This window comes from Erithacus rubecula (assembly GCF_903797595.1).
Source record: "Erithacus rubecula genome assembly, chromosome: Z".
In the NCBI taxonomy this organism is placed as follows: domain Eukaryota; kingdom Metazoa; phylum Chordata; class Aves; order Passeriformes; family Muscicapidae; genus Erithacus; species Erithacus rubecula.
Window position 1 is genome coordinate 24,730,855 of NC_136661.1, and position 71,014 is coordinate 24,801,868.

The 71,014-nt window shown below is 49.9% G+C and overlaps 1 protein-coding gene and 1 long non-coding RNA gene across 11 annotated transcripts in view; one reads left to right on the plus strand and one right to left on the minus strand.

Moving 5' to 3' along the window:
* Window positions 1–21,688: 21,688 nt before the first annotated feature.
* LOC306814568 lies at window positions 21,689–27,916 on the plus strand. Its single transcript, XR_013777208.1, has 3 exons — window positions 21,689–21,813; window positions 24,537–24,651; window positions 27,017–27,916. It is a non-coding gene; the product is annotated as an uncharacterized lncRNA (long non-coding RNA).
* A 25,962-nt stretch (window positions 27,917–53,878) lies between these two features.
* Window positions 53,879–71,014, minus strand: part of GALT (galactose-1-phosphate uridylyltransferase) — a 19,818-nt gene continuing 2,682 nt past the window's right edge. For 2 of the 10 annotated variants that reach the window (XM_079330724.1, XM_079330717.1), the window contains 4 exons: window positions 70,834–70,966; window positions 70,350–70,433; window positions 70,113–70,267; window positions 69,247–70,015 (listed from right to left, as the gene is read on the minus strand). In XM_079330724.1, coding sequence (XP_079186850.1) covers window positions 69,956–70,015; window positions 70,113–70,267; window positions 70,350–70,433; window positions 70,834–70,966 — 432 coding nt within the window. In that variant the 3' untranslated portion in view covers window positions 69,247–69,955. Of the gene's footprint in view, window positions 56,547–56,938; window positions 58,097–58,120; window positions 58,357–63,389; window positions 63,845–66,622; window positions 66,964–69,246; window positions 70,016–70,112; window positions 70,268–70,349; window positions 70,434–70,833; window positions 70,967–71,014 lie in introns of those variants that run through there. The other 8 variants (XR_013777206.1, XM_079330723.1, XR_013777207.1 and 5 more) reach the window with 8 other exon arrangements.

The window sequence follows — 71,014 nt, forward strand, 5'->3', positions numbered from 1 at the left end:
TTATAAAATAATTCCTTGACTGAAAGGGTGATAAAGCACTGGAACAGGCAGTCCAGGGCAGTGGTGGTGTCACCATGCCCAGAGGTATTTAAGGGACTTGTAGATGTGGCACTTGGGAACAAGGGCTTGATAATCCTAGAGGTGTTTCCAGCCTAAACAATTCCATGATTCTGTGATCTCCCAGCTGAAAATCTGGACAAACAACTCAGCAAGCAGAGAGATATGTACTTATAGTCACCTCAGTTTCTGCTCCCAAGGCCTCCATGGCCCTTTTAATCACCTGGGCTTGCTTATGCTGTGCAATTTGCATGGTAATTATATTTAACAAGAACAGCAATAAGGGAAATAGAAAGTGTAATGTTGTTATCAAGGCATAATTATTCTTGAATAATTCGGTGATTACAGTTTGCTGTGTTTGGAACTAATTGTCACCAGCCCCTTTCAGTGTGGCACACTCCCCCTCACTCCTGCAGCATTAATCCCAGGATGCCTCCAGCCTCTGGCTTCTGGACTTTTCCAGCCACCCAGGTTGTTTAGACTTCCAAACACAATGTTCTGTGGCCCCTAGACTTGCACCTAGCTGAGCAGGCCTGTGGAAATCAGTATGATGAGCACGTCCTTCCAGCACCTCTGCTTCTCCACAGGGCATCTCCCGCTCATATTGACAGCTCAGGGCAGCACAGAGTGTCAGACACGCTTGGGATGAGCAGCAGGGGAGCCCCAGGGACAGGATGGCTCCTCCAAGGGCATCCATGCAGGAGGGATGGAGCAGTCACTGGCTCCCCCTCTGACTCTGGGAGGATGGGAAGACGGGAACACAACATCACCCTGGGAACCCCAGCTCCCGAAATTCAGCTCACCACCCCAGAGAGGTTCATTAGGTTTCCTGCTGTGAGGCCTGGATGCCTAAATTGTGAGGAGACTGCAGAGTTCTTCTCCTCCAAGCTTGGGGCATGTACTGGGATTTCAGCCACTGGGAAGGTCTGCCTGGTCCCACCATCCCCTTGCAACAGCCACCCTGGATATCATCCCTGAACGTGCATTTTCCCCACAGCCAGCTCCAGGGTGAGGCTTGGAGGGAGAGCAGAGCTGTGCTGCAGGGGATAAACCTCTGTCCTTCCCTTCCATTGCAAGGAAAAGACAGGGACCCACCTGGATAAAAGCCCCCTCCTCCTCCATAGCCCACCACACAAACTTGCTGTGTGGGGAGTTGTGGTCCTAACTCTTCCCCATCCAAACGCCAAGAAATCAGAAAATTGCTGTAGTTATCCTCCTCTGAGTTCAGGGAGATAAGGGATAAGGGTAGCCAAACGCTGATGCTGAGCTGCCTTCCAGCCCCTCTGGCTGCCAGTTCTCCTCTCGGGAAATGAGTGTAGCAGGTCTCAGCCCAGGAGCTGCTGCAGGGGGGACATCTGCACGTGTACATCCAGCTCCAGGTCACACAGGTCACAAGGAGGCAGAGAAGGTGCTGCACACCTGCAGCTGGCTCCTCATGAGCTGAGAAAGAGCTCATCTGTCCTTAGGGACTCCCAGAGGGATGTCTGCAGGCTCCCTCATGGTTTTCTGGGCACACACAGAGGACAGCCTGTTTTGGTCCTGCTCAGGACATCAAACTTTTCTGTGCTAACTCACTGATGACAGTCCCAAAAATGTGAGAAAGGCCCTTGGAGCCAGGATTTAACTTGTGTGAATACTCAGGCACCTCATGTTCAGGTGTCTGAGTCCAGCTCATCTTGCCAGCTCTGAGCTCTTGTAGCTGCTTCAAGGAACACTCAGAAATCCCTCAATCCCCTGAAACATAAAAAAGAGAAAAACACAACTGCTCTGTGATGTATAGTTGCTTTGCTACCCAAAAGGGCTCTGAAAACATCAGTCAAGGAATTCACTGGAGGCAATGTGCTTTGTAAATCACAGAGCACACCAATGTGTTAGGGTTTGGCAGTGGCTGAATTGGATCACTCAAGAGCCTGGTAACAAAGGAAGATGTAGCATAGGGAGGCAGGAGGGGCTGCAAGGTCCTGCCTGGAAGACACAGGAGTGAGAGGAAAGAGTTTTCAGGGTGAAAGTGTGGGAGCATGTGAGCTCAGGTGAGGCTGTGATCCACTGAACAGACTGAAGCTGGTGAAGCCTCAGGCAATGAAAGCCATGCAGAAACAGGCATTGAGACTGCCTTTCCTTCCCTCTTACCTACACAAAAGGCAGATCACAAACACAGCTGAGTGTCAGTCTGCAGCCCCGTGACAGGCACTCCAGAGCAGATCCAAACAGCACAGTCTGGTGGGAGCTGGTCCCACCACAACCCCGAGCCCACCCCTGTGCAGGAGCACACAGCAGAGTCTGTCCATGCACAGCACACTCTGGCACCCTTCAGACCCTCCATGAGTTCCTGCAGGGTCTTGTGTATCCTGGATGGCGTTCACACAGCCTGTGGGGGTCAGACATGGGAGGGATCACAGTGCTGGAGCCCAGGATGGGTAGATGCTCCCACCTGAACTCCCCAGGTATGGCTCTCACATTCAGCAGTGTGTGCAAAGAGAACCTGTGCTTGCTGGATGTTGGCTCAGCCCCGATGCTACAAGGTTTTAACCCCATTGTGGTTCCATCTGGCTGGTTCAGTAGAGGGGACACAGCCTTCAAAGGGGAGGGGGCTATGCTGGGTAGGACCATACACCCATTCCCCAGTGTCCCAGGAAATCCTTTTCTTTAGTCTCTCCTTAAACTCCTGCAAACTTTTAGGTTCCATTCATTATGCAGCAACCAGTTCCACAGGTCTATCACATGTTCCCTTGTCTTGTTTTTGACACCTGTTAGCAATGTGTTCTGTCCTCTGCTTCTCACACTGCCTCTTGCCATGACTTTTACACGTGTCTCTGGCTACCTCTGTCCTGGACCTGCACGAGCAAAGTCACTCATGCACTTGTCAGAAGGGGGACTGCTCCACACTATTCATCATCCTTCCTGAGTGCTCTGCTGTGCTGCAGCATTCCTCTGAGGTGAGGGATCAGCGCTGTGTGTTGTACCAAAAGTTTTCACAGTGAGTGGTGCTGACTTTGGAGGAGAGCTCAGCTACAGATCAGGGTAAGACAACAACGTGGTCAAAAGGGACAGGAGCTGAGAAAGCTTCCAGGCAGTTTTCAGCTAAAACAAGACTTGCTCACATGGTGAGTCTCCCTGGAGATAGAAAGGGTTGTTGAGGAGGGTAGCTGGAAGCCAGGGAAGCTCCTTGGCATTGCAACACCTCTGTAGCCCCTTCCTTCTCCTTTGCTGTGGAGCAGAAGACCAGCCCTATCTGTCTGGGATGCTGAATTATCCACCTGCTCCAACCCTGCTCTTCCTCAGAGGTTTGAGCTGGACTAGGGAGATTTGGGAATGGTTCAGACATGAAGACAAGACCTCCCCATCGATGCCCTGCTAGCTCCCTTGGTAAAGCAGAGCTGCTTTGTTAATCATATCCATGGATTAGCATGGGTTTATGAGCTCCACAAGGAAGCATTTGGAATCATAAATTGCATTTTCACCACTTAGCCCAGGAGTATCTCAGGGGCTTGGTAGACAGATATAAAAGGAAACCTTTAGAGAGAACAAGAGGGATAACAAAGAGATTATCAGAACCAAGCCTGAAAATTAATAGACCAAATCAAAATTAATTAATGGACTAAATCCAATTAATAGACTAAATCAAATCCTCTTTGCAAATGTGGTCACCTCAATCACTGTTCATCTTTTCACACACCCATGAAGACAGACTGTTCAGTTTCTTCAGCAAAATGGGTTAGGAAAGACCAGGCTGATCAGCAAGGGGGAAATACGGAGTTTTAAGGGTCAGAGTTACCCCTGCAAGGGGACAGGCAGCTAGGGAGCCCAGGGTAGGCCTGACACAGCTATGGGGAATAATCCTGAAGCAATTAAAAAGCTGGTATCTTCTCCCTTTAATGAAAACTATTATGCTGAAAACACGGTGAGTATTAAGAGCAGTTGTCGTCCTGCTGTTTGGCTTGTATCTGGATTAGATTTGTGCTAAGGATGGAACATGAGCCTGGCTAAGTATTACTTTCCACAAATATTTGGCTTTTTAAAAAAGCCCAAATGTGGAGTTTATCACATTCAGATCCGAATAAACTACAGTGGATGTGAAGCACAATAAAAAGTAATTGGAGAACAAAACAAAGGAGCACCAAGGGTGGGCACTGGCGACCACAGGAGGGGAAGCACAAGGTGTGGCAGGGCTTGGGAGGGTGGGAGAGAGGGAGAGGACAGAGGTGTCATCATCCGGGGATGTCACCAGCCCATTTCATGCCCCCACCTTCTCCATGTCAATCCTGAGACCTGGGGAGACTATGGCTCCCCATGGACCATGCATTTTTGAAGATGGAGCAGGAGAAAAACCCCGCCCTGGGAAAAAACAGTGTTATCTCACCGGGAATAAGGAAAGTCCATAACCACCAGCTGGGCTGGAGACTTTGGAATTTGGAAATGCCAATCCCATGCTCTAACCACCAGAGGAAAACTGATCCAAACTGGCCTTGTAAGTGAAAATGCTGATGGAGAAAGGCTTTGAGATGCCATTTAGTCATAAGAGGCTTGGCAGAGGAAGCACCAGCCTATCCTGTGTTTGCTGGGATAGAACTAATTTCGTTCTAAGTACCTGGTACAGTGCTGTGATTTCGATTTAGAATGAGAATAATGTTGATAACACACTGATGGTTTAGCTGTTCCTCAGTATGGCTTACTCTAAAATGAAGGCTTTTCAGAGCCAGTGAGCAGATGCACAAGAAGCAGGTGCACAGGAGGGAGCATGGCCAGGAGAGCTGACCCAAACTGGCCAAAGGGATATTACACACCACAGAGCAGCATGCCCAGTGAATAAAATGGGGACAGTTGGCTGGAAGACACCAATTGCTGATGGGGAATGGGCTGGGCAATGGCCAATGGGTGTGAGCAACTGTGCATCAATTGTCTGTCTTAGGTTTATTCCTCTCTACCCCTCTCCTTTTCATAGTTATTATTGTTGTTATTATTATGTATTACTTTATTTCCATTATTAACCTTTTCTTACCTCACCCTGTGGGTTTTACCTTTTTCTGAATCTACTCCCCATCCCACCAGGGGAAGAGCAGGGAGTGAGTGAGCTGCAGCCAAGTACTTCTGTTGCAGATTGCAATTAAATCACAGCACAACCAAAATACCTCTTTCCTCTGAAAGAAGGAACTTTCACCCCTTAGATGATTGTTTAGCTACTGCAAATGTGATTGTGATTTTGAAAGTTTGCAGGCTTTTCCAACTGCCTGATTGAAAGGAGACTACCCTCTTTTCCATAGCAGAACAGTCTTTATAGAAAGCAAGACACTCAAAATCCCTCTTAAAACATATGGAAAAATAACAGTCCCTCCTCAACTCCCCCCACCACATCATCCAGTGTGTGATAACAAAAATGCCACAATGAGTGTGGTGTGAAGCCACAGCTACAGCATCCTGCACCCCATTTTGTAGCACTGCTTGAGCATCTGGGTTTCTGTGCCTGCAATCCTCCTTTTGGTCTGCATGTTTAATGGGGCTGAGGCAAAAGCAAAAATGAAACAACAAAACCCAACCAAATAAAAAAAGCCCTCACACAACCCAAATGAAAGTCACATTTGAAGACCTAGGTTTCCATTTCACATGACACTTTGAAACCCATTTGCCTAATGGTATTTATTGCCTTTCTCAAACAACAAGCAGGAAAAAACCCACAATAAGGAAACAGAAAGTAGTACTTCTTTTAATATAAAATAATCAATCTGCAATTAATCATAAAAACAGGCCTATCTTCCTTTGGTTGTGCTCAGACAAAGATAGTTGCTCACTATCTCTGATTTATTCCTGACCTGCCAGCAGCGCAAGAGAAAGGAGGCTGGAAATGGTTTTAATTCCTCATCATTGTGTGTACCATCAGCACCACAGGTCGTCTTTGCTTTCATAACACAGCCTGTGAAAAACAAGGGTGTTTTGGGATTCGAGAGCAGCCTGTGAGCCTGGGGCAGGCTGTGATGGTGGGAGCAGAGCTCCTGCTCTGGGGCAGGACGCCCGGGCTGGTTCTGCCTGCAGGAACACCCTGGCCTGTGCTACCCTCCCAAATTGCACATGTGGGAGCCAACTGCTTTCCCACTGGGAGCAGAGCTCTTGGAGACGTCACTGGCCCAGCTGGCGCACACAGGTCGAAGGAAGTTGGACATTCAGTGCCACCAAAATCATGCCCAAAGTCCAGTCCTTGGCTCCTCACTCTTCCCCCAGGATGGATTCCTGCTGTGCTGCAGGACAGTCCCAAATTTACCCACAGGAATTCACTCCAGACCTGCCCAGCTCCCTGGTAGAAACCCCTGCTCCCCTCCTCCAGCAGATCCACCCATCTCCCTCAGCAGTTATTGCTGGGAGGAAATTCAGAGGTTGCTCCTCAGGAGAGACCAGTGTTTCAAAACAAGCCTCATTCCAAAACAGAACAAAACAAAGGCAGAGCTATCCCTGTGAACTGGAATTTAATGATTTTGAGTCACTCAACTCAGCACAGTTGGATAAAATCAAAATGTTTTGTCCTGATTTTAATTACCCATTACTATTAAATTATTTTATATACATTACAGTGTATTATGCACAAGCATTTTGATGTTTTGACCACTTCCTCCCTTTTTCTCTCTGTGAGAATGAAGTTTCCTCACAATCCACGCATTTTCACAGGCTGTTTTGCTTTCAACAGTTTGGCATTTTCAACAGAAAGAACAAAAAAATCTGTCTGAAAACCAGCTGCACTTGCAAATGCTGTGGGAGGAGCTTCATTCATTCAAAACACAATTTCCATTGGATCCCTTTCCTAGGTTTTAGCTGCTATGGGGTCAAAAATCCAGCCATGCTTTGAAGCAGTTCCATGGGGCTCCATATTAATTGTTTCCCTGTGACTTCAGATCAATTATGAAGCTCTGTAAAGGAATTTTGCACTGCTCTTCCAAGCCTCCTGTTCTGGAGGCTTGCCCAGATCAAGACCGAAGGTTTTTTCTTCCCAGGTAATGCTGGAAATGCCAGGAGCCAAAGCATTCTTCCTGATTTCCAGAGCATGAGTTTTAGAGGTGGTGGGATGGGTTTGGATGGTGGAGCCCAACGAGCTGCCTGAGTTTACGTTTTGAATGGCAGGACAGGTTTTGTTTTGAGCCCTCACCTAGGTGACAAAATACATCACAAAACATAAACCCCAGCTAAGCATCTGCTACCTGTGCTGATTTAAAATAGGTGACATTGCAGGCTCTAGATTTAAAAAAAAAAAAAAAAAAAAAAAAAAAAAGAAATAAAAAGAGAAAAGCCCAATCCTTAGGATTAATCCTAGCATCTATCCGCCTTGCAGCAGCATTCTTTTCCTTAGGGGAAGATGCTCTTGTTGCTTTCCTTCCTCCACTGAGGTACTGACCACAGAGGTTGAGAGCTCTTGCAGCTCCTCAAGATGTTTTTCATCTCAATATTATTTTTAAGAGCAGGAGGGATAAAATACGCCTATTTGACAAGCGATGGGGGGAAAAAAATAGCTATTTCCCTGGGAAAAATTTGTTTTGTTTAAAAATTTCCATCAGAGGGCAGCTAAATGTAAAAAAGCCCATTTTCTTCAGTGAAACAAATAGATGTTTTTACGGAAGAAGGTTGGGGTTTTTTTGTTTTGGTTTTTTTTTTTGAAAGTCTGTGTCCCATCTCCTTCTTTCTCATCTCTAGGGAAAAAAAAAAAAAAAAATAGTAAATTCATGGATGATTTTGGGAGAAGGGGGAAATGCCCACAAGAAAACCCCGATGTGTTTTCAGCAGCTGAGTTGTACAATCTCGTTTTGGCCAATGAAGTCGGCGAGACTGTTGCGGGGCCGGGCAGTGGGAAAGGTGGGGGGGGTGTCCAGGGGTTTTCCAGGCTCCCCCCGCGCTGGTCCCGCTCCAGCGGCGCCCGATGTTCCGCGATGGCCGTGCCTGCTGTGTGACCCATCCGGCACCCTTGGAGCACCGCACGGGCTGCTCCGGCTGGTTATGCAACAGTGTCACTCTCCACGTGTGGCAACAACTCCAGGGGTGGCGATTAATCCACATTAAGGCTCCCTGGAGCTCGCACGGGGAAACTGAGGCACGGGACGGGTCGGGACACCGCAGACACCCCAAACCGCTGCTCCACACCTCTCTGCTGCTCTATTTTGGGATGATACGATGCACCCCCAAAGGCTGACGGACTTTCGGGTGTCTGGAGGAGACCGGAGCAGGCAGGGACCAGCTCCGATTTCCGCAGCCACCACAGGGAAAGGATTAAGCTTCCAGATGGGGGGAGTCGGCAGCGGGAGCTGGCAAAACCTTCTGAAACAAAGATCCTCTTTCTATGCTAATGTCCCTTAGAAATAAAACTCAGGGGGAAAGAGCGAAAGCCGGGAGGTGACGTCAGTGGCTTCGTCTCAGTTTTTTTATTCCCCAAATTTCCCGGGAGGCGTGAGCGGGTGGCTTAGGCAGATGTTTGCTGATCAGATATGCTGATGATCGTGCCCAGGGGGAGCGAAACTTGAAGCGATACAGTTTAACCCAAATGAAATAATAACACTTTCCAATTTCTTCCCCAGCTTTGGTTTCTAAAACAGCTAAAGGAATGTGGGAGATAATGATTAGAAACATCAAGAGGGTGAGCAACGGCTTTGGAGGCTTGTTCTGAAGAAAGCAGGGTTAGGCAGAGAATTTTTCAACCCATTAAAAATTAATTGCCAGGAAACTCTCTGGTGGGGTTAATGAATAACAAGCCTTTGAGATCCTCCAAACAAGGCTATCGTTTCTGAGACACCGAGGACCTGGTGGGTGCAAGGAGGAAGCCACTCTTCTGCTTTCTGCCAGAAAGCTTCCAAAAAGAGGGCAAGATGAAAAGGACGCTGCTCGCACCAGGTCCCCCAGAATAAAAGCCTCCCTGAAGCTGATGCCCATGCAGTGATGAGTAAGAGAAGATATTCAGCCTTTGGATCTCTATTCAGCCTTGGATGAAGGGAATCTGGGTGACACGGGGAAGGATGCTGCCAGCCCCTCAGGGAAGGGTCACTGTGGTTTCAAGTTACACCTCAAACAGTGACCTGCAATGATTTATCTGGCCATTTTTGGGAGGAAACAAGGGATGCTAGAAGCCCTGCAACAAGAGCTCGGACACAGAGCAGCCCTCAAGTCTCCATTATGGCAGTGGGAGAGACACAGCAGCACAGAGGCCTCAGAGGGTCCCAACCCTGTTTATTTCCATGTGCAGCCACGATCCCTGCACTGTAAGAGCCTCCAGACACTCAGACTGCATGCAGGGACATACCCATGGACACACCTCCCCATTCACATGTGACTGTGCCTGTGTGCAGTGGGCTGGCAGGGCTGCCCACAAATCCATTTCCAGGAGTGCCCGTGCCAGCTGAGGGTCCTGGCTCTGTCCAAAAGGCCAGCAGGGTGGGCAGCAGGCAGCAATAGGGGCAGGTGGGGAGGGGGGAGGCTATGGGGCCGGCAGGAAGGGGTGACACTTAAGCTAGTGGCAGGGGAAACGTGAGACAGGGTTGGTCTGGAAATAATGCAGCTCCTGTCAAATTTACAGCCCTCCTAGCGGGGCTGTGAGAGCAGGGAAGGGAAGCCAGCAGCAGGCCCAGGGGACACCGCCAGGGCCTGGCTTTTTGAAGACGTGCTCCTGTGTTACAAGTGTCAAGAGGGCACCGAATGAGCCTCTTAATGAGCAGGGAGCAGGGGCGGGGTCACTGTCCCACCTCTCCGGGAAGCACTGGAGGGAATGCAGAGCCAGGGTGCAGTGAGGATGCACAGCAAGGGGTTCAGACATGGACCATGCAGCACAGCAGCAGAGCTGGCAGCAGGGCAGCGAGGGTTTCAATCCCTCCCAGCTGCCAGATGACACCAGAGCGCCAGCACACAGCCCTGCTCCTCCTGAAAAATGTCTGGTGGAAGGTGTCCCTGCTATGGCAGGGGTGTGGAAACCGGGTGATCTTTAAGGTTCCTTCCATCCTGTGGTTCTGTGAAAAACTGGAGCTAAATCTCCTTTGGCCAAGGAGAAGGCAGGTGTAAAGCTCATGTCTTGATGCAGAAGGCATGGCAAGCCAGCCAGGGCACCCCAGCCCGTGTCCCAAAGGGGCATCCTGCCAGTCTCGGGCTGCTGCTACCTGCAAGGGGGCTGGGAGCTGCATCTTGGGGCCTGACACCTACAGCAGCCAGTTTCATGACTTGGCTGCAAGATAGAGCAGGAGGAAAAGCAGGACCAAGAGAGAAGCGATGAGCTTGTCATTCAGACACAATTACCTGCCGTAATAGCAGAGGGGAGGTGGGAAAATGATCTGCCAGGGAAATTGCTTTGGGTAAAAATGATCTGTTTCTTGCTCTTAGCTTGCAGCTAGGAAACTCTTCATTTTAACCCCTTCCCGGGCTCCATCTTCCATGAGATACACCAGCACCCATGGCATGGGCCATTCCAGTATCCAGCAGGAGGTGACAAATCAGGTGTCTCCACGACAAGGTTGTTAACCCTCTCCTGACTTGCTCCTTCTGCCTGAGTGGTTTCTACTTCTTGCCAGCAGAAGTAGAGTTGGAGTCAAAGTTGGTCCTTTAACCCCCCTGAATTCTCAGCTGGCAGAACCCCTGCCCAGAGAGCGGGAGTCACCCACAGTCACGGTCCAGCTGCCCTGGTCACAAGCCCCACAGAGACACAGCAGGCTGGGAGCTGCACGGCTCTCCATCCTCTCCGTGCAAGCAAGCCCCATCTGCTCCGAGCCGCGCCGTGCAACGCTCCCTTCTGCTGCAAGGAAACTCATTAAGCGTCAGCAGCGAGGGGCTAACGATGTGCAGATGAACACTTCCATCTCTGCCCGCCAGAAGGCTGCGAGCCCGGGAAGTCAGGACGGTGGCACACTGCCTGCCCTGATGAGAGCGTTGCGCGCATTAATTAGGAAACGCTCGCAATGTGCTTTGGAACTGGAAAGCGCTAAGTGTTATTAATCAGTGTCATGATTTACATAGAAAAATTGCAGAAAATATGAGGGGGTGGAAGAAATGAATCGCCCTGTGGCTTTGATGGGGATAGGGAGCATGGGAATAGGTCATTCTGACCCCACACCATTGCTGCTGGCATTGACAGGGGTGAGGGAGGGCCCAAGATTTTTGGACCACCATGGGAAGCGAGCACTTGCCCACCCTACAGAGGCACCTTGGACCACTGGACACCCCGTGCTCATTGTCCCATGTCCAGACAGGGTGGTCCCTGTTCCCTGTGGGCTCCCTTTGCTCTGGGCACAGATCACAGATTTCTCAGTATCCTCTCTCCATCACACCATAGAACTGCTCCAAGGCAGCACCACCCAGTGTAGCCCCACCCATGTACAGCATCCCTTCCACAGCAGGGCTGGCCATCCCTGAACAGATATTTTTGTTTTCTTCAGATGTCAAAACCTAAATAAGTGAAAAAAGCACTAGAAGTTACTGTGTCCCCCCCTCCAGACAGAAATCCCCTGTTTGGAGAGGGTCTGCTCTGTCCCACCAAACTGGGACTGGAGAGAAAGGAGACCTCTGCTGCCGTCTATGGGAAAAGGGGACAAGGAAGGGAGAGACCCTCCTCTGCCCCCACAGACATTTGGGATCACCAGGAGGATGTGCCATGTCCCTGCAGGACAGTGACAGCCATACCAGGCTGAGCAGCAACTCCTGGTTTTGCCCAACATCACAGTGAGACACCCACAGTGAGACACCCTCAGCAAGTCCCTGGGCTTGGAGGAGATGGAAGAATTACCAGAAGTGAGTTGGGATGTGTAGGGTGTGCAAACAGAATCAGCAAGAACTCCAGGAGCAGAGCAGGAAAGACAGAGCAGAAGAAAACATCACCTGGCCTCTACATCTAGCCACAACTAGGAAGAGGCTTCCCTTTAGAACAGCCAGGAGGGCTACAAAGGATCCTGCTGATCTTATAAAACCACATTACAGGCCACAGCCACATGTATGAGCTGTGCAAACACCCAAAGCTCTATGATTTTACAATTTTACATAAGCACAGATCTCTACACCAGCCACTTTTCACACTCCTCTATAGAGAAACAAAGTCAAAACTCCCCACAAAGAAATCCCATCTTGTTTTTCTGCCTAGGACGTGTCTGGAAGTGGGTTGCAGACTCCTCAGATGTGGATAGCAAGCCACAGTTATTTAACATGCTGTTAAAATCTGTGATTTTTCTAAAAACAGTCACTAAAAAGCTGGTTCCTGGCAGTCTGGGCTGACAGGGTGGCTGCTCAGGGCAGTTTGATGGGTCCTGCTGCATGCCTGGCATTTGGAAATAGCCAATTCATCTCTGCACTAATTTGTGTGCACAAGATTGTGACTGGCTTTCCCTAAATGTCTGTTCAGGTAAAACTCAATGACTGGATATTTGCAGAAAGCAAACATGGGAGAGGGCATAGCCCAAACCCAGCAAATTTATTCCCCATGGCAAGCAAATATTAAGGGGACTTTTTTTTTCACCTGTATTTGCTCATTTTTATTTCAATGATTTAGAGCACATGGGAGGTCAAATTAGCTGCTTAGAAGAGTTTCTTCTAGCTTAAGAAGCCCAGGTCACCTCTCCTCTCCTCTCCTCTCCTCTCCTCTCCTCTCCTCTCCTCTCCTCTCCTCTCCTCTCCTCTCCTCTCCTCTCCTCTCCTCTCCTCTCCTCTCCTCTCCTCTCCTCTCCTCTCCTCTCCTCTCCTCTCCTCTCCTCTCCTCTCCTCTCCTCTCCTCTCCTCTCCTCTCCTCTCCTCTCCTCTCCTCTCCTCTCCTCTCCTCTCCTCTCCTCTCCTCTCCTCTCCTCTCCTCTCCTCTCCTCTCCTTTTTCTGCTTTCTTTCCCTTCTTCACCCTTTATTTTCCTGAAAACCCCAAGGTTTACAGGACAAGCTCCCCAGGGCCAGCTTGCAGCTCCCCTCTGCCCCTCTCTAGTCCCCTGCCTGCCCACATCTGTAGCTGCTGCTCACCCCAGCTGCCCCCGGGGCCCCACACGAAGCCACTGAATTGAGAGTTAATTTGAATTTGAGTTGACAAACTCCAGGCATATCCCATCTGCACCGGCAGGAAATGGCCAATGTGTTAACCTTCCAGCAGGGAGGGCAGGGCAGAGGGGAAATGCTTTTACCTTCCCCTCCATTTAGTGTAGCTCTTAAAAAAAAATTAGGGTCAAATAAAATAACGCCTTGGGTTGACCTAAAGCCGATGTGGAAATTCCCTGTGAGCATCCAGAGGTGTCTGGGACAGGGAGGAAAACCCTGCCTTGCTGCTTGGGACTGAAGGCAAAGCCTGGGAGAGGAGGGGAGGCAGCCAGGCTCAGCCTTTCTCCACATCTTGTCCCAGACAGCCCTGTGCACATCTGCTCTCCCACACCTCACTGCAGCAGGAGAAGCTGCCACTGTGTCCCCTCAGCTGCCTGGGGACTCTCCCTGCTTTCCTCCCTGCAAAATCCATGTGTTTTAGCCAGTCAACCCTCCAAGGCTGCTCTCACCACCACAGCAACATGAAAAAAGCATCCCTCCGCAGGCATATCCTTGGATATGTATTTTGATGGAAGCAGTGGTGTGTTTAACCAGCTGTAAAGCCAGAGAGTGGCTGGGGTTGATGTTCTGCTCTTTGCAAGGAGCTGGAGGTGCGAAGGGAATGGAAGCACTTCACATCCCAGAACAAAGAGGTGCAGCTTATACCAGGGCACCTGTCCACACCATGTGGCTGCTCCAGGTGCCCTGAGGCTGTATTTTGTGGGCTGATAAAACACAGCCAACTGCAGGGAAATTTACCAGGACTGGGAAGAAGGAGATTTTCTGCTTCAGAAGAGGATGCTGAGGCCTGGGTGCTGCAGAGGGTTTGAGCCCCCAGACACCTTCATTGTCTCCTTCTCAGCCTCTAACCCCCCACTGATTTTCAATCCTGCCTCCCACTGCTTCTCTAGCATTTCTCTCTCAAAGATGGCACTTCCAGCTGATGTTGATTTTTCTCTCTCTCCAACAGTGTTTTTAAGCACAAGCAAGGCAGCTGGAATAAAATTAGCATTATTTAGCATTACCTAGCACCAAAGGCACTTGACAGATTTGAACAAAGATTTGGGCTGGATGTTGGGAGAATGCTTTCCAGTATCCTCAACACAGAAAGAGGGGAAGAGGCTGAGCTTTCCTTCCCTAGGGAGCTGCATGGCCACAGGCAGGCTGTCCACACCTGCAGTCTCACATCCATGCTGGCAATTCCCCTGTGGGGGATTGAGCAGCCTCATCAGAAAAGCAAATGAGCAGTTCTTGGGGTGTCAGGAGCTGTGGGTGAAGCTGGCTTGTGCTGACAGCGTTATTCCCATGTCTATTTCTTCCTCCACTGCTGCACCAGCCAGAAAGTCAGCATCAGCATGTAGGTGCCACCATGTCTATGCCAGAACAGACTCCCACCTCCCAGTACTCCTGAGGCTACTGACTTCTGGGGGTTGTGAAGAGAAGGGTGAGGATGCAAAATGTGCAAATGGGAAGAGAACTGGGGAAAGCAGGGAGCAGAGAGCTTAGGGCAGAGTCTGAGGCCCATCCCAGAATCTGCCCTACCATTAGGAACTACACCTGGCTATTTCCCTTCCTGGCTGCATCTCCTGCCTGCTGAGACACAAACCAAGCCTTTGATGCTGCCTGCCTCTGCCACTAAGGCAGTGCCTGTACCGAGCTTCAGCCAGGCAAGGCTGCAGAGCTGCAGCTCCTCACCTTCCCCCTGGCCACAGGCAACGTCAGGGTGCTCAGATGCTGTAATGGAGAGCTGTCAAACAAACCCATCCCCTCCGGAGATGCTCCACTCAGCCCTGTGCCTGCACAGCCCCTTCCCACTGAACGCGTGGCCCCGCTGCACATTTAGGAGTGGGGTAAACAAACCTCTCCCCGTTCCTCCCTCGTTTGTGTGCTTGCTCTCCCGAGAACTCTCATAATTGCTTCTTTGCCTTTAAATACCATGCTGCTCCTTTGGCATTTCAGTGTTTAAATGTCTCCTGCTTGGAAGATGACATTGTCTGGAGGCGGATGGATTGGGGTGGTGTCTGCAAGGTGCCCGAGAGCAGTGAGCTGCTCTGCCTGCCTGACTTCTCCAGCGGTGGGGGCAGAGTCAGGCAGGATGGCTTTTGGCAGCACAGCCATAAAAGCCTGGGCTAGGGCTGGAAGTTAGTACATGCCCCTACCCCTGCCCTTGGAGGAGTTCCTCCTCCCCATTCCAGGTGATTACAGTTGCCTTGACTACATCTGCCCTGGAGGGGGAATAAGGAAGGGGGAAGGTAGGTTGTGCTCTGATGGTTGGAGCCAGCACAGGCTGGGCATTAGCACTGGGCTCAAAGTTCAACCTCCAGCATCCCCAGGTCCTAGAGGTGCTGTGGACAGCCCACGTTTCCAACCCCCTGTGGTCACACAGAGTGCTGGATCCATCCCACAGCTCCCTCTTGTGCTCCACAAACATGCAGCCTCCCAGCTGGGAATGGATCCAGGGTGTCCCACACTGCAGCACACACTTGTGGCTCCAGGTGCAAGGGAAATGTGCCCACTCTCACCTCTCAGAGCCCTGGCTTTGGGTGCCCCCATTCCCACGAACCTTAGAGCTTCAAGAAGGATATTCTCAGGATTTTACACTTACACAGTTTGTTTCCCATTTCACAAGCAATGGGTAAGCTGAAGTATTTTTGCAGTTAGTGTAGTATTAACTACTGTCATCAGGAAATGTTCTTTCAGGGAAAGGACAGGGGGGCAGCATGAGGAACATCCTTCCTTATTTTTTTGGGGAAAAGTGTAATTATTGCCCCTTTGGCCTGTCTGCAAAAGGGATTAATAATGTCCAGCCTCACAGCTGTCAAAGCCCTGATTAATTGAGCTTGCTGTACTGAAATCTCATCTGTTTGTCTTGTGTCAATGTGCAAATTGAAAACATAACACAATATATCTTACCAGGCATCCTGTACCTCTCAGCTTATCAGGCACCCTCCTTCCATCTCTGTGCTTCCAAACAGCCTGGAGGACTCAGCCACTGCTCTGCAGCCATGCTCAGCCTGGAGCTATCCAGTATCACCCCTGTTGTGGGCATGGTGGGGTTCAAAGACTCAGAGCACCACCTGCTCTGCAGCCTGCTGGTTGCTCTTGCAGGATAGTTCTTCTTCTCCCATGGAAGAGTCACACAGGACTATGTTTCAGAACTTATTATATATTTGCCCCAGAATTTGTTTTTTGGCAGGACTTGCCCCCACATCAGGACACTTGCCATCCTCAGGGGGTGTGTGTGTGTCCCCACCATTCCTCCCAGGCACAGCTGCCTGTTTCTGTACATGGCAAGGGAAGCAATGTTCAGGATGTGAGTTCATAAAGGATGCCTTGCACAAGCCTGTGGTAGGATTAACTTAAAATACTTTTTAGACCACAACTCATCCATCCAAAAGTCAGAATAAGCCTGAGCATGACTGGATGCACACCTGGGAGGGAAGCTGTGTCACACAGCCCTGGTCCCATCAGCCTGCAGACTTCAGGAAAGATTTCAATGATATTCCTGGTGGGATTATCCTTGCCATAATTCACAGAATCACAGAATTGTTAGGGTTGGAAGGGACCCCTGGAGATCATCCAGTCCAACCCCTCTGCCAAGGCAGAGTCACCTGCAGCAGGTGACACAGGAACATGCCCAGGTAGGTTTGGATGTCTCCAGAGAGGGAGACTCCAGGATCACCCTGAGCAGCTGTTACAGGGCTCTGCCATCCTCAGCATAGAGAAACTCTTCCTCAGCTGAGGTGGAGTTTCTTGTGTTTTAATTTATGGACACTGCTCCTTGTCCTGTCACAGGGCAACACTGAAGAACCTGGCACCATCCCCTTGGAACTGGCTTTGATGTACTTTTATGCATTACTGAGGTTTTTCTCAGACTTTTCTCCAGGCTGAACAATCCCAGCTCCCACACTTTCTCCTCAGAAGAGAGATGCTCCAGACCCCAAATCATCTTTGCGGCTTTCACTGTTCCCTCTCCAGTAGCTCCTTGTTTTTCTTGTGCTGAGGTGCCCAGAAGGGGACACAGCACCCCAGATGTGCCCACCCCAGGGCTGAGTAGAGAGGGGGATTTCCTTCCTCAGCCTGCTAGCCACACTCTTCCTGATGCATGCCAGGACATCACTGTTGTCCCTGGCCACAAAGACACACTGTAAACTCATAGTCAACTTGTCACCCCCCAAGACTCCCAGGTCCTTCTCCACAGAGCTGTTCTTTAGTAGCTCAGACCCCAGCCTCTGCTGGTGCTTGGGGTTATTCCTCCCCAGGTGCAGGACCCTGCACTTGCCCTTGCTGAACCTCATTGGGTTTCCCTCAGCTCTCCAGTCTACCAGGATGTGCCTGAATTGCAGCACAGCCATCAGTTCTGTCAGGCACACCCCCCCGTTCCTTATCATCAGCAAACTTGCTGAGGGTACATTCCATCCTTTCATCCAGGTTGCCCATAAACTGGTAATTGACCCAAGCTGATGCAAACCTGGGCAGAGAAGCTGCTTGCAGGAGTGTTTAGGGGTTACTCTACTCTGCCCTGAACAGTCCAGTTGCAGGATGAGTCCTTTGGCTGCAGCTTAAGCACCAGCTGGTGTGTTTTTGCTCAAACTTTGGCCCACGAGTTTGGTTTCAAAGCAAGACTTCCATCTTTCATTGCACTTCCACCAGTAGCACTGAAAGGATGTGGGGCATTTTTGTCTGCGAGGCAGCGTGCCTGCCCCTTGGTGCTGAATAAATAAATTACTGTGGTGGTAAAGAAATCATTGTTAATCAGAGCTCATAAAGAGCCTGAGAACCCTCCAGGGGAATATGCTGCAATGCAATGAGTGCAAATCATAAGCACTTTTTTGCAGGGACATGATATTAAAGAGGAATAGAGTTCTGTGGCAGTTTTGTGTCTGAGACACAATCCACTGGGATTTGGTGGACCACATCAGGATCTATCCCAGGATCTAATTCTTGCCCAGAAACAGGCCTGGAATCTGTTTGGGACTTTCCTGTCCTCCACCTGGCATCCCACTCCCAGATGAATGAGAACTCCAAGGCACAAGCTGTGCTAGGCAAAGTTAAGACACTGTAGGGATGTGCTCCTGTCACTTCCTCAGTGAAGTAATTTCTGAACCACACTGGAACGGGATCCCCCTGAAAAGACCCTGCAGAGACTAAAGGCAGGTGAAAGACAATACTCTAATTAAATACCCTATCCCTGTGGCTTTAGCTGATGCTCACAGAAAACAAAAACAAGTGGAAAACTAGCAAGAACACTGTTTACCGTTTCTCATTGCATAATATGCAATGTTTTCTCAGCGTGTTTTCAGGAGACAAGCAGCTGGGAGCCCAGACTGGATGAAAAGAGAGAAAGAGCAAGGTGTTAGGCATGAAATGCTGGGGAGGTGGGGGGAGTAAGGTGTCTCTCTATAGGCACCATGTAGCACCCTGTGGTGTGCCCCAACAGGAGATGCTGTTCCCACATCCACCCTCATAGTGGCTGCTGTCAAAGGCACCGGGGCATTTGGTGCTGGTGGTGCCTGCTGGTGAACAGCAACCATCCTCCCAGCTCCCCTTTTTAGCAGAGAGGTCAGGAGGGATGGAGCTGGGATGGCCAGGCAGTTTGCTCTCCTTCTGGGGCTGTCTCTCACCCTTTACAATGCACTGGGCAAGGTTCAGGCTTTCCTTACTTTGCAGCTGACTGCAAGATCCCCCTGGGTTCTCTCCAGAGTGAGTCTCCTCACCAAGAGGCTAACCCATCTCCTCCAGATCAAGTGCGCACCTTTGCATTCCCCCTCTGCACAAGCTTTTACCCTTCCAGCAACCTGCACAGCCTTGCTCAGCCCCAGCAAAGCTGGGACCCAGATCTCAGCAGCTCACAACCCCTGCCCTCCTGGTATCCACAGCCCTCAGTCTCCATTGCATCTCACTTTTAGCAGGGACACCCAGTGGTTTTCCATCACTCTCCTGCTGATCCTGGTGAACAGGGTGGGCACAGGCTGCCCCAGTGCAGCTGATGCTGAAAGTGATGGCTCAGGTGATGGGAAACAGAGGGTACATCTTCCACCCACAGGCATCAGCAAGCTGTGAGGGATTTCAAGGACTGGGGAGGGCAGGATTTTAGAATTTTAAATAATTTCAGCAAACTGGAGAAGCCATTGAAAAAAAAAAATATATATATATATATCCAGGTTGAAGGGTGGAGTACCTAATCCCCCAAGCCACAGGGGAGGCATTTTGCCTGGAATACAAAGGACCTATGTGGTCTCCTGCACCTGCACAAATTTGCCATTCTGGGCTAAAGCCACCAGCTGTGACATCAGGACAAATGTGCCTAATCCACCCTGGGGAGCTCAGTTTGACAGCCAGGAAACCAAGGCATAGATAGGAGCCTGAAAGGAGCCTGGAAGGGGTTTGCTCCTGTGAGTGGAAAGGAAAGTGGTTTCTAGAGAACCCAGAGACTCCTCTTGTCCTCAGCCCCTTTAAGGAAACTCCCCCTCACGTGTTGTTTGTGTGATCTGCTGGAGTCTGCATCACATTGAAGCCCATTAGACCTATTTTCTGTAGCTGAATAATTTTAATTTTCTAGTCAGTTACCTTTTAGGTCTCGCTTCTCTCTCTTTTTTTGTGTGTCTTAATTGTCTTTTCCATATACTGGTGCTCCCCTGACTTTCTCTCCCCTCTCTGGTGTGCCTGCTCTCCCACCCTACCCTCTCCCTCCTCTTGCCTGTCTCCACCTGCCCAAACCCTGCAAGGCAATTGCATCTGCCACTCTCCAACTGCTCCATATCATCCCAGCAGTGGTGCAGACATGTGAGTTGTTGTGCCAAGGAGCTCTGTCCTTCCTGGCAGGAGATGGACCCTGGGATCAAGGGTCAGGTCAGTTAAACTGCAGCTACGTATTCAGGCTGAAGGCCACTCATGTCAGGTCTCAGCAGCCTCCCTCCTGGTGCTGATGGATTTTGGAGATATCTTTTTCCAGTTCTCCAGCCCCAGCCCCCTCTCTCATCAGTGCTGCCATATCCCAGATGGGACCACAGGCGTCCTGACTCCAATTTCTCTGATGATGGTGGGAGGAAAAAAATGCCCAAACCAAATCAGAGTCTGTCTCGCCTGTCTAGAAGCAGAGATAAGCTGCTGTAAATCTCTCCCAGTGGCTGGAGAACACCTGTGTTGTAGGCACATGAAACCATGGAAAATGGCATTTTGTGCCTGCAAGCAAGCATCATGCAGCACACCATGATGCCAAGATGTGCTCAGGGAACTGTCTGCAGCTGCACCAGACATCTGAGCTGAAGTAGAGTTGGGGGCTGAGTAGCTGAAGCACAGAGCCAAGCTGCCCCAGGACAGAGCAGATGGAGGGGCATTACCTGTCACTGCCAGGCTGGGGACTCAGCTGCAGCGTTCCCTCTCCTGCCTCTACCTGGGTCTTTTTCCCATCCCCATCCCAGCTGTGGGCTGCTGACACCATGTCCTGGAACTCAGGGCATGTGCACAGCACTCACAGCAGATCCTGCATGCTCTCCACCCCCAAGGAGACAATTTTGGCCTCTCATCACACCTGTGCCTCTGCTGTTCACGAGCAGGTTCCACCACACACCACTTGTTCAGTCACCCCAGGAGGAGCATCCCCACATTTGAGCAGGAGCTCCCATTTCAGTGTCCAGTCTCCAGCTAATTCCCATTCCTTTAGGCCCATCTAAAGACAAGAGGTCCCTGTGTTTGCTCGAGGCCCCTGGGCACAGTGCAGTGACAGGAGGCAGCCGGCTCCTGAGCTGTGTGACTTGCCCTGCTGGGTAATGCCTCCCCTCCTTCCCTTTGAGGAATTTCTCACAGCACGGCTCAGTTTTTCTTTCTGCAGAGGCACAAAGCAAAGGAGATCAAACCTCAGGCACACACACTCCCAGAAATCCATCTGCCAGCAAACCTGGGTGTGGAGCAGGCTGCATCCCTGGTACAGGAAATCAAAGGCAGCGGCTGAAACACAGCACAGCGCCGAGGTCAGGGGTCCCTTTGCTGTCAGAAAAATGGGACAAGAGGAAACAGCAATAATCAGATCACTCAAAAGCCTCGTTTATGCTTCACCTGGTTGCAGGGCTTCTTTCCCTGCAGCACGTAGTGTCTCATGCTTGGCTGTCCCTTCAGTGCCCACAACTGGGAGCACAAGGGATGGGGAGCTGCAGGGAGACAGAGGTGCCAAAATGTGCAGGAGACAGAGAGAGCAGCCCTCAGGGGCTGCCGGGGCTGGCAACTGGCAGCAGCAATCTGTTGTACCTCCAGAGAGCCTGTTGGAACAGAGAGGATGGGGAAATATGCTTTGGGTGTCTTTTGGAGGAAATTCTGTCCCAGAGATGCCAAACTGATCCTCAGGATCAGAGCCTGTCCCTTGGAGCCTGCCCTTTCTGAGCAGCCTGAGCTGTATGCAATCACCACTTTGTTTTTCAGGGGAGAAAAGCAAGGTCTGACATCTCTCCACTGGTAATAAACAGGGGCTTATCTCTGCCTTGCACTTTGCTCTCAGCAAGGCCTTTGACACCCTTGTGCATGCTGCCTTATGACTCAAAATGTCACATGGATCTGTGGCAATTCTTATTTCAGCTGTGGAAGTGACACCTCCTGGACCATGAGACCCGTCTGCATGCAGCACCCAGGGCTTGCTGAACCCTTCTGTTTGCCCAGGAGAGACCTGTGGCTGCTGCTGCTGCTCCTGATTAGATTTGTTTTTCTTGCTGGTCACTGAGCAGTGCATGTGGCCAGCAGGGATGCTGGAGAGCAAATGAGTCCGTGGGTCAGGGGTGTGTAGGTGTGAGGTGTGGGGTGGGATGGCACTGGCTGCACAGGCTGTGCTCAGCTGGGAGGTTGTGATGGGTGCAGAGCAGCACTGGGGAGGATCACTGAGGTGACAGTGTGTAGGAGACTGTGGCTCTGTGTGCTCCCCTGAACATTTCAAGAAATGCATGAGAGGTGATGTGTGTCTTTGTGTGATAAGTGGAGCAAAGCATTCAAGCAACAGGCTCTGTAGGCTGGAGATGTGTATTTGGGTGCAAAGAGATGCTCTGGCAATGCATTTAGGCAATAAGGCTGTATGACAGGGAATGTGGGTGACAGCTTTGCCTGCACAGTTGGTGTGGGACGTGGTGTGAAAGGCTTTTGTCAGGTGTCTGTTCATGCTTTGGTGTGTGTGTGTGTGTCAGTTGTGCCTTTGCACCCCTACAGCAACACATGGGGCAGACTTTACACCCCCATAGCCCTCCCTTGGCAGACAGGATGGGGTAAACCAGAGGCATCACTATTCAAATACTGAAAACACTGTACGAGGTGACCTGTCTGCTATTCCTTAAAAATAAGTGGTGTTTTATGTTCAAGCACTGGCCTCATTTCTAAAACCATATTTGAGGGAAAAAAAAAAAAAAAAAAAAAAAAAAAAGAAAAAAAAAAGAAAAAAAAAAAAAGCAGACAGAAAAAAGGCCAGGAGGAATCAAAAGGCAAAGCCAACAGGGAAGTGCAGCCCTCTGAAGAGGACACATCTCATCTGAGCACAGTACTTCAGACACAGCTCATGAGCCTGTTAAGCAGGGGACATCTGAGTGCTCTGGCATGTGTGAGAGCTGATTTGTATCAGCTCCCACCACATTCCTGAGAATGAGCTCCTGACCCTGAGAACCTGCTCATCCGGTCTGGTGATGGGACAGGGGACCATTGGCAAGTCAGGGCTCTGCACCTCACCTCAGGCTCCTCTCCCCAGCTCAGCCAGATGGCTTACCCTGGTAGAATCCAGCTGGAGTCTGAGGGGCTGTCACTGAGCTGGTGAGTCACTCAGCATCCAGCACCAAGGTACTGGTGTCACACAGGCTGACCCCACATAGCTAGACAGTACCCTGGATATCAGGCAGTGTTAGGAGAGAGCTCCCAGGGCATGGACTGACCTGATGGTGTGCTGACAGCCCCTCAAATTCCTGAAAAGCCCCTCAAAAGTCTGAAATCAACCCTGCAGCTGCCACAGGTGGCACATGCAGGTGGCACATGCATGTGAGGGCAGCAGGTTTGTCTGCCAGCCAGAGCCATACCCAGGAGGGCTGTGTTAGGCATGCATGGACATGGGCAAGGAGAGGGAGGAGGAGTAAGGTCAATATGGGATGTGGGTCTGTATCTCCAGGGTGATGGGAGCCTGGAGAAGAGCAGCATGCAGGGCTGTCCTCCAGGCAGGAGTAGGGTGATGGGCAAGAAAAAGGGAAGGAGAAATTAGGTCCTTTGGGGTGATGGTTCATCCAACTCCTTTCAGCCACCTCTGGTAGGGACGAATCACTCTCTAGGCTGCTGTTTTCTCAAGTAGGCATTCGGTCTCACTCTGCGGCCCTGTTCCCTGCCCGTCCCACACAGTGGTACTATGAGGCCGGGTAGTAGAAGGCACAGGGCATCCTTCTCATCCTCCCTCTGCCCGGCAGACCCACAGTCACTGCCACAAACCCCGTGAAAAACAGTGCCTGCACCAGCGCCAGGCACATCCCTGACACTCCTGCCGTCGGCGGCGTCATTTAAATATCCTGGGCAGGACGGGTTCTGATTGCTTCTATTATCAAGATAATCTATCCGTCTGATTCCGAGAGACCTCCCGCGGGTTTGCCCTAATATCGCTGAAAGAGGAGCTTAATCCCCGTGCCGTGCTGGCTCTGGAATGCGCTCGGCATTCCCGTATTCCTGCGGCGTGCGCGCGCCCGCCGCACGGCTGATGTGGCCCAGGAGCCGCGATGCGCCGCGCATCGCAAAGAGCAAGAGCCGGGCTGCAAAGCTCTGCCTCCTGCTTCCACCAGCAATGGATAATTAACTGCGTTTGCAGCCTCCCAGCAGCTTCACAGCTGCCTTGCAGCCCAGCAGCCAGTTGTTTTCCAGCCCCAAAGCAGTCCCACAGCCATGCCTAAATGGCTGTTTTCTGGTTTGCTGCTGTTTGTCCTTGGGATCCTGAGCAGTAGGTGAGAGGGGGTGTTGGCTCTCTGGGTAACCTTTTTCCCAAATATTGCTCAGACTAACAGTTCATGTCACAAAGATGAGACGAGTTTTTGGCCCAAAAGCCTCTTTCTAGCTTTTAAGGGAACAACACAAAGGGAAAGCCTGGAGCACGAACGCTGAAGCCAAGCTCCCTGCCCAGAAGTCAGCCAAGGAGCTCATTTCTCATCAAACCCAAGGAATGTCAGTCAGAATGGAGATAACCTGCAAAGAAGAAGTGAGAATGGTTTGCTCTGCACCATAATGCATACCAAAAGACAGCTGCTATGTCAAAAGATGGGATCCCATTGGAGCAGGGCCAAATTACCAGGGAGAAGGGTCTGAGGGACAGAAAGGGCACAAAGCAAGCACTGTTCTCCCATAGGGTCAAACTAAGGTTCATTTTCAGAAATGGACTGAGCCAATGCCCTTCCTTTTCTGCCCCTGAAAAACAGATGTTTTCACAGGAAGAAATCATTGATTTCTGGCCCACTCCAGCATCTCTCTATTCAAACATGCTGCTGTTTTTCTCCAGTTCATCTGCAGGTGCCCTCGGCTGCAGTGTCCAGACCTGGACACAGCTCAGACAAAGCAGAATTGCAGATTTCAATGGCTTACATCCAACATCCAGCATTAATGCATCCCAGGAGGTGAGCTGCCCTTTTTGCTAAACCATCACACTATTGACTCATGCTAAGTTAGTCATCCATCTGAACCCCCTGATCCTTGCCTGCCATCCTGCTGCCTCTCCAGTCTCTCCTGTCTATGCATTCATGCATTCATTTATCCCTCCCAAATGTGGTACCCTATGCTCTCTGTACTAAATTTCATATGGCTGATTCCAGGCACTCTCTCCCATCCATCCCTGTTGTTTGGAATTCTGAGCCTGTACTCCAAAGTTCTTGCAGCACCCTCATTAATACACAGCCCTGGACTTATTTAGCAGATGCTGATAACAAAATGCATATGATTACTCCCAGTTAGCAAAGAAGTGTATCTATTTAGCCAGCAGGAACGTTTTTATTTATAAATGCCTTGAAAAAGCCTTCAATTGCTATCACTCACACTGATACAAATCCAGTGTAATAACTATTGACTCTAGCACAGATACTTCAAATTCATTCTGGTAAGTATTTGAGAGCAGAGTTGGGCCCATTCTTGTCATGTACCCAGCAGCTGGTCATACCATCAGTCTGTGAAATACCCGCAATAGGTGGAGCTATTTATCCTCACTCCCCAATGAGGGATAATTGTTCTTTCTCTTTTTTTTCTTTTTCTTGTTCCTGTCTAAGCTGCTCGCAGAAGAGCTCTCTAAAATGAGAAATAACAATAACAACAACAAAAAAAAAATCCCACCAACAAATCAAACAACTTAATAACTTTAAAAAAAAAATTTATAAAAAAGGACCCATAGCTCTAGAGGTGTCACTTGGTAAATCACAATCAGCTGCTGCTCAGAAAAATGAGGCTGGTGAAAGAGCTCAGCTCTCTCTGAGCACGCTTGATGAGATAACACAGTCTGTGAGACAGCTCTTGCTATGTTGCAGCAGCTTTAAAATGTATTTCTTTTGATACAGAGCTATTCATGGCAAACACGCCAGCAGTGCCTGAGCAATGTTTCTCACTGTTCAGTGCCCTGCCTCGAGTCTGTAGAACAGAGGATTTTGGTGAAATGATGGTAGTGGGAATCAGAGGAAGAGGTACTGTCTGAGGAGGGTTTGTGTGCTGGAGGAGCCCACCCCAGCACTGAGGTTTGCTGACATGTGCCCTCTTCTGCCAGTGTCTGACTGTTTGCTAAAGATGCAGCAACCACATAGCTCAGGGACTTCCTGAACAAGACAGAATTCCCATGTAACTACAAACTTCTCCTTTCTATAAAATTGCCCAGGCTTTTCTGCCATCTAGGTAAGCATTTAGCATCCATGACCAGGCTGCTGAACATCCAGTACTTATTGCTGGAATATTTCTTATTTACTTTGGAACCTGGCTCCACCTTGCTTCATCCAATGGGTCCTACACCAGATGAGACACCTTGCCCACCTGGTTCATGCCTTGAATTTATGAGGAATTCCCTTACTCATCTCTCTCACATCCTCTGAATTTGACCAGCCTCATTGCAAACCACAGGTTTCCAGCCGATCACACTTATCTCACAGGTTGATGTTCCTGTAATTAGCAGCAGTAAAAAGGCCATCACTCGGAACAGGATTAATTAGCCCAGTGAAGAGGATTCAAGAGGGAGCAGGCAGGAGCCAGGAAAATCAAGGGGAGTGCATCTCCAGGCTGTGTGTGAGGAAGGTCAGAGCGTGGCTTAGCTGCCCAGGATGCCAGGAGCATGGTCAGCACCACCCAGGAAGCAGGAGCAGGGACCTCCCTGTGCTCCATGGTGGTCACACAGCATCAGATAATCCACTCAGGGAGATGGACTGAAGCTGAATGGGAGCTGGCTCAGCTGAGCATCTCATGGGGCACCACTGGGACAGGCGATGTGGTGGTAGAGTCACACTATGAGTAACCCATGGCAGCCAAAGACCAGAGAAACTGGGTGAGGTTCCAAGCAGTGATCCTGAATACACCAGCACTCCCATCCTCACAGCACCAGCTCCATGAGACCCAGCTGAACATTGGTCTGTGTGCCAGGCCAGACAAGGAGTGTTTACAGTCAACCATGCTCAAGTGAGGAATAGGGAGGCAGGAAGGGCAGCAAACAATCTCCTCCCACCACAAGTCCTTCCCAGCACAGACAAACCCACTCCAGATCCCATTGCTCAGCCCCACACAACACCCAATTCCCCTCACCCCATGCTGGGGGCAGGAGACCCACATCCTGCTTCAGCCATTGGGATATGAATGTCTCAGGGTAGGAAAGGGAGCCCTAATTCTGCAGGCTGGGATGAGGGCGACACTGACAGGATTGTCACTGCTTGCAAGGACAGGAATTGCACCCCTAAACTCCCACCCCACTGACTTCACTGCCTCTCCTATCTCACTCACCTTTTTCTCCCTTTCTGACAGCACCCAAGCACAGGAGGGAGGGGATCTCCCCCCAGCATCTACTCCAGAGAGCTCTTCTCATTCTGCATTTGGAAGGGAAAGAAGAAAAGGCAGAGCAAACCTGCCTCTCACGTAATCTGCTGCACAAATGCCAGCTCTCAGCAATCGATTGCAAACGCTCCCGGAGGGCTGTTTTCATTTCATAATATTTATTGGGTTGCTTTATTGTCAGAATCATTACAGTTCAATGTACTGCATGGATTTTATGCCAACAGCGCTTAGTTTGTCTTGTTTTTAGCACTCCACATGCCTTATGTGGGGCCATGGCTGCACCTGGGCTGGGACTGCTCCTCATGTGGAGTCCTCTGTGCAGCATGGGGTGAGTTACCTCCTCTCTCTGTGCCTCTATTTCCTGACACCCCTGCACAAACCATGGTTTGTTGAGCTATCCATAAGCTCCCAGGGCAGGGATGGTCTCTGCATATACAGCATCTCTCATAAATGAGTCCTGATCTTGGCTGACCCATTGAGTGTGGAGCAATTGAAGCAACAGAGCCCAAACCATGACATGATAACAAAGGAACTGTGAGGGAGGGAGCAATGGGAGGAGGGAACGGGTTAGGAAAGGGATAACCAGCAGCAGCAGATGCTATATGTAAATCTCCTGAGGGCAAGAGCCTTGGTGAGAGGGGCTAGGATGGCAATTGGGCAGGGTAGCCATTAAGTGGATGAGCTGCTGCACTCCTTGAGATGCAGATGCTCTGCAGATTCTCACTGGTGCAAACTCAGGGCCTGACTGTGTGCCAATTGTCAATGTATATACAGGACCCAAGCAAAGCAGGAGAATGGAAAGCACCCCAGTCCCCATCCTACTGCCACCACTTCCTTGTTTCTTAAGACTCTGACAATCAGGGGGGGAAGAGGAGGAGACCCAAAGGCTACCTCACATCCCCAGTTCTCCCCCAGGAACAGCTGGGCATGGGAGCCAGCACAGTGTGAGAGGGGCTCTCTCTGCAGCAGGGTCCCCTTGAAGACAGAGACCCTGATCACACTTCACCAGTTCACAAAGCAAGGAAATACCTGACCCCAGAGTTATCTCCTGTGCCTCCAGACACACAGCCCAGGAAAAGGGCTGCCTGCTTGCACACATCCAGTCCAGCTGCCAGCCAGGGCTGGCAGCCCCAGGAGAGCCTTGGCCAGAGCTGCTCTCAGGTGTCCAGTGGGGGAACAATGGTTTCCTCGGAACAAAGGCTGGACCCAGCAGGAACATCTGGAGAAGTGGAGAAGGATGGGATGCTGAGGCTTTCCCCAGAGAGGGAGCTAGAAAGAGAAGCAGACGACTGACAAGGGACAGCAGCATCCCTCCTGCAGCAGGTATTTAGTGCTCACGCTCTGCAATAACCCATAATTTGAGCTGTAAAGGGAGCTCTGGCACTAACTCAGATTCAATAAACGCCTGGGGGTGATCTGAGGTTCATCAGGCCCAAGAGAGGAGCAGGGTGAGGAAACACTTCAGGAATCACCACTGAGATCCCTGCCCTGTTCCCAGGCACAGAGACCCCAGCTCAGTGTCAGGGGGTGCCAGGGGTCCCCAGAACACAGCACAGGGCAGCTCCCACCCCAACCAGTGCCTACTGCTAGCTTTGTGATTGTGTGTGTGCTGGGAGTTAATATGCCAGAGCTTTGGCTGTTCACTTGGGTCTCACTTTTTTCAATTACTGCCTGCACGCTGCCTTCCCAATTGCCTGGCGGGCCTTGACTCACCTGCCTGCTAAACATAATTTGTTTTTAATATATGGCTCTGGTAAATTTTCTCTTCCACCCCCTCTTTATTTTTTTTATTTTTATTTTTTTTTTATTATTAAACAAATTTTTTTCTTTTTGCAACTCATGCTTGTAATTAATTCCTAAGCAGGCAATATCTCACCAGACTAAGGAGGGCTGAACTAGGTACCCTTAGGGAAGCAGATACTCAGCACCCACAATTAACCTTGTGTGCACACCCATCCCCAGAGACCAGTGTAACATTTAAGGATGAACCTCTCTGAGGATGCAATCAGCCCTACCATGGTAAGGATGTGGCTGTCCAGCCTGTCTCCAGCCCAGGGCTGCCAAATCTCCACAGGCAGAGAGAGCTGTCATTCCATCTCTGATGGGTTCCTCTAAATCCTGCTTCACTCTTCCTTGCCTGGCTTCTGCCTAGGCTTGCAGCCCAGCAGGATCTGGGGGTCAGTTTGCATTACCCTTTCTGAAGTTCAGCTACTGCAGCAGGTCTCTGTCCCCATCTGTACAGTGGGAATGTGCTCTGGAGGGCACTGAGGGTTGGTTTGAGGTCCCAAGAAGAATAGGGAAAGGAAGCATCGAGTGGGCTGGAAACACATCCTGGAGTTTGTAACCAACTCCCTAATTTCTGGCAGCAGTTTAGTTCATCCAGGGCATGAGGGTATTTATGTCCACCATATTTACACTGTTTTGCATTGGTGGGTGGTAATTACAGTCACCTCTCTGTCCTTGGGGGCTTAAGTGTCATCTGAAAAATCCCAGCTCTTCACTGTGGAAGGAACCTGATCTGACACTGTGTCCCACCAAGGTTTCACCAAGCAGGGTGGGAGCTGCCTCACTGCCTCACTGCCTCCCAAGCAGCCCCCCACCCCCAAATCCCCAGATGCTCATTGCTGGGCCACCACAGAGGAGCCCTTCACACCTTCAGCCCACCTAGCTAAGCAGGCAGAGCTCAGGAACACAAACACTGCATTGGAAACTGCCTCTAAATCCCTCTGCACCACACCTGTGCCTCTGTCTCACCAGGGGTCTGTGATGATAAAGATGCTCCACTTGCAGCCAGGAGAACTGTTTGAGAACCAGCAGGTTCAGCAGCTGATTTCTGCAGAAATTACTGTTCAAACCCACTGCTGTTCATGCCACACAGCAGGACTATGCTAATCTCCCCCATTAAACCTACCAAAACCTTTATGTTTTTAAGAAGCTGCAATAGCCAGAGACCCCCAAAATACCTTCATACAGTTCCCCAGAGGGGCAAGAGAAAAAATGACAACACAAATTCCCTTCAAAAAGCAAGTCAAGAAGGGAAACAGCTGCTCCTAATGACCTGATCCATCAAGCGAGCGTTGGCCCTGTCATTTGCTTCCTAAAAGCTCCTGATCATCAGTGATTATCAACGCTGGCCATGTGCATTTTGATCAGGCACAATCAAAGCTGAGTGCAGCTGAAAGAGCCATAAAAGCCTGTGCAGAGCAATTGGTATGGAGCCCTGGCTGGAGGTCAGGCTGGGAGCTGACTGCCCACGGGCTGAGTTCCTGCACTTACCAGCCAGCTTGCTTTGGAGCTGAATGTAAAAGAGGAGAAATTATGTGGATATCCACGGTGTTTCATTGAAAAGAGACTTAGAAGGGTCTTGAGAAATGGCCTCAGGCAGCAGGCTTCCCTAGGGCACTGGGATATATTACCTGCAGGAGGGGATAAAATGCATCCCCCAGGTGACTGGACAGACCCCACATTACACACACAAACTGTGGCAGGTGAGCCTCAGAAATTCTTTCTCATAATCCATCACCACACTGCAGGCAGCCCCATTTTGCCTGGCCTCAACTGCAGTGTTTTTCTTCCAGTTGCTCTCTTTCTGGTGAAAATGTTTCTTTTTCCAGTCAAAAAGATTTGGCTGGAGAAATGTGGGTTTTCAACTTTTACTCTGAATTTGTTGGTGCTTTTCTTGAGTGCTAAAGTTGGTGCATGTGTGGGGAGATCCCCAGGGCAGCCACTGAGAAGATACTACACCCTCTCAATTGCAGTTGCTGCCAGGACAGTATAGGCTGGAAAACAGTCCATGAAACATGGCCTGTTTTGGTCACTGGATTATTTGAAGCTAATGAGTTAATTTGTTCCACGTTTAAAGCCTTGTCTATAAAGCCAAGTTAATGCAAGGAATAAAATTCACTTGGAAAAGGAGATCTGCATCCACATCTCAGTAAAAGACCTGGCAAGTAACGTGGCAGAATGAGCCTGATGCTGCCTGGGCACCTATTCAGTGCAAACACAAATAAGATCATAGTAATTAGCGATTCATAAAGAGATGAATGTTGGGCAATTAAATAGGTAGTTTGAGGCGTGCTGGTTGAAACGAGGTGTGTGTGGTGATTGTGGATTAGAGGCTGTCCAGGAGGTGGGTGTCTGGCTGCAGCAATGAGATGCCTGGGCGCAGTCACTGCTTTGAAGCACAATTTGCTATTCCTGGTTTTGTGCCCACAGTTCTGAGTGCCAGGTTAGCCCTGCTTCTGCTGAGAGAAAGGTTAGGTTTTAAATGGAAACCCCTTCTGCTGCTGGTGTAGGATTGACAACATGGAGAAAAAAATGACAAAGATTTGCTGCATTTTAGGGAGGGCTCCCTGCATTTCAGGAGGCGTTTGGTGCAGCTCAGAGGTCTGATTTCCTGCATTTCATCTCCTCTTCTTGGAGCTTCCAGTTGTGCTAAAGACTGCCCTGTTATTTCAAGATTCTCCACATCTGCTGCATTGCTGAGTGCTGAGAGGAGACAAGCAGAGCTGAAATGGGCAGGCAGAAGAGAAATGCCAGCAGGATTCAAGCTTTTCATGCATTTTCACCACATGGACAGGCAATGCTGTGTTGGATCACAGCACTGCAGCTCTGGCTCTCAGCCTGCCCTCCACACCATGCCAGCCTCTGGCCAAGCACTGTCCTCCCTGCAAGGGGGGAAAAATTGTTGCCCAAGGTCAGGGAAGGAGCCAACAGGAGGTTATTTCAGGAACATTAACACATCCTTCAATCAGTGCACTGTGCATGTGCCCAGGAGGCTGCAAGCTCCCTCGAGTGAGGAAGACAGGAGTCAGCAGTGGGGTGGTGAGGCCAGCAGGTCATGCTCAGGGCTGTCACATCCCTTCACAGTGCCAGGCTCCCTGTCTTTGTGCTGAGCCTGGTGATGGGGGCACGGAGTGCCTGCAAGGTTAGCAGCGCCTGTAATTATCAGTTAATGCATTTGACTTTCCTCCTCCGGGCTTGATTATTTCAGTGTGATTAACAGGACCTGTAGGATGCCTCTGCAGACACAACATCAGCTGCTGCCTGCCTGCTCTGAGGCGTGGGTACCCAGGCAGGGCTGGCAGGGCTGTCTCCTCTGTGTTTTGTGGTCATCAAGCTGTGAGTGACCATGGGCAGCCAGCAGACCCACGCTCCTGCCTGGGCTGAGCCCAGCACTGCCCAGCCAGCCTGATGAGGCCTCCAGCTTCTCCTGGCACCTGATTCCTGTGCTGTGATGCCCATCTCATTGGGAAACATCCCATCCCCTAATGTCTTGCCTAAACCTTCCCTGCTGAGAGCCTGCAGTTGGTTTGGTCTGTGCTCAGTGGAGCTGATTTCTGCTTATTCTAGTTCCTTTTGCAGCTCCTTTCTGTATATCTGGACACATTTCTCCTCTCCCTTCTGCCTCCTCCTGGAGGCTCTGGATTAAACTGTTTTTATTTTTGCAAGTGTTGCTTAAGTCATGGACCCCCAAATAAGACTACTGCAAGGTCCTGCTTAATTCCTGTAACAGGAAATGTGCAGGAGGGGCTGAGAAGATGATTTCCAGCCAGGACCACCCCTCCATCTCTTCAGGAGATGTCCCCAAGATAGTGCTGCAGAGCTGAGAGGTGCCAGGACACCTGAGAATGGAGTCTAACTTGTGGAATCCTCTTCTTTCCACTGAAATGGTCAGAGTTCAGCTGTTGATTCAGAGCCATTTTGAAATGTTAGAACTGCCATTAACATGATTAAAGCTCTAACAAAATGAGACAGAATAAGTAGACCTGGTCAGCATGCTGCCCGAGGCACCTGGTGATATGTAAAGAGCTTTACACCTCTTCTGAAAGAAACAAATCTATTTCTTTCTCTCTGTATAGATCTGGCACCATGAGGAAGCTGGAACAAACTGAAATTTCAATCCTAGATGCATTTACCTCCACTCAGAGCTCCCCAAACAAACTGTGTCTTATTGGATAATGGCTGCATTTTTCATGTTGGGTTCCTGTTTTTATCTGTGGAGATGGGTTATCTCCTGTCTAATGATATTAAAATCACAGCAGCACAATAACATCCCCATGGGGGTCTCTAATGTACCCTGTCTGGCTCCCACCATTGCTCCTTGACTCCAAGTGTTGGGGATGATTTAAAGTGCAGGTGAATGTGGGCAGCCATTCATGTCATTTGGTTCAAAGCTGTGGTGCCACTCCCATGTGACACTTCTAACTTTTCATGGGGAATTTTTTTTTTTCATGAGGAATACAGGTCAGTATTTTTCCATCACATTGTCCTGTTGGGAAACATAAGGGTAGCTTGAAGGACCCACATGAGGAGACAGGGCAATGGTCAGTGGGCTTGAATGCACCAGAAATCTGCCGGAAAACCTGTTAGAAAATGTGTAAAATAAACTTGTTGGAAATGTGGGGTTGTTTCAGCTGTGTGGGAAATGAATGACCTGATTCTGGCCAGGCTGGCTAACAGCAGCAGCAGGACATGAGCTGCAGGCTTAGAGAGAAAAACCCTTGGAGGGCATTCCAGCAGACCTGGTGTTCCAGGAGCACCAGGGCCCTGGCTGTCCTGCTGTCCCATCTCCTCTGCCCAACATCTCCTACACATACTGGGATGCTGGAAATGGTGGATCCATGGCACTGCAGAACAGCTGGATGAGGCAGTGCCTGCAGCTGTGCAGGGGAGTGTTTCCTCCCATGGGCAAGGCTGTGATGAGAAACTGCCCTGAGGTGCCAGGGTGCTGCACCACCAGAGCCCAGCTGCCCAACAGCCTGTCCTGGTGCACACATCCACGTGAACATCCACAGACTCCAGCCAGGATCATCCAAAATTAAATTTGGCTTTAAGGAAATGCCTCTGTTGGCACGGATTGAGCTAGTCCCAGCAGTGGAACAGATGAGAATTGGGCTTTGATATGGGACAATAAGATCTCCAGGGAGGCAGGACCTCTGCCTCTGCAAGCTGGGATACCCACATGGTGTCCCCAGCCAGGGGACATCTGCTGGAGAGTCACAAACACACCTGACCTGTGAGGAGGGAAAAGAGCCCACAGCTCCACACCCCCTCAGCTCAATTGGGGCTGACCATCTCCAGTGCATTCCCATCCATCTCCAGTACATTTCCATCCATTTTCTGCTCCTTGAAACTGAGCTGAATGTCCCCAAAGCCCAGAGCTTAGCAACACATCCCTGTCACAAAAGCTTTAATGCTGCCCTGCTTAAGGGCTGACACTCTGAAAGGACGTGGCCACAGTGTGCATCTTTCAGTGCCAGGCTTTGCAGTTTGACAAGCTGCCATACCTAATTGCTAATTAATTAAGATTTGCATATGCAGTTTAATTCAGCTGGCTGCAGCCCTCCCCCCGACAGGACCCAGACAGCTGAAAAACATCCCTGATGCAAGACCAAAACATCTTGGCTCCTCTGCTCAATCAGGTGAAGTTATTTTAGTTCAACCATTGGCAAGAGGCATTTCAGATGCACCATGAAACACTGTAAATAAGTAAAAAAACTTTGAAAAATCTAATCCATGGAAATATTTGAGATTTCAGAACTATTTCCTGTCTTTTGCTGAGACAAAAATTTGGACTCTTTTACTTTCTTATTGGTAATGAGAAGCTGGTAATTCCAAGGAAGAAGGAAAGGAAGAACAGTAGATTGGTTTGATAACTTCCAGTAGTTTCATGCTAGTCTCAATTTACTTGTTTGTTTGTCTAAATTTATTCCAGTGTTGAAATGGGACCATTTGGATTCATCTGCAGCTCTCTGGTTTGGAAATACATTGGCAGGCAGTTTCATTTTAATAGCCATTGTTGCTTTTGCCCCCAGAAATTTCTGAGCTGGGAAAGTTGGGTTTTCAGTGACTGACTTTGTTCTGCAAATAGTTTTGGTTTTGCTGAAGCAGCATTCTGGGCAAATGAAACATTTGAAACTCCAGATATGTGGCGTGTAAGTGTATTTCTGTCTGTGAATACAGACATATTTTTATGTGTTTACTCAATTGTGTTTATTTTAGGCAAGAAATTGAGGATTTAATATCAACTAGTTGCACAGAGCAAGCTGGGAAGTTTCCGTTTTGGACGCTATGGTCGGATGGTGCTGCAAACATTCCACGCTCCCACCACTGTGGCTTAGCCTTTCCCCTGGCCTGCAGAGGTGGCCTGGGAGATGCTGGAGGCCCTGAGCACTCCAAAGGGCTCAGAAAGAATCCCTTTTTTCCAGATGCAGGCCAGTGCCCTGGTCACTTCAGCCAGACCATGTGCTGTCACAAGCAGCTTGGGACCCCTGATGAATGAGCTACTTGGTTGGTCCAAAAATAAAATGGACAAAATAAATGCAGGAAAAGTGCCATATATGGGGCAGAGCAACATCCTAGCAGACCCAGAGGGTGGCTGGGCTCTGGAACAGGCTCCCCAGAGAAGGGGTTACAGCACCAAGGCTGACAGAGCCCAAGAAGTGCCTGGACAACACTCTCAGGCACATGGTGGGGCTCTTGGGGCTGTCCTGTGCAGGGCCAGAGGTTGTACTGCAGTGATTCCTTTTGGGTCCCTTCCAACTCCACATATTCTGTGATTCTAAACCCACCTGGAGATGGTCCTCATCCTGCAGGGATGTGTGGGTGGGAGGTGGCCTGTGGCTACAGAAAAGAGGGGTCCACCCCATGTGTCCCATCTGGGTTGTTTGTGCTGTCACACTGACTCTGGCTGTCCCTTGCCTGTGAAGCTTAAGCTTAAATCCAGTTTGATTTCCAGGGCAGTCATGCTTTTTGGGAGCTCTGAATTTTATCTTATTCAGCAGGAAAACCCCAAAGGTGACATGCACTTAAAAATGTGCTTTTGCCTGGATGGCTGCCTCTGCCCAGGGAGCAGCTGCTGCAGCTCGGAGGAGGATGCTCAGTGACCAGCATAAGCTGTTCCTGGGTGAGCACAGTGGGAGCAGCTGGAGGGATTTGCTGCTCCATCTGATGATTCCAAAATCCTCACAGATTTAGAAAATGCAGCAGAGAGCTGAGCTGAGGCTGGGGTCGTTTCCACAGCCTGCTCAGAGTGTTTGGTGAGCTTGGCGCTTGTTGTCTGCTTGATTTTGCTCTTGTGCTGCAGGACTAAATCACCCAAAACTCAGCCTGGCTGCTGGTGGGGAGAGACACAGGCTTAACACACAACTTGGGAACAAAAACCCCTCAGACTTAGGTGTATAGCACCCCAAGGATTTTACAATGGTGAGGCAGAAATTTATCTGGATACTGACCTTCCTGCAAAGGCCATTGTGGAGATAAAAGTGAGCTGGGTAAAGGAGGGGAGGAGCACAGAGCAGAGAAAGAGCGATGGCTGGGGCTGGGGTTTGATCTCATCAGGCTGTCCTGGGGCCAAATGCAGCCCCCAGAGCTGGATGCAGAAGAGGTCCTTTCTTCCTCTGTGACACTGCACAGGCAATTCTGTGATGCATGCAGCCTGTATGACCAAGAGGCAAATACAACTCTGAACAAACCAAAAGGCTTTTATTTTTCTATCATGCACCATTTCCAACCCACAAAGTGGGGAGGGGGAAAAAAAGTGTCATTTTTCTGGGAATTTTCTGACCAACTCCAGCTGCCTCCCCCATTCGGCTGCAGCCAGCAACAGGCTTAGAAATACCAGGTTTAATTAAAACAATCTTTTATGTTCCGATGCAAGCCTTATTTCCTCTACCTGGTGAGAAATGGCTCTTGCCTCAATCAGCAATTGAAGTCTGAGATTGCTGTGCTGAGCAGAATGGTGGCCACTTTCTGTTAATTAAAGCTCAGCTCGGGCGCTGTTGCTCGGCCCCCAAGAGCAGCTCCCAAAGTTTGTCTCCAGCCCTGCAGGACCAGCAGAGGGACACAGGTGTTAACAGGATGCAGGAGGAAACCTGCTGGCTTCTGTCCCATTCTAGTGATTTACACACCAAAATATATAAAATGCATTTGGTTGGGTTTTTTCCTCTGATAAGAGAGGTTTGGCAGCTGTTTGGAGAGCCTGTGTGAAAGGGATGGTGTTTCTAACTGCACACTTTGATTTAGCATTGTCAAGTTTTACTCTTAAGTTATATTTCTATTCCTCCCAGGACTTCTCCATGCCCAATTTCTGTTTTCCCACTGGATGCCAGAAACTTCTCCTCACTGCAGTGTCTGGGAGATCCATCTGCTCCAGATGGTTCGTCTGGTCCCCCAGGTAAGTGGGAGCTGCATTTGTGGGAGCAGGGCATTTCCCATTGTTTGGTACGAGAAAGAGAAGGTAAGAATTTCTCCTGGCTGGCATATGGCTCTACCTTGCCAGCTAGAATTAAGGCTGAAATGATGAGATCACTAAAATGAGATTTACAATGGTGGAATAAAGTTACTGAAAGATGAGTACAACTCTATGCATTATTAAGAGTGCTTAACAATAAAGATCCTCACTGCATCAGCACCTCGTTTAGCTTCTTTCTTCTTCTCACATAAAGCTATAATCTCTCTCTATTAATGTAAGACCCAGTTTCTTTCTATAAAACAACTATTTCTTTTTACCAGTCTCCAGCATGGGAAGTTGAAGGTGAAAAGAGTCCTTTTGTCTGTGTTGCCCCAGCTGAAAATATCCCTGTCCTGCTTGTTTTCTCTGGAATTTGGCTGCCCATGCAATGACAGGAGGGTCAACCCTGCTCTTCCTATTCTGCTCCCACCTGTACCAGGTGCCCTCAACTAGGGGTTCCTGGCTCCAGCTCATCCCTGCTGCAGCCCCCTGAAGACATCACTCATTGTCATTTGTGATCAAGCTGTGAGGAAAACTGAGAGCACCTTTCAGACCTAATGGTCATCTACTAACAGCCCCAAGGACCTTCAGCTGAGGAGAGATTGGGTGCTTATGCAGGAAAACCAAACAGTATTTCCCTCCAAGTGGTGGGGCCCTGGATGAGCTTCACCTGAAGCTGCTGGAATTTTGGGAGTGTTGCAGAGGTTGTGGGGAGCCTCTTTTAGTTTAATCACTGAGTTTGCCAGTTGGTGGATTTGCCCCCTTGATGGTCAATTCAGGCCCACAGCTGCTCATGCCAGGCAGCTGTGAGCATTGGCACGAGTGGGGTGTCAGCACACAGCTTGTGTTTTTTCTGGCCTCAGGACCTCCAGCGGCTCCATTTCCACTTTCCAGCTCCAGACCAGGGGCTCTGTGCAAGGCAGGTCAGAGCAGATGAGCCAGTGTCCATGGGGCACACAAATAACCAGTGGTGAGGACTGCCAGAGCTGAGGCCAGGGCTGGCCACAGGGATCACATCCATGTGGGTGCTCTGGTGTCACACTGAGACCAGAGTTCTCTCTCCTCACAGCCTCATCTATTCTAACCACAGGTGTTCAGGCCATGCAAACTGCAGGAGAATGGGTGAGGAGCTGTTTTCTAGAAATATTTACAACATGTTGGATGTCAGTTCCCTCCAGCATGAGCAGATAGCAGCATCTCCAGCAGACAACCCCCCAGCAGGTCTGGATCAGCTGCAGTTCCCCATAACTGAGGAGCCAACAGGATCCCACATCACCCTCCCACCAGCTCTTTGTGATCTCCCACCTTTCACCCCCCAGCCATGGGTTTGGCAGCTTCATTCTGCTTTCTCCACTCCCCAGTGCCCGTGTCCAGGTGCAAAGCCACTGCCACAGCATGAGCTCCCCACTTCACCCTGCAAGGACAGGGCTCCAGTAAACTCCCAGTTGATGCCATCCCACCTTGCTGCTCTCAGAGGTGGGGGAATGACCATGTAGAGTTCTGGGCACGATCTTGCAAGGCCATTCCAGCTCTACTGGGATGCTGAATAAGGCAGGATGTCCTGCATTTGTCTACCTTGCTCTCTCCCAGGAAAATGGGGAAATTCTCAAGACTTCTGTTTTTAGGTTGTTTTTGGTTTTTTTTCTGAAGAAGCTAGACTCACTCAGGGTGGGTTTGGGAAAAGCAGGCAGGAACAATGCTTCACAGCTGCAGAGAGAGGAAGGATTTCATGCCATTTGCATAGGCAGGCAAGGATCACAGGGCAGCTCTGTTTCCACTACACACTAGCCTGTCACTCCTTCAAGCCTCCATAACTCACCCTTGGGCTGAATTTGTTTCCTGACCAATTTTTGACCAGCTTGGCCACATCATTATCTACTCCTCACCTGTGGTAGTCACTTAGGTTCCTGAGAATGTCAGAGCCAACACACCTCCATGGAACAGGGGGTAACTCAAGATGCTTCTCTGGTCCTCCATCTCTACAAAGGGTTACCAGAAGCTTTTCCCTTAACAAGACAGAACTTTCCAAGCAGAACTTTTCCTACTGTTTTTCCCTGAAGAACTAGGCAGCTCTGCACTGCAGACCCTGCAGGGAGCCTCGAGGTGGCACTTCCCTACCCAGCTCCATCTGACCTAGGGAAAGCCTGCAGCAGCACCCAGCTCCTGTGCTCCCACCTCTGCTGCACACCCCAGTACACAGGTAGCTCAGACACATCAAGAGAGGCAATTGCAGAGGTACCTTCCAACTCCAAATACACCTGAGAGGTTCATGATTGCCTTCACATTCTCTGGAAAGTCATTGAAGGGCTTCTCTATCCCTAAATATCCCTCAGAGGTCCCCTTGCTGAGCACAGGCCAGGTCTACCCTGCTTAGTGAGCCAGAGCTGCTGTCAGAGTTGACACTGTGCAAGATTTACTCCATCCTGCGTGAAAGGAAAGACCAAACCCTCACATCTGAGTTAATGAAACAGTCTGAGGAGACAATAGTTCCTAGTGCTGCGAGAGCTTGCATTAGTGAGCTGGGGTTATGGAGAGCTCTGATCAATAAATATGTTGCCACAGCTTTTTGGAGCATCCATCACTTGTCAGGAAATGCATTTAGGCTAATACCTGCAGAGGGCATAAACCAGCCATAGGAATTAAAACCTGCCACATGCCAAATGGTAATGCACAATTTAATGATCACAGGATCTGATAAATAAGCAAAACTGTGAAATGAATAAATACACTCTGGCATCAACATCTGCAACCTGGCCTGACCACATTTAGAGGCTCAAGATTAACCTGCAAGGTGCTTCTCCAGGCTCATCTGTTTTCAGCACGTGGGCAGCAAAGACAGCAGCCTGAAACCCTTTCCCAGGAGAGCCCAAAGGACTTTCAGAACCAGTGTTTCTTGTCACCTCAAGCAGTGGTGTAAGTAGGAAAGGAGCAGTAGAGGAAAAGCTGCAACAAAAATCACAACAATGAGCTCTACTCCATCGCTGGGCTGAGCAAAGCAATATCAGGGAGGGACTGAAGCTGCAGCAAAGAAAGCTTAAGCTAGACAGCAGGGAAAAAAAAAAAAAAGGAAAGCAAGTGGCTATCCCTGACTTGGAGGTGAGAAGTGAGGAGGATTTTAGGAAGAGGTTGGGCAAGCTAAGGAGAGCTGATCAGAGGCTCCAGAGACCTCTCCAGCTCATCTGTCTCCCCACAAGGTTTATCCTGTGCTTCTCCCAGCACTACCAGCACAGCCCAAGGCTCTCACAGCACAGCCTGGGAACAGGTAGGACCAGACAGGAGGAAAGGAACAAGTCCTAAGTGAGAAATGACCCTTCAGAGAGCAGACTGAGAGAAAGACATGCTGCTGAGACTCCTGCTGCTGTCCTGCTTCAGCACATATCCAGGGGAGGGCTCAGCATGGGAAAGAGAGAATAAGCAGCATGAAATTAAGAAAGGGAAATTCTCAGGTCTGTAGAAAGAAAGAAACTTCCTGACAGGAAGATTTATGAGGCTGTGGAGAAGCTTTTCCCAAGGAAAGCCTGGGGCATTTGAAACTAGATTAAACAGTGGATTCATGGATGCAAACAGGGAAAACATTTGTGCTGCAGGAGAGTTGGACTAGAGGGAGCTGAGTAAGGCACTCAGCTCAGTGCTGATTTATTCCTGATCTGTTGTGCTCTCTGTGCATGCTCTCCTACAACATCCATCGTCGGATTCTCCCTGGTCCTTGAGAATGTGGAAGGTGGCCTCAGTGGCCAGCATGGATCAGGGGTCATTAAATATCCCTTCCTGCCAGCTTGAAGACCAGCTCAAGCATCTCCTTGGCATCTTGAAGCAGCTCAGGCACAGTCCTGCAATTCCCCTGGCCAGGCATGGTGTGTACTGCTGAAACCCCGAGATGGCCAGCAGCACTTCAGCAGCACTTCAGCCTGAGCAGTTATGGTGCAAGGAGAGGCTGGGAGTAGGTTTAGAATAGATTTCAAGGGAAAAAATTCCTCACTGTGAGGTTGATGAGGCACTGGAAACTTGTCCATGGAAGTTGTGGATGTCCCATCCCTGGAAATGTTTGAGGCCAGGTTGGATGAGGCTCTGAGCAACACGGTCTGGTGGAAAGTGCTCCTGCCCATGGCAGAAGGGGCTGGAACAAAATGATCTTCAAGGCCCCTTTCCAACCATGATTTTGTATGATTTTATGAGAGCAGATCAGCTGCAACCCCAGGTCTCTGGGCCAGAGTCAGTGAAGGCAAACAGCTACAGCAACACACACATTTCACAGGGGTAAAAAAGAAAGAGTTGTACACCCTTTGGAGCTAGGGTTGGGCACCTGTCAAAACCGGGCTGAAGTCACCACCTCAGTACAAGGATAAACACTGGAGGCTGTCACTCACCACCATCTGGACTCTCTCTTTCTCCTGAAACTCCCAGGATCTGTCCTGCAGCTGCCCTGGGCATAGCCTGGAGTGGATGAGGCCAGCAAATGGACCAGAGACCTTTTCTGAACATGCCTCAGCTCACTACAGGTCCTCACAAGCAGCCCACACCACAATCCCACAGCCAGCCTCTGTTTCAAGGAAACAGACTGTCAGGAAAGCCCAAGCACAAGATCTGGAGGGGGGAATTCAAACCCACATGAGCACAGATGCTTGAGCCACTGGGGACAGTGTAACAGCAGGGGCTGAGCAGCTCAGGCTCTCTAACACTCGTGCTGCTGCTGGTAACAGCTCCCTCTGAGAGAGATGAGACTCTGAGGGTACTCCTAGCCTGATTAAGGGCAGCAGAAGGTTTCAGATTTGGTTTTGCTGCCCACCAAAGTTTTGAAGCTATTCCCACCCAGTCCTTTCCTGCACCCTTCATTCCCCCCTGCTTGAGCTCCACTAGTGGTACCAGTGAGTCCATTCATGCAGCTGATCCATCTGAAATGAACCTGGCCTGCCCCACAGCACCCAAAATATGTTTTTTTAGCCAGATCAGTGCCACTTCTTGGCTCGTCATGCAGTCACAAGGGCACTGGTAATGAAGTATGCAATGCAGTAGAATTGTGTTTGCCAGCAGGGCAGTACCTGACATTCCTTTCTTGGTTTATGATATTGTCCCATTGCTTCCTACAACCACACTGTGATTCAATAAATCTGTGCCTCCTCACTGCCTCTGTAGGACACAAAGGAACACAAACCTGCTTTCCCTAAAGAGCCCACAAAAACTACGGTGGAAAAAATGGGAAGAAATATCTCAAATATGTGTACATACACATATTTGAGCTGGGCTGTATCAGCCAGACTTACTGTTACTCTTTGGCCACCTGCTTGCCTTCCTTCAGTGATCACACGCCTCGTTTTGCAAACATCCCCTCCCCACACACACACACTTTGCAATGCCACCTCCAATTCTCACAGCAGCCTCCCTGATTTGATTTTATCACTGTCAGGCTGCTCCCTGATTAGCCCTCCTGCTGCACCCCCAGCACAGTCCTGCTGCAGAGCTTTGGGTGGTGAGCAGCACCCCATCCTCATCTCCACTAGGATGCCAGTGTGCTCCACAGCCATCCCTACCCAGCCTGGGGGGACAGGGCACAAGCACAAGGGACAATGCCATCAGGATGACAGCCACACTCAGCTTCCCGGGGGAGATTTGATTTTTCCCTTCCAGTTCAACCTAAAATTGATTTTTGACCCCTGAGGGTGTCCATCTACCTGAAAGATCAGAATGTCCACCCCTTGGCTTCCTCAACACAACTTTGCCAGGTGAGCTGCAGAGACTGCAGCCCCTGTGTGTAGCTGTCTACCAAAGCCCCCTTCCAGACTGTTCCACCTATGTGGAATAATTTGTGAAAGCCTCTCCTGACACCATGTAATCAAGCAGTGATATGTAAGAGGGAGCTCTCATTCCTCGCTCCTGTGTCATGACAGGTGACGAATTAGGAAAAATTATAACCCAGCACAGATTCAAATGAGAAAATTGCACCCTGTCTTTCCAGGACCCTCATCACTGCAAACACAGGAGTGCTGCCTCCCCTCCCAGCCTCAGCCTGGAACAGCAGAAGGGAGGTGGGTCTGTAAACACCTTCACCAGGCATTGAGGCAGAAATACCTGCCACACAATAAAAACTGGACACGGAGCTTGTGCATGCCAAAAGCACATGGCACAGCCACCCCAGCTGTGGAGCAGAGGAAGGGAAGGCAGCAGCCCCAATTCTCCTGTGGAGCATGAGGTGGAAGCAGCCACTCTGCTGCTGTGTCCTCTGCCGTGCCCACCCTGCTGAGGTTCAAGGGTGTGGTGCTGTGTGAACCCTCTCACCGTGCAACCCCAGCGCCCCAGCAGTGAAGGAATGCACAAATCCAGAGATACTAACCTTGTGCACAAATTCAGAACAGATGTTCCAGCAAGAACCCGAAAAAAGTACATAATTAACAACTGGATAGAGGAATCTTGTTCCTTTTTACTCTGGGATTTTTTTTTTTCCCTGGAAAGTGCTCTCATGAGCCTGAAGGCCACGCCAGTGGCTTCCTGCAACGTCTCGTCATGGGACGGGTGAAAGATCCCCTTTTGGGATGAGTTATTCAAAACCTGGACTCTTTTATTTGACATCTGCTGCAAGAGAAGCCAATGCAAGGAAAGGAAGAGATCTACTGTTTCACCATCTTGCAATAATTCAGGGCAATTGAAGGGACAAAAACCAGAAAACAACCCCAAAACCCGAAGGAGTGGGGGAAGAGAGAACAACTCACAAGAAGAAAAAGAATCAGCCATTCCTAAACACAGAGTGGTGATGCAGCCAAACCAAACAGTAATGATTCATGGACCTGTCCTCACCCTTCGTTTTTCCTATAATGAGCAAAGAAACCACAGAAATGTGGAGCCGAGGTCTCTCTCCGCTCCCAAGGAACAGGGAGGACAATCTGTGAGACTCCACTGCCCTTTGAGGGGTTTCATCTTGGTCCAGCTCCTGTGTGCTCAGCCCAGCCCAGCCCCACCACCAGCCTCATCACCCATCTCACCTCATTTCAATTCAGCCATTGTCCTTGCTGGGCTGGATTTGCTTTCCCCCTGCACTAGGGAGTGGAAGCAGGTACCACAGCCAGGTCTCTGCTCCTGCCTTTGGCGGGGCCAGCTGGACAACAAATACATGTTGTCCCCAGCCAGCTCTGCTCACAGCTCAGCCTGGCGTCACCAAAGCCAGCAGGAGCCATCTCCTCTCCAGGCTTGAGCAGTGCTGGCTTGGGAACAGACACACACCCCATTTGGGAGTCCCAGCTGTGCAGACAGGCAGCACCCTCCACCCCAAAGCCAGAGACACAGCTGGGAGACCCCAGAGAGGGACAGACTGAAGACTACAGCTCAGCTGTCTTTTGAACATCACAGAGATCCTGAAAACTATGGATGGACTTGTTCTGTGCAAATAGCTGCAGGAGCTCACAACACTTCTTCCCCCATTCCTAAGGTCCAGGAGCCCTTGTGCTTCCTGCCTGCAGCTCAGCCAGGGAACACCTTGCATTCTCACTTCCTGAGCCGCCCCACATAGAGCCCCCTGGGTCTGGCTGAACAGCTTCAAAGAGGTGGCAGAGGACACCCTAAAAAGTAGAGTAATGTCAATCTTTCCATAACAATTGACAGTGCAAAGCAACTTCACCCTCACCTTCTCAACCCCAGCACAGCCTTGCATTTACACATGAGCTCCCCAAGTCACCCTGGTGGCCACATACAGCCTAGGGCTTTCGGGAGAGCAGTGTCTCCAAAGGCTCTGGAATTTTGCCTTCCTCATTTCACCACTGTGTTGTGGCAGGGGCTGTCTACCACATCCCCACACTGTAGCCTGCAGAGGAAGGATGAGTCAGATGTCTCTGGGTCCATCTCACTCTCTGATTTGCTTTGTGAGTTGAGCAACTCAGAGGCTTTTTTTGAAGCCATGAGTTGCTTCTCTCTTTCTCTCCAAAATATTGGCAGCCCTCCAGGTGAGCAGCTCTGCAGGTGAGCAGCTCAGAGCTGAGTCAAATTCCAGGGCATCCCAAGGTAGACATTCAATCCAGGATCAGAAAGGTCCATCTTCCAACACGGTTTAATCCCAAGGGTGTTACCTGGAGCCCATTCAACCCCATGAGGAGCAATCACAGCAGTGGGCCAGCAGAGAGCTCCATAGGTATGGTTCAGGATGTGACTATTATCTGAGTGTGTTACCAAGGCAGGTTTACTTTCAGCCTCTCTCCTTGCTTCAAATATCTGCTGCAGTCTCCACATGGCAGCAGAGAGCTGGCCTTGCTACCTGTTCATTCAGCAGTCTGGGCCAGACATTGCCTGGGTCTCAGGAGGACAGATCCTGCCAAATGGCTAACCACGTCCTCTCTGCTCAAAGCAGCACTCCAGTCACTGCAGCCCTTCAGGGATGTGAAAAAAATTCAATCAGATCCAGCAGCTCAATAACACTTTGCCTTGGACTTCAGCAGATGAGCGGCAGGGACCGGAGGGAGCAGTAAGAAATGCAGGAGAGATGAAATGGAGTATTCCTCCTGGTTATATTTCATTTTCATGCTGTCTCTGCAGCTTCTCATTCAAGTCAGGGAGCAAAGAGACAAACCGCTGAAGACAAGCCACTGTACAAGGGTTTCTATTCCCATTTTGTGGCCTCTGGGGATTATTCTTGCACTGCCCCCAAGCCTCCTGGAGAACGGCTTGACGTTTGCAAAGGTTGCTCACCTCCTCTGAGTGGAAATGCAACTGTTTGTTCAGCTTCTCAGGGGGCTGGTTATCTTGTTAGATTTGTAAGAGCATTTAACAGGTTGCTTAGCTGCATGCCCTTGAAATATCTAAGGCAGCATTTTTCAAAAGTACCATCAGCACCACGCTGGGCTCAAGCTCATTATCCCCATTTCCCAGCAGGACAATTGGCTCAGGCCAGCACACAGTGCTGACCCAGCCACAGGGCTGCCTCCACAGGCCCATCTGTGCCTGCCTGTCTCAAAGCCTGGGCAGGTACCAGCTGGCCATTCCTGCTTCCCTCCCATGCTGAGCTCCTCACTGTGCCCAGACGTGGGGGTAGCAAGACAGCCACTGTGGAGATGGATGCCTGTTCACACCAGGACTTCATGTCTCCTGGTGTGGAGGCCCCAGGCACAGCCCCACAGCATCCCAGGTTTTCAAGGGTGTTCTTGATGTCTCCAAGCCATTCCCTCTGCCTAGGATGGCAGTGAAGTGGCATGCCAGAGTCCCTCATGACCACAAGGCAGCTCAAACTTCCCTGTCTGGCAAGTCCCATCCCACAGGTTTCCCTGGGGCTATCACAAAAGTTTTCCTTCCCCTCTTTCCTCCTATGTGCTCAGCTTGGTGCTATCTAACCTTTCTCCTTAATATCATCCACTAGAGTACTTTCTTACTCCTCATTATGCTGATTTTTGTCTGCAAAAGCCACCTCCTTGTGCCTAGTATGTATCCTGCCAGGCCTCCTCATCCCTGCCATGCTGAGCCCCTGGTCAAACAGCCCAGAGGATGCAGAGCAGTCCTGTCAAGTTGGGATGATAGCCCAAGAGCACACCAGGGCGCAGAGGCCATTGCCAAGCTGGGCTCTGTGCCTTCCCTCCCCACAGGGTCAAGGCCATCAGGCAGCTCTGGCAGGGCTCTCACAGCAGCTGGGGAGCAGGAGATCCAGGGAACATGTGGGACAGAGGCAGTCACCCCCACAGCAATTAATGTCCTCGGTGCAAGACACATGCCATTGCACCCTTGTTAGCAAGATCCAGCTCACTGCACCTCCTGTGCAATTCATAATCACTTTACAAAGCCACTGGTGCCAAATTAGCCAAACATCAGTAAGCAGGGAATGGTCGTCACATTCATCCTGTTAACTGGTCTTTAATTGTCTCATTGTGCCTCACATGTACTGATTGCTGACTGTTTCCTATAGCCCACCAGTACCATTTAAGCTTTAGGAAGGATCAAGGCAGCAGATGTGTTTCTCCAGTGCTTTCCATGCTTCTATAGCTACCCTTGGAGTTTCAGCTGCAGTATCAAGGAACTGGCCTTCTCATTTTTGCTAATGGCACTAGATGTTCAGAGAGGAGTTTACAGCTGTTTAGCTCCATTAGGGGATTAGGAGATGGTATCAGCATCCCTTTGGACAATTGAGGAGCCTGATGCAAGGCCAGACTCCCTGGTGGCACAGCTAAGGGGCTCCAGGCCACATGCAGCCTCCAAGCAGTCAGTGCAGGCAGCAAGGACCTCTCTGCTCAGTGGATTGCAGGTTATGTGTTTACAGGCAAGAACAACTGTCCTGTGCACAGCTGCTAATCACAAAATCAGAGAATGGTCTGAACTGGATGGACCTTAAAGACTATCTCATTCCAACCACCCTGCCAATGGGCAGGGACACCTTCCACTTAACCTGGGTTTGCTCAGAGCTCCATCCAGCCTGGCCTTGAACACTGCCAGAGATGGGGCATCCACAGCTTCTCGGGGCAAATTGTGCCAGTGCCTCACCATCCTCACAGTAGCATGGAGCACAGGGCTGGAAATGGATCTCAGCTCTGTTCTGAGTCTGGGAGGAGGTGGAGGGCAAACCCTAGAGATATTTCACATGCTGTGCCAAACACCAGGGACAGAGCACTGCAAACACTGCTCATAGCCAAAGATTTGAAATTTGCCTTCAGGACACTCCAAAAGGCAGCTTTAGGCAATGCAGCAGGGGCCATGAGAAGGGCAATGCTCCAGAGCCTGATTTTTCTGCCCTCCCCACCATCTTGTGGTACCCATATTGTGTCTGATGACTGGTGGACACTCCTGGACCCTCAAAGTTCAAAAAGGTAGTTTCCCCACCTAGGCCAAGAGTGAGGGTCTCTCCAGGATGTGCAAATGGTGACACACTGGAAGGAAGAAGCTCTGAGGGAAGGCAAAAAGAGAAGGACTCCTGAGAGTATCCTTGAGCACCAAGGATAATTAAGATCCTCCAGATGTCTAATTAATACAGTAAGACTGCTGCTCATCTGGCTGATCCCAGTGCAGAAGGCTCCCCAGCTCAGCCTCAGACTGCCCTTGTGATGGGATGAAGGCAGCCCCTGAGCTGATGGGTCAGAGCTCTTCCTGCTGATCTTTCTCCTCCTGCCTGATCTGAGTATCCAGCTGAGGAACAGTGGGATACAAACCTCACCACACAGACCTCAAGGAAGCCACAGCAGAGCCAAACCCAGTCCTTGGGAGACTCCACCCTCACCTGCTGTCTACACTCACTCTGGTTTCCAAAAGAGCCATAAGAACTAACAGCATGCAGGAAACATTGCTGTGAGGCTAACCAATGCTGCCTCATAGAGAAATCTGGTAAATCCTTTCAGTCATGGTGCAGCTTGGCATGAGAACATCTTACCTCTCTGCTCTGGGTCTGCTGCGAGTTCTCAAAAGCACAGGCAGTGTCAGGGGAAAATTTCTGGCACAGCATGGCTGGTCATGGGACACTGCCCAGGGCAGGAGCACGGGCTCAAATGTTGCAAGCTGCAAAGCTATTAGAGAAGACAACTTGACTGCTGCACAAGCAAAGACTGATAACAAGAAAACTAAAAGGTCCAGTGCACATTTCCTCCAAAGGCACCTAGCAATTTTTGCCATCTGCAGTGCCACTTCCCTTCAAAAGACCCCAGAGATCTCACAGATCCAGCTGGGTATGATATCCCTCTTCTGGCAGAGCACTGCAAGGCTGATTGAGGTGTCTGCTGCACCCTGCTGCAGTGCAGGACCACCAACCCTCACTGTTCTGGGTCCAGAGAGAAAAACAGACCTCTCCTGAGGGAGGAGGGATGGGAGGCAGGAGGAATCACAGAATCTTTTAGGACAGGAATGACTTTCAAGATCAATGAGTGCAACTTTTGACCAAACACCACCAGAGCACAGCACAAGGGCTCACTGGTTTCTCAGACACCTCCAAGGATGGTGACTCCACCACTTCCCTGGCAGTCTGTTCCAATGCTTGATAGCCCTTTCCATTAATAAATTAAAGAAAAACACCATTGACAATTTCTAGAAGAACACCTCCAGGCTTTCTTCTTACTGTGGCTTCAGAAGGTCTCTGAAGCCAAATTAAATGTTTCTTGACCATTTCCCTGTGGGATGCTGACATTATATTTTTGTTGCGAGAGAGGATTTTGCATAAGCATTTGATTCCTGAGCTGATCAAAGAAGCCATGAAACTTTTCTCTGTTCTCTGAGCCAACAGTGCCTACAACCCACACATAAGGTGTCCATACATATATGCATACATGTATCACATACATGTATGGATGGCAAAATCCCTCTAGTCAGTGTTTCCTTGAAAAAATGGAATGACATTGCCATGAGGACACTCATGAAAAAGAATCAAAACTAGATGAAGAGTCAAAGAGATGAATCCTGTGCAGGAAACATAGGGACTAGACAAAAATAGCCTTTTGGAGGCTCAGCATGGGCACATTCATCCTCACAGAAAAAGACTTTCGAAAGGCCAGCTGGGTAAAACTGCAGAGCAAGGAAAAAAAGGGGCAGATTTCACATATTGAAGGCTTGTTCAATTAAGGAATTTCAAAAGAGCACAGCCTCTGGCAGGTTAAATGTAAATACACAATAATACAGCTGGAAAAGAGTATGAAGATCAATTTGCCATTACCATAAAAATTAACAGTCCCTTCTTCAAGGGTCCCTCAGGGTCCCTGCTTCATGAGCAGCAGAGTCTGCAGGTCCATGAGCTCACAGAATCACAGAATTCAGAATGTTGGAAGGTACCACAGGGTCCCACCTGGTCCCACCACCCTGACCATCCTAGAGCATGTGGAGCAGGATTGCATCCAGACAGTCATGAGTACTGCCAGTGGGGGGGCTTCACAGCCTCTCTGGAAAATCTGTTCCAGTGTGGGGTCACCTGCCCAGTAAAGTAATTCATATGGAACTTCCTGTGCATCAGTTTCTGCCTGTTGCCTCGTGCCCTATTGGGTGAAAGCACCAAGCAGAGCCTGGTTCATCCTCTCACACCCTTCAGATTCTTGTGTACATTGATGAGGACCCTTCTCCAGGCTGAACAGGCCCAGCTTCCTCAGCCTTTCCTCATGAGAGAGATGCTCCAGTCCCTCAATCATCTTCTGAAGCTCTGCTGGATCCACTCCAGGAGCAGCATATCTCTCCTAAGAAGCCCAGATCTGGAAACAGCACTCCAGATCCACATCACTAGGGCTGAGTAGAGGGGCAGATTCACCTCCCCAGCCTTCTGCAATTCTCTTCCCTAATGCACCCCAGGACACCACTGGCCCTCCTGGCCACAAGGGCACTGCTGGCTCATGGACAGCTTGCTGTCCAGCAGGAGGCTCAGGTCCTTATCCTTTTGCTTTCCAGGTGGTCAGCCCCCATTCTGTGCTGGTGCAAGAGTTAACCCTCCCCAAATGCAGGAGATGATCAGTTGAGGACAAGCCCACAGCAGAACAAAACAGAGGACCATTACCACTGCAAGCAGGTTTGGAAGGGTTCCCATCCTGCAAGCTTTTCTATAGCTGATTTCTAAACAAACCTGAAGGCAAGCAGCAAAATAACCCCTGAAAGAGCTGAGGTGGTGGCAGAACAGCAGGGAGGTTTTCTCCCAGTTTGAAATGGACAAACAGGCCAGGATGCAGGGCCAGTTTCTCAGCAGAGGCACAGCCCCTCAGGCAGGGAGCACAGGCACCTGCACTGCTCAGTCTGTGCATGAGTGAATCAGGAAAGGGTGTAGACATTGAGGTGACATCTTCTGCCAGCACCACATGTTTAGGGTAACCTGATTTCTAAAAGCTGCCAAAAGACCTGCCAAAACTGCTTATCAATGAGATGACAAATGAGATAGAGGTTGATTTACACAATGGAAATAAATTGTCTGGGGCACTGCCCAAGCTCAGGAGCTAAGTGCTGCTGCTCAAGAGAGTGGTACCAGCTGTCAAGAAATAATAGCAAAATACCAACATCACCATGTAACAATGTAAATCTGTATTCATGGACAGTGTACATGCTCCTGCTCTCCCAGATTCCCAAATGGAGACAATCCAAGGTCTGGGAAAGCTTCTGTACCAGGAGAAATTGCTCAAGTGGGACACTGTGTACAGCCAGGGAAAATAATAGTCCTTAAAGGCACGGAGAAAGTGCAGAGGAATATATATATTCTTCACTGTCTCTTGGTACAAGGAGTGGTAAGCAACTGAGCTTGCCATGCTCCAGCAGCCCCAGAGCTTGTGGTAGGCTGAAATATTACTTGGGAGAGGGAGCAGGTTTTACTGGGCATGTGCTAGGCATGTGCTACTGGAAGAGCTCAGGCAGTTTGTTTGTCTTCCCTCCCAGATGGATCTGTGGTGCAGCTTGGCTCTGATGTGTTCAAAATGGGCCACCCTTTAACAGTGTCCCTTCTTCTTTGCAAAAATAACTGTACCCTGGAGGCCAGTGCAGGAGGACCAGTGCACTCTAGCAGTCATCCCTCTGCCTTCAAAAGGAAGGGACGCCTGATTTTCCCAGAGCTCATGGTCCTTCTGCTTGTCCTGGGGCAGACAGAGTGATAATGTACTGAAAACCCAGAATCCATGCCCTTCTCTGCAGGGATTTTACTGCACACATCCCATGGGCATCCAAGAGGCTGCACAAACACCTCCCTGGCTCCATCCCAGTCAAACTGAGTGTCCCCCACTGCCCTGTCCCAGCACCATCCTCTACATCACTCAACACGCTGTAGCTGAAACTTGCTGCAGGCACCTGGCAAGTGCCCCATTTTTCCATCCCTGTGAGGGAGGCAAGGCTTTGGATTTTGGAGGTAATGAGCTCATGGTGACAAGCTGAAGCAAGATTTCTGGCTGGTGTAGCTAGCCCAAACATTGCATTAAAATGAATCCACTCTCAGTTCCAGTGCTGGGCAGCTCACAGCAGGATGGTTGGTCATGCCTGCGAAGGAGCTTGTGCCAGTTTTGCCTGGACAGTAATGCCTGGATCAAAGCAGCTTGTGAAAGAAATTAAAAGCAGTGTAGATAGGTTCTCTGTGCCTGCCTGTTATAAATACACACCAAAAATGTTAGCTGTTAGGCTTAAATTCCACCTTCTAAATGAGCTATTATTTCAGCACAGCCAAGCAGTCAGACTAGATTCTTTCTTTTGTGTTCCCATGATTAAAGACAATCTGGTGTCTTAGATGCTTCTGATGCAGTCCAGAGCTCTTTTCTTTTCCTAACCAGCCACAGGCCCCATACCTCACCCCTAATGTGAAGAAGTGAGAGTCTTCAGTTATTGATCAGGGAGTCCATAACCTTTCCTGAAAAGTGGCAACTGACCTCAGAGAGCAGCTGGGGCTTTGTCAGGACATCTGTGGTGCTGGAGGGGTGGAGACCATTCTTTGCAGTGTGGCCAGGAATAGTGCTTATGCACTTTCCAGACCAGCACATCTCTCTCAAAGTGGGGTTCCTCTCTTTCACATTAGGTGCTAATATTGGTAGAAATGCAGCAGACACTCCTGAGATGCTGCTTCTAAATGAAAGAGGATGATCACGACCTTTACTCTCTTAGGCTCAGGAAGAGGCATTTCTGGGTGGACCCCACTTTCTTTTCATGGAGGGAGCCCTGAGGAGACAGGACTGAGAAACTGCCTCCACCAGGCATCTGTCCATGTGCTGCAGCTGCTGGCCTTGCTGTGCCCCATTGCCAATCTGATGATGAGGATGATAATGGTGAGGTGCATTGCTCAGCTCCTTCCTGATTCTCAGCTCAAATACCCTGCAAGCAGATGCCACTAAGATCTGCAGAGACTCACCTGCACTGGGGAAAACAATGACAAAATTCAGCCCTGGGGATCCAACCTGGCAGATGACTTGAGCTCCAGCTTTCTCATCTTCTCTACCAGGAGCTAAATCCAGCTGTGACACAGACCTGAGATGCAGCTGGCAGAATCAGACCCTGACAGCAGCCACAGCCATGCAGGGTGTGCAGGAGGTTTCATCTGAACACAAGACCCTGGCTCTGGGCTTCAAGGTCATTGGCAGGGCAAATAGTTATTCACCACATCTTTTGGAGTAGAAATGTAAGAAGGGTCAAGACAGGTGACAACAGCCCAAATGTTGCAGGAAAACATCTTACAAACCAGTCCCTGCATACAAGGTGCTGCAGCAGGCTGGTCTGCACCTGCCAGCACTGACAGAAAGGTTAAGGTTGAGCAGAGCTCCAGGATCCCGGTGGGAAATGTTTTTCCCCAGGAAATTCTTGAGATGAGCTGCAGCAGCTCACCCTGGGTATCTCTGAGTGGCAGCCAGGGACAATGTTGGAAAAGCACCACTGGAAGAAAAGCTGAGCCAAAGGCACATGGAGAGGCTGCAGAAAAACTAAACCTGCCCTGTTTTGAGGTAGACAAAACTGCAATCAGGAAGGAGAAATATTCCCAGAGCCACTCCAAAGCAGGCAAGGTGTAAATGCATCTGTTACTAATGTCATCAATAGTAAGGTGCCACAAAGAGGGGATAGCCACTTTCCTAAAATTTCCAGGGGTGAGGCACTGCAAAGAAGTACCTCTCTCCACTGGAGGGATTGCTACTTCAATCCAGATACATAGTGCTGGAAGCAAGAGCAGGATCCAGCCCTGCAGCCCATTTAATATCAAAAAGAAACATCTGCTCCTTTGATTTAAAAAAAAAAAAAAAAAAAAAAAAAAAAAAAAGCCAACCGAAAAAAACCCCCAAACCAACAAAAAAAGAAACAAGCCTCAGATAACAGCCTGAGTGGCTTCTTGAAGATTTGGATTTCTTTCCCCTTTTTACAAATGGTAATTTCAGACTGATGAAAGGAGAGTAACGTGACACAGTGACAACACAAGCTGTCTGCACAGAGGGAAAACAGCTGATGCCCAGAAATGAGAGGTGCTGCTCCAAGCCTTCCCCATCTACTGATACCACACCATTGCCATGGGCCTCAGTTTCCCCCGTGAAAAAGGATTTTTGTTTCTGAAAAAACAGGATCAGGCAAGGAGGTGGTTTGGCAGCTACTTTTTAATGTCCCTGCAGATCTCAGAGGACATTTCACAAGGCAAAGCCTCCTTCTTGGCACTTTCTTAGCTTCAGGAAAAGCCTCTAGCCTCACCCCTTGGCAGGGATATTTCTCCTTTATCCTGCCCTTCAAGTCAGGCAGATGATTTTGGCAGAGATTCTGATCCTTAAGAGTCAGAGTGCAGCCCACCAATTCATTTTGACCACCCCATTGTACAGGGATTGGCAACAGCCCTCCATCCCCACGTCCCTGTCCTGCTCCCAAGAGACACCCACCCTCTGCTACCAAAACTGAACATCAGAAACACTGCAGCTTGTTTTCATGTCCTTGGGCTGGTTTGTTTTTCCATTGGATATTTTTATTCTTGCCCTGATCCCAGTCATACTGGGGATTTAAAGTTTCAGCCAAAGCAATAAGAAGTAAAGAGCAAAGAAAGTGAATTGAGATCCAGAGCATTTCAATAAATTAAAAGGAAAAAAAATTAAAGGATAAAAAAAAAAAAAAAATCATAGCCCGGCATAGAGGAAGCAAAGCAATCAGAGCAAAAGCTGTCAGCTTTGCCAGTTCCCCTTTGTTCGCAGATCAAATTCACTGCCTCTCTCGTCCAAAACTAACAACTCCTAAGTCTCCCTCATGCTCCCTGGGGAGGTGTTTTCTATATTGGAAACAAATCTATTTTGACACTCCTGATGCTGTTTTACCCAAATTGCCCTCTGTCAAGCTGCTTCTCTCGTTTCCCATTTGTACCACACCATGCTCCTGGTTCAAGCCCGGTGCCAGGCAGTGCTAGCATCAATCTGGGCTTGACTGACCTGGACACAGGTTACTCCAAGGTTTCCTACCCCATATCCCTCTCCTACCCACCTCTCTGCCTTGGGTAAAATTTGGCCTAAGCCAAAGCTTATTTGGCAACTGAGTCCTGGATTGTGCACAGGGAAGGGTCTTGGTGCTGAATTCCAGCTAGCGATGCTGCTCAAATGTCCTTTCCCTGCAGCACCCCAAGACTCAGGAAAACCTGGCTCTTCCCTGATGGGGTTTGGTCGCCAGACAAGGGAAAGAAATTAAAAGGTTTTGCAAGCAAAAGGATGGAAGAAGTCCTGAAAATTCATGTTGGCTGCAAACACCCTCGGGGCAACTTCACAATTAAGGATCTGACTAATTCTTACAGCAGCCTTCCAGGCAGGAATTTCAGATGGTCCTGCCCTATCTGTGCACCTGAAAGGGATGATCTCCACCCTGGGAAGAAAACCTTAAAGCCTCCCTGCTGCAGCAGTGACCTCCCCATGCCATGACAAGAGGTTTGCAGGTCATGGGTAGGAATGGTCATGTAGGATTGTCCTCTGTGCAGTTAAGGGATTTAAGAGATGTTCTTCTTGTACTTGAGGTGTCAGTGGTACTGAATTATGCATGCTCTGGGGGCTCAGGTAGGATCACGCCTAGCTAGGCTGTAAAAACAGAGCAAGATAAAGCTTGGCAGATTTTCCTGGCCCAGCTGAGGACACAACAGCAAGAACCCTTGTGATGGAGGCTCCCATCACCACCAGACACTGACCAACCGACCTGTCCAGCCAATTGATTTCCCCACACAGCATTTATCCTGTGCTAACCCACATAAATTAATTTGTTGGCTGCTATTCACCTGTAACACTCTGAGTTGCTGTGCAATTTTTGATACACACACCAACAAAGCTTTTCTCCTGCACACAGCCCCCCTCCAGATGGCTGTCTTTTGCAGATGTTGAACTCATCCCTCAGAAAATTAGGATTCTTCTGACTTGTTGCAGGCCCAGCCTTGCTAACCCACTGCCCAGCCTGGTCTTCACTGTGTCCCAAAGCTATGGGGTTTTGATCTGCCCTCCTGCCCCAGGCACATTTTGCATCTGATCTGGTTTCACCAGTGTCCTGCAAGGGTGCAGATCACCCCCACCACCTTCTACAGCCTTTTGTAGAGATCTGCTCAGCGCCAGTAAGGCTGAGGCAGAGACTGTAATAAGGAGAAAATTAAATCATGAGACACTAATAATTATCAGCATCCCAATTAGCTGACAGTGATGGCAGCCAGCCACCAAGGGCTGGGGGAGGAGAGCCAGCATCCCTGCAGCTTCTGTGCCTCAGTGGCCACAGAGCTCAACTTCACCCTGCACAGACCCATCCCTCAGAGGGCAGTCATGGGGGCACACATGAGGATGAGTTTCTCTCCTTTTCCTGGTTTGAAGACAGCACTTCCCAGCTGCAATTGCTGGACTGGAGTAGTGGAGACCCGCGACGCCTTGTCTGCTTGAGAGCTGCACTCTCCTGGTGAGTTGCTAAGAGCTAAGGGATAAGGAGGAAGCACAGAAGCCAGTTTAATATCATTTTCCTTGTTATTATCTCTCAGCTTTTCCCCAGCAATTTGCTCAAACTTGTGTAAAACTCCTTGCCAAACAAGCCTCTGCCCAAATAGACCTTCATGTCTGCAGGACTCTATTTATAGCCGAGATCCCATTTAGCAGATAAGCCAAGGGAATTCAAGCAGGATTTAAGCTAAGCAGTTATCTGTGACCAGAGGCCACAGCATGCATAGTGTCAGATTTACTGGGGATGTGAAAGGTGGAGGGACAGGAGAGCAAACAGCCTCTGGAGCAGCCAGCCAGAACCCTGAGGGATGCAATCACTGCTGGCACAGGCACTGCTCACAGAGACTTTGTGAGCAGCCAAAGAACAGCGAGCAAAGTGAACAAAGACCCCCTTCCCTGGGATCTGGAGAGCCTCCTGCACACCCCAGCATCCTGCAGGTACCAGCACCAATTCTCCTCTCCTCCCCCAGCTTCACACCACCTTCCCAGGCATGTACTGCTGGCAAGGGTTTCACTTGTCTTCCCAGATAGATATTACAGCCTAAGATGATGCACTTAACAGGGTTGTGAAATCTGCCATAAAGTTTACTGCCCTACATCAATATAATGCCCTGCAAAGTTAATACGGAGGTACCTATTTTATAACAAGGACAAATAAAAACATATCCCATTAGCCCACGGCATTAGGAGCTGCATTTCTGATGGCCAAATGCTGCAATGAAATGGGTGGAGAATATTAATATGAGTATTATGAAGCTATGCACATGTACATACATACACATATATATATATACACCTATATAAAAATGAGAAACTATTGAATTTGCTCAGATGTTCTGTAGTGTTTGGAAGGCTTCGTTTCTATGGTGCAGGAGAGATTGGCTGCAGATCCAAAGACATTTCTCTGCTATTACACTATGTCAATTTTTCATCATCTCAGAGCCCCTTGTCATAGAAAAAAATGGATAAGTTTAAATCGATCCAAGATCAGAGTTAAACACCTGGACATAAATGTGGCAGAGAGTAGAAAGCAAAGAGGAATCAGTTATTTCCCACGCAAAGCAGTGGCATTGGGATCAGTCATTCAAGTGGGAGAATTTCGGAACACCTCTGGTCTCTCTAGGGAAACAGGTGGCTCCTAGAATTTAAATTCCCTTGGTACCTGTGGGTATTTCCATGCTGAAGGGTACTGAGATGAAGCACTGTGTCCCTAGGCTGTTCTGTACTGATGCCCATGGGGTGCTGATGAGAGACTGAGCAAATTCCTGGGGTGAAATGGAGCTACAAACCCAGGAGGGCCAAGCTAGACCCAGCCATTGAAGTCCCAGCCCTTCACCAACACCCAGACAGGCTCCAGCCCAGCAGAACCAACCTACATGCCCTCAGCTTCCCTCTCCCCCTCCTATAGACACCCTGGCCAAAGATTTTGACAGGCACATTCCTGATTTCTCCAGCTCCAGCCTCAGCATGTTCCTCTGGTTCAGCTTGGCTGCAACTCTTGGGAGAAGTAGTGAGTTTCTACAGGATCTGTCCCAATGCCTTCCCTAGAGGACAATACCTGTCTCAACAGCCACCTGGAAGGGACTGGGTGACAAACACAGCACTGCCTCTCACCCTCAGAGAGTGGCCAAGAGCACCCCAGCTTCCCAGTCCACCCATGTTTGTGTCCAGGTACACCCACAGCATCAGCATCATCCCTGTCCCAGATCATTTCTCTCCCTCCAGACACCATCCCTTCAACCAGAATTGTTATGGATAGTATATTGGCTTGGTCCTATTGTAAAGTGCTGAAAGATGTGAAATAAAAGTTATTAAACGCAGTCAAAGAGTGGAAAGACTGTGTCAACTAGACTTGCAGAAGTGATAAGAGGTTTTGCTTGTTTTCCATCCATATGAATGTCTGCATATGGCACAGTCTGGAGAGCACAAAAAAGGGAAAAAAGAAACGAACCCTGTCTGTGTCCAGCCTGTCAAATATGAAAAGAAAATGATGATGTGGTGAGCCCCCACTGGAGGTCCAAAAGACGGATAACATCAACCTGCAGCTGAATAAAACATTAAAATCCTCCGATAAGAAAAGGCTGTGAGGAACTGCTTATACAGCACTACCACCTGCTGGGTACCTCGGGAAGGAAGGTCAGACACTGCCACCCTGCCAGGCAAGGTCACCCCAAAAAGCATGAGGGACCCCACAAAAGCAGCTGCCTACCTCTTTGGCAGGTATCTCAATGCAAGTGGAGCAGTCTCACACTGGCAGTCTGTGAGCACCAGGGGTTTAAAAGCATGTGTGAAGCCAATCTCTTTTGTCAATGCATGAATCTCAGGCAAAAAAAAACAGGCAGCTGGTGGAGGATGGGATTAATAAAGAGTTAAAGAAAGGTAAAATAATTAGGGTCCTGCTCATGGGGCATATGGAGAATGGGGCTTGTCAGAGCAGCTTGCTCTAATTTTTCATGGAGATTACGAATTTTAGTGGAGAGAGATAATAGCGGTGCTGTAACGTGCTCAGGCTCTTGTAAGCCATTTGATCTGCCCCTGCCTGACACTCTGATTAATAAACCAGAGCGACAGCGAATCGACATGCCACACGAGATGTGCAGGAAAGCAGCAAATGAGGACAGCCAAATGGGATTAAAGAAGGGGAACAACCTCCAAGAGAGAGTCTCCTGGGGCATCCCCAACTCCCACCCCTCTTATATGCACCTGGGATGCAGGTAAGGCAACCCTCCTGGGCATGGAGAGGGCTGCACTGACCAAGTGGGCTCCTGGTTGGGAGCAGCAGCTCTGCAGAGGAGCTGGGTGCTGCCCCATGGGAGGTCCAGCTCAGTCCTTGGGCTGTTGGAGCTGAAAAGCTTTTTTCAGCCCTGGAAGCAAGGCAGGATCATGCTGGCTCAGAGGCACACTGTGTTTCTCCAGCCCCAGTGAATGTGCAATGCCAGGATCTGGGTCTGGGGAACGTGCCAATGGAAGACTCTCCCAGGAAGAGAACTGTGGATCACACCCAGTAGATCTCCATCCCTGCCATGCCTTCACAAATCCAAATCCTTCTGCCTCAAAGGCCCTCAAGCATAACTAGAAGAGCTTATTGCTAATTAAAGGTTTACACTGAGGTCTCAGCAGTGGGCTGCCCTCCTTACTTGTGGGAAGTAACACAGAGCATGACAAAGGAATGAGAAGTGCTAAAGGGTTGATAGGGAGGAATTGGGGAGTGCTGTGCTGGAGATCTGGCTGCCCCAGCTAACCTCCCCTTCCTTGCTGCCTTGCAGCACTGGACTCCTCTCACCAGCAGCCCCAGAGATCCACCACACTAGAGCTGCCCCCACCACCTTGGTCATTATGCCCCAGGCTCTGGCATCAAATTTGCCACACCACTCCAAGCATCCTCCCCAGATCACTGGAGAAATCCCAAAACCAAGCCCTGTCCCTCTGCAGCTCACATGGCCCCTCTCCTCCTGTCCTTTCTTTTGGGAAGGACCAGACATTTTGGGCAGAAATGCTTTTTCATCCAGAAAATGCCAGTTCATCAAAACACTTCCTAAGAAAAGGTCACTTCAAACAAATTTCTCTTTCCAAAACCTTCTGGGAAAGAAAAAAAAAGGACATGCAACATTTTAGCTATCCTGTTTCAACAGCTTTAAATGAAAAATAAATCTTTTATCCCCCACCCCACCCAGGTGCCAAATGATTTCATTTGGAAATGTAAGATCATTATCTTCCTTTAAAAAAAAGAAAATCAAATAGAAAAGGATGAAATCAAAAGAAAACCTCTGGAAAAAGTTAAAATGAAACACTCCACTGAGTCCAATGCAGCAAGTGGGAGTTTGGCTGCATTCTGCCAGGTTCCCTGGAGTGGCTTTCATCCCAGTTTGAGGCAGGACAGGATTCCCAAGCCTTAACAAGAATTCCAGGACAGTGGAGCTGGTTCCCATGACCCATGCTAGCACAGGCTTTGCAGGACACAGTGACACAGCCAAACATCTCACAACCCATGAGCTTGGCAGAAGCAGAGACCCCACACCTCGTGACATGTCAGAGCAGCAGAGTTTTGGAGGCAAAAAGGTGCAATGGGGCAGAGGGACCCCAAGGGGCTGAGTGTCTTTGGGATGCAGCACAACCCCAACACTGGAATGGGAAGCAGGGTGTTTCCCTTACAGCCTCCCCACACATGCTTGAAGTCCCCCAGCAGCATCCCGAGCTCTCAGCTGTTACAGTTTAGGCTGCATGGGGAGCGGGAATGCCAGCAATCAGGCATCCAGAAGGGAATCCGGTTCAATATTGAAAGAAGAAGGGCTTTGAAAGGAGTACACTCATTTCCCTGTTTCGTCCTTTGCCAAGAAAACTGGGGGGATGGAGGAAGGAGTGAAGGGGTGGGGGGAAACAGTGGAAAAAATGTCTTGGCTTGGCCCTCTCTGCCTTTTATCTCGTGGGCAGCCTGCCGAGACAGGGTCTTCCCCCTGCTGAGCCTGCTGGCAGATCAAATGAAAGGAGAGAAGAGTTATAAGCCCCCTGACTGCAGCCCCCTCCCTTCAAGGAAAAGGAGAGGAGGAAAAAGCAAATGGCCCTGTGATGCCAACAGTTCACACCCCAGCTGGATGGGACACATCATGAAAAGTCAGCTCCTCAGCATCCATGGGGGGCCAGGAGATATTCTCCCCAACCAGCAAAGGGAAGTCCAGAGAGATCCAGATGTGATTGGAGGGTGGACCATGTCCCCATGGAGGGAACAGCACTGCTCCATGGCCTTGAACCAAGGGGGAAGGTCACCAGTGGTCCTGGCAAGCATCTCCTACAAGGTTCCCACTGTGCCTGTTCCTCCATCGTGCCAGACCTTTCAGAGCCAGCTTCAAGCAAACAGCTTAATTAAATGCCTTTATTCCAAGGACTCCCTCTGTGTGTTTGTGTATTTGTGGATTAGCAGTTAATACAGTAAGAGGCTTTATTGTAACTAAATTGATTTCATCTTTTTTTTTTTTTTTTCCTTCTGGATGCTTTTGTCCCCTCTTCCCACTCCCCAGAGTGTTCTCCCTCATCACAGGGCTTCCTATGCTGATCCTCATCTTCAGTGCCAGATGGCAATGGTAAGGGTATGCTGGTGAGGAGATCATAGCAAGAACCTATCCATCAAGATCTGAGGGACTAATGACATGGAAGGCATTCTTTTTTCAGGGTGAACATGTAAGTAACAGAGCACTGCTGGGTTACTGTATAGGGCAAAAGAGACCCCTGCTGTTAATGGGGCGTTTGCCTTGACAGCATGGTGTACACAGGCAGCATAGGGAAAAAGCCTCCAGCCATAACCAATCCAAGACCACCATATTTCCCAAGGTAAGTAGGTCACAGATCCCCAGAGGGAAACCTCAGCTCCAGCCCCACCTGCAGACCCATGAGGACTGCTTGGCAGGGTCTGTGAAATCCCTTCTCCTTCCCAGTGTAATTCAACTTCCCTACATTATAATTAAATCATTAACTACCTGTAGCCTGTTACCTAATGTATGACTGCAACATACCTGTGTGGAATTAGGATCAAGGAATTCCAGACTTTGATAGTCCATTACCCAGTGTGTCCAGACTACTCCAAAAGCTCACAGTGTTCACAGCTTCTCGCTGTGGTTAATTAGAAAATCAATAAATGCAGTCATTACTCAGTTTGGGACCTGGACACCCTTCTGGGTTTCCCAGGATGGGCACAAACCTGGGCTCCACTTTTCTTCCTTTTTTTGCTTCTTCCTTCTTTGAAGCCTGTCTGCTCCTTCCTGCTTTTCCTCCTTCTCACTTTCCCCCTTCCCCCCTGTTCTCCCCTTTCCTTCCCTCCTTCTGGCCCTGTGCTGTTCCCTGTCCCTGCACAGGCCAGCAGAGCTGTCCTATTCCCTTCCCCTCCCTGGGCAGCAGGAGCTGAAGCCTAATTAAACTTGGCTGTGAGGAATGTGAATCAAAAGTCTGTTAAAAAAGAAAAGAAACGAGGGTACCTGTGGGATTACGTGAGCCAGAAAAATGCAAAGCCGGCTTCCAGCCGCCTATAAAATAGATGCCATCTCCTTTCCCATTGGCAGGGTTTGGCTGCACACAAAAGGCTAAGAAGAAGATTTTTATGGGAGTTATTTATAGTCTGAATGAATAGTGGTGCATCTGCCAGAGTGTTTCTGCCTCTCAGCATGAGCCCAGGGTGCCAGCCTCACTGGGTGATACCACACTGGCTTTGGCATGGCACCTGTACACGGGAGACCCAGCCAAACCTCCCTGCAGGGACAGAGGTGACATCAAAAGAGGATAAATCAGGACAAGAAAGGATGGGAAGGAGCAGCTGAGGGCACATGCTGCTTGCCCCCAGCAGCTGCACCTTGGCCAATGTCACATGCACCTGCCTGGTGACAAGCAACAGGTTGTTCCAGCCCACAGAACACTACTCCAGGTGGATATCCCTGGGACATCCATTGTTCCCCCCTCTCTAACCTCTTCACTCCTAGCCTGGCTGCTTTTCCTCTTCCCTGGTTTGATGGAGATATCTGAGAAACCTTCCCCCCCATTTGCAACAGGAGCTGGCTCAAAGATTCATCTCTTTGTGAACAAGATCAGTTTAAAATCATCCCCAAACTCCATGAAAAGCTCAAAAGTTGGCAGTTCAAGAAGTACATTCATTAAATAAAGAGGGGGAGAAAAAGAACAGGCAGAGAGGAGGAGGAAGAAAAAAAAGATTACCTTGCTGAATTAATCAGGCTTCACTGTAATGTTCAGCCTCAGATTTTATTTCCTGTAATAAGCCCATTAATACGGGTGTCTATAGCAGGGGGCTTTTAGCAGCAGGCACCATTAGTGTAACGAGGAAGGGCTAATAGAGTTTTATTGGAATTTTTACTCCAACATCACAGCCTTTTAAAACAGCTGTCTCAATAGGCATTATTATTCTGATTAACATTTAGACAGCACAAATCATAGTGATGCCCTTGGTGTCCCACAGGTTTTATCATAATCATTCCAAGTTCCTGATGTGTCGGCTAGTCCTTTCCAGGGCGGAGGGAATTTTAGACCCCAGCAGAGGCTGGGGGTCATTCCTTTTCTCCTGTGCCAATGGATCTGCTACTTCTGAAGTGACCTGACAGGCTGTGATGGAGCAGGGTCCTGCTGTTACTGAAACATATTGGAAGCAGCTGGAACCAGACAGATGCTTTTTGAGCATCTCTGATCCCAAGAGGAATTTGAAAGCAGGATGGGAAGGGTTAAAAAGCAAGCTAGCATCCTGGGGATCCATCCTGGCTTCACTCTCACTCTGTTTCTTGCCTGTGTGAGAATTGAAAATTTGATTTTAAAAATTAAATTAAAACTAGATAATTTTATTGTCTGAATTAAATATTAAGCCTGCAGTTTGGGTGTGCTAACCCAGGGGTTTGTTGCACAGCCTTGTTTTGGGGCAGTCTCAGCCAGTCCCAGGGCTGGGAAACTTTTTTCCTCATATCTTCAAGACCTGTGCCAGACAGGACTGTGAGGGTGTCACACTGAGGAAGTCCCAAGAATCCTATAAAAGCCCAGAAGCATCTGCATAATGAGCCAATAGGGTCTGGCCTCTGTGTGATTGATCCTGCTTGAGCCATGGTGAAACTGAGGCACAAGAGGAAGGCAGTGCCTTTTCCACAGGGACAGCACAGGCAGCCCAGGGCTCCTGCCTCCCTGCCCAAGCACAAAGCCATGAGGGAGTGGAGGAGCTGCCCTGATATAGAGATAAATGTGGGCAAAATAAGTGGGGGATTAAACAGTAACAGAAGCAGGCTGCAAACTGACTCTTGGCTTGTATTTATCAAGCTTTGTTTCATGAGGGCAATTTATGAGGGTATTTTGGTGTGGTAGAGCCTGTCACTGCATGGGGAGCAGCAGCTGGTTCAGCCCTGCTCCAGTCAAAGCCTGTGGGGCTCAAGATACCTGAGGTACACTGAAGCAGGTGGTTTGGCTGGGAGCTGGGCAAGGGAGCCCCAGGGGCACCAAGGAGGCAGGAGATCTACTAATTACTCACTTATTAGCATCTAATTAGTATCTCTCCACTTCCTCCTCCCTCCCAAGGGATCTGCTTCTGGCAGGCATCACCTCATGCCCAGGCATACCTCAGGGGATGATTTTCCACCTCAGATCCATCCTAGCATTGCAATATCTTGCTGCTCCTGGGGCTTTACAGCAGACTTCTCAGCATTACTCATGATAATTAGCAAAAATGTAGAGATTTCTTCTCTGGAACACCAGGATGAAGGGGGATCCTCCCCACGGGGCAGGCACAGGTGTCTGTGAGCTTTCACAGCTGGCTCCAGCAGCAGGGCTGTGCCAGGCACAGCCAGGGAGCCCAGTCTCAGCCACGCCAGACCCTGGGTGCTGCAGGGGCTCCAGCCTTCTCCCAGCATCTGCACTGCTGGTGGATAATTCCCTCTGGCAGTCAAAGATCCCTTTGGCTGCCCCTATCCCAGACCCTGCTCTCTCACCCACACCTGCTCCCCTCCATCCCCAGAGACTTTTGTTTGGGTTGAATCCAGCTGGAATCTGGATGCTCCTGTTGTTTCTCTTGCTCTAAACAGAGGCCACTGACTTTGGGATGGGGTCCCAGGATGGGAAAGGCACAAAACACATGCAATGACAGGTCCCCACTGCCAAGAGCTGAAGCCCCAAGGTGCCTCCCCAACACTAGGCATGCAGGAAATTTGGAGGGCCAGTGCTTATTGACCACATGGATGCTGTAATGTGACAGTGTTTAATTACCTGTATTAATTTAATTTAATTACCAGTATTTCATTATCAGATGATTAACCAGCTAAATTACACCCCTGGGGCTGCTATCCTGAAGTCCATGCAGAGGTTGCTAGGCAGCATCCATGCATCCCATTGTGTCCACCTGGGACCAGCAGCCATTCCAAAACTCATGGTCCCCAAGGGCTCTGAAAATGCCTTGCAGGAAGGACTCAGTGACCATCAGCACAGGAAAACACACCAGCTGTCTGAAACACGGGCAAAACACCTCCAAAATTGATCCCTGCTAGTCTGAACTCCTGTCAAGGAAGCTGCCAAACCCTCGGAAGATGCACCACGTGTCCCAGGACAAACTGGGTGTTCTTTGATGCCCCAGCTGCCCTTGCATGGCCAGCTAAGACAAGATCTAAAAGGGGTCTGAGTTTTGATTTGCATTCTCCTGGCACACAAAATGTCCCCACTGCATGGAGCCCGTCTGCTTCAGGGCACCAGAGTGTTTAGCATCTGCTTAAAATCATTAATTGTTTTCATGGTAAGTGCCTGATTATGTATTTTAAGTAGAAATGAGAGGGATTTAGCCTTCTCTCCCTCCCTGTTTCCCACACTCCTCTATTTCTTTTCCTCCTCCTTTCACTCTTCCTCTCTTCCTCCTAAAAATGTATAATTTCTTCTTTATTCCACCACCAAAACCCCTACTCAATCACAGGCAGCAGCAGACAAGGAGAAACTCAACAATAAGGGCAAATCCAATAGTAAAACTGGAATGAAATGACAGCCATTAACCTGGTATCAGGAAGGACAGTAAAACTGCAGCGTGGCAGGAGCCAGCAGGCCTTGACTCGTAACTGTTCTTTCTGATTAAAACACACCAGTCACAGATTAACTTCCTTTGCTCTGTATTTTATTGTCTCACCTGCTCTGGAAGGCTGGGGGAAGAGGAAGAGGGGTGGGCAGGACTGGGGACTCAAGATCTTCAGCTTGTCTGCAGTTCTGCAGCCTTTGGCAGGTGCCAAGGACATGGATACCCATCCAAAAGTGATGGACCTGCCTCCAGCAGTTGCCCTCTACCACGAAGTGCTTGTGCCCACCAGGGCTGCCTCCCAGACTGGCCTCACCCATGGCCACAGAAAGAGTCAGTGTCAGAGCTGGGAGTGCTCTGGGCCTCCCAAACATGCAGGGCAGGCACAATGATGGACACAGCCACTGCTGCAACCTGGCTCATTTAGTAGAGAAAAGCTCCAGGAGCTTTGGGAAGCCACAATCTTTAGCAGATTGACCCATTTCTTTCAGTAGCATCAGAAATGGGACAGAAACGAAAATAAATTTCTCCCTCAAGCATCTCTGCATCCCCCACTTGGTGTACCCCTCACTCCTTGCAGAGCACAGCTGGTGCCAGCCCAGTGCAGCAGCATTCTGTCCCTTTCCTAATCCCTCACAGATCCATTAATGCACTACAGAGGGTGCAAACACCTCTATGGGACCCCAGTGGATTTTAATTAATTCCATGCTTGAGTTCCTCTCACTGTCTCCACCACCTGCCTGGCTCACCCTTCCAGAGCAGCTCAGGGCAGTGATTGCAGAGAACATTTCTGCCCTCATTCTGGGAGATGGAGACTCAGGACAAGGATGAGCCACTCACAGAGATACTTTTCCCAGGATTTCCAACAGCTGCCCTGGAGAAATGAAACAGCATCAAGGAACATCCTTATAGGGAACCCCAATGGGCCTCAGTTCCCCTTGGATGCTCCCAGGTCAAGAACAACAGCTGGGTATCCTGCAAGCCCTCCACTCCCTCATCCCTCACCAGCTAGACTTTTTTAATCTCCCTGCAATAAATCACTTTTTAATTACAACTGGACTGCAACCACCAAAATATAAAATACTTTGGGCTTTAACAACACATCATCAATGGTTCCTATGAATTGCAATGCCCTTCCATCCCCAGCAGCTCCACTTGCACCACTCTGATGCCTCCTTACGCCATGGGAAAGGCTCACTGCTCCCTTCCAGCTTTTTATACCCCTGTGCACAAGCTAAAAGTATGAAGGCAAGAGGAGGTTGGATCTGTTGTGAGGAAGGGGGGAGCTCAGCACAGCCAGGGTCAAGCTCTCACACCTGGGTGTACACTTCATCTTCCTCATCTAACTGCTGCTTTCACCATTTCAGATTGGGGGTGGGGGGATGTGTTGATGTGTTTTAATTTAAAAAAAAAAAAAAAAATTAAAAAAAAATAGAAAAAAACCTCTTACACAATCCCTGAGGGTTTTTTTAGCAGCAGATAAATTTGAGCAGCTGGTACCTGCAGTAGAGGGCACCCTGGCACGGGGACCAGCCCTCCCCAGCACACACTGCCTCCCCAGCCTCCATCCTAAATCACGGCACAACAAACAGGCTGTTCATTAGGCGCTGTTTAATTAAGCAATATGGATCCTGCCTCGATATTTACAATCCCACTCGCCCTGATTTATTGGAGAGAGTCCCGTTTTTAAAGACGGCGACTGTAAAGTTTAATACCGCTTGACTTAACTGCGAGTTCCATTTAAGGCCGCGGGCCGAGGCGCGGCTGCCCGGGCTGGGAGCCGCCGGACCATTAAATCAGAGCTAACTGCGCGAACAGGGAGATGACTAGCTTCGTTACAACCGGTTCAGCGGCTAATTACCCCGAGCTGCATTGCCACACTTAAGGCAATTTGTTGCCGCTTTCCCCGGGCCCTGGAGAATACGCGGTGAAGTTGGAGCGGAGGCACTCGATGCAATAGAAAAGCTCACGATCGGGATGGTGGCAGAAACCAAACGGACTCTGCTTGTCCCAGGACGGTAGAAATCAGTTTTGCAAGAGGCCGGGTTCCCATCTGGGAAGCCCCGATGCCCTGGTGAGGGATGCTGTGTAGGATGAAGGCTCCAAGCTCAAGGGTCAGCCACCAGCTGCTCCCCACAGCCCCGGAGCACCGGGCGAGCACTGAGGTCAGGGGAGGGCAGTTTGTGGGCTCTGGGGTGTGGCAATCAGGCAGAAAGATAGGATCAGCATGTAGGAAGGCATCCAGCATCACACAGGTCAGGAGGCTTTTCCATTTGCCCCAGCCCCATGGATACAGATGGAGGAGCGATGCATGGATGGGGCACAGGGAATATGGTCCTCCCCACAAACTGCTGTCTTGGAGGTAGCAGGAGAGCATTTCTCTCCTTGCAAGGTATTTCTAGCCCCCAGGAGCACACTCAGACTTGACAAGGAGAGGGGTCTCATTTGAGAGTTGTGAGAATGACTCATTAGTGACAAATAAAAACTATTTGTGAAGAGTGAGGGTACATAGTGCTTGGCATCCCCCACATCAGCTGTGATGGCATCACTGTTCATTACCTACCCCTGCAGAGTCCCAGGGCTTTCCTGGAGGGAATGCATGGAAAGCACAGATGGAGAACATCCCCCAGTCTGGCCCGGGGTCCAAGCTGCCACTATCCCACCCCATGGGTGGGCAGAGTGAAGAGGGGAGCAGCAGCAGGAAAAGAACTGCACTCCCTGGCAATCCCAGGTGAGTGGTGAACCTGCACCCCAGCAGCTCCTGTACCTGCAGCAGGAAGCATGAGGGGTGCTGCCCAGCAGCTCCATCCAGACAGGATAAAGAGGAACAGCTCCAGGGCTGAGCATCTCAGCCAGCAGCCTCCGTGCAGCAAGTCTGCAGGGCTCAGCCCTCTCCCAGCTAAGCCTTGGGCTGCATCCATTCCTCCTCCCCGTCTCCCACTCTTCCACAAGCCTGCAGCACTCAGACACAGACTCAGAGCTCCCCCCAGGGAGGAAGAAGAGGCAGCGCAAGGGCAGAAACAAGAGCAACAGGTATGGGGCCACCAGCACATCCTCTGAGCCCCATGTTACCCCCCACCAGCAGCTTGGGGTCTTCACCAGAGACCACAAACCTCCCACCTAGGGCTGAGAGCCACGACAGCACAGGTAGAGGCACTTTGCTTCCAGGTTTTATTGTCCAAGAGGGTTGTGCCCCTCCACGGGGCAGAACTCCCAGTCCCACCAGTGAGACTGGACTGTTAAGGAGGGTTAGCCCTTAAGAGGTGGTAGGAGCATGCTATGGGGGCAGAAGAGACAGCCTGGGATGGTGAAAGACACAAGGAACACCACCTACACAAGGATGCGACAGAATTAGGCTCTGAGTCTCCAAACAGGCAAAACCAGTCCCAAAAACCAGCCCAGCAGTGACAAGGTTCAGGAGAATCTGGGAGCTCAGAGGGCTCATATCTACAGGAATTCCCAGACCTCAGTTCTCACCACTCCCAGCTGACTCCTGACCTTAGTGAGCACACCAAATGACACAAACCTCTACTGTTAGCATAGCACCGTCAACCCCACCACTGAACCATGCCCTAAGTGCCACATTTACACATTTTTTTAATACTTCCAGGCAGAGTGATTCCACCACTTCTGTGGGCAGTCTGTTGCAATGTCTGACCACCCTTCCAGTGAAGAAATATTCCCCAATATCCAATCTAAGCCACCCCTAGCACAACTTCAGGCTGTTCCCTCTTGTCCAATCATTAGTTATCTGGGAGAAAAGAGCAACCCCCACTTGGCTATGACCTCCTTTCAAGTAGTGGTGGAGAGCAGTAAGGTCCCCCCTCACACTCACATCTGAGGACAGGATGCTCTGCTGCTCCCCATCACACCTCAGCCCTCTTCTTGTAGTGCACCTCGGGGAGGCTCCTCAAGCGCTCGGCTGCCTGCAGGGCACAGCACAGGGGACAGCCAGGGGCTGCACCCAGGACAGCCCTGGCACACAAGCCCCTGGGTCCCCCAGGCCCCCTGAGCTGCACTCACCTGCTCTGGGGTGAGGTCCCTCTGTGCCTGTGCCAGCATCTCGTATCCCACCATGAACTTGCGGACGGTGGCGGAGCGCAGCAGTGGGGGGTAGTAGTGGGCATGGAGCTGCCAGTGCCTGCAGTCCTCCTGCAGGTAGGGGCCTGTGGGGGCTCCTGCAGGGCATAGAAGCACCATAAGAGCCACAGGGAGCAGGCAGGGATGTGGATGGAAGGATTGCAGAGCCACGCCACTCACCGTGCCAGCCCATGGAGTAGGGGAAGGAGACTTCGAAGAGGTTGTCATACTTGATGAGCAGCCTCTGCATGATGGAGGCCAGGCCTGCAGAAAAGTGACAGCGATTCACACCCTGAGCTGGCCAGCAGCTTGCCAGGTGTGCAGTGGGGTATCTGCAGCACCTCTCCCCAAGGTGGACATCAGTGACAGGCAGGAGGGCTGCACTTGGGAATTCCCGCCCCTCCCCACTCACACTGGGAGCCTGAGCAATGCAGCAGAAGCCCCCCACCAAAGCAAGGAGCACCACGTGCTCCATCACCCCAAAAGGACACGAGTCCCACCAGCTGTGGGACAACTGTTCTTATCCTAAGAAACAGAGGTGCCATTCCCTCCTCAGCTAGGTTTGGCAGCCCCCATTCCAAGGACATCAGCCATCCAGCACCAGCATAGCTGCATCCTAACAAAGGAGCATGGGATGGGTGCAACAAAGCTCAGGGCCACTCACTGTCCTTCTCACTGTCACTGAGGTCCTGGAGGCGACAGACATGGCGGCGGGGCAGCAGCAGGGTCTGGTATGGCCAGGTAGCCCAGTATGGCACCACGACCAGCCAGTCTGCATTCTCCACCACCAGCCGTTCCTGCAGGGCATAGAATCACAGAATCAGCTAAGCTGGAAAAGACCTTTC